The 66966-nt window shown below is 43.1% G+C and overlaps 1 protein-coding gene across 1 annotated transcript; it reads right to left on the bottom strand.

The window, feature by feature from the left end:
* Positions 1–10200: 10200 nt before the first annotated feature.
* On the bottom strand, positions 10201–54139 carry LOC122541703 (protein TBATA-like). Its single transcript, XM_043678594.2, has 10 exons — positions 53907–54139; positions 40937–41004; positions 37974–38227; positions 35788–35967; positions 26972–27063; positions 25296–25454; positions 23766–23847; positions 19119–19284; positions 17536–17582; positions 10201–11186 (listed from the first exon to the last, which is right to left on the bottom strand). The coding sequence occupies exons 2-10, from the start codon at positions 40981–40983 to the stop codon at positions 11074–11076; spliced, it is 1140 nt and encodes a 379-aa protein (XP_043534529.2). The 5' UTR covers positions 40984–41004; positions 53907–54139; the 3' UTR covers positions 10201–11073.
* Between the last annotated feature and the right edge of the window lie 12827 nt (positions 54140–66966).

Genomic DNA, 66966 nt, shown 5'->3' with positions numbered 1-66966 from the left:
AAATGCAAGTGGTATTGTATTCCATGGTTACAGATTTTTTTTGGCAAGATGTGGAGTGCTTGTTAATCACTGCAGTAGGCCATGACATTGACACTAAGTTAAACCGGTTTTGATAGTTTTGTGAGGATAAGGTTAAATTGGAAATCACATATGATAGGTTTGTTCCATTTGGTTAAAATAAGCAACGATTTGTTGAGTATCAGTGATTTGTAATGTACCTTTTGTTTGTATATACAGATGAACGTAACAGTCCTAGCCCATGTGGGTGCAATTTTAATGTCAGCCTATAGAATCATATGAGTGAAATTATTCCATAACAAGTTTCCAAGGATGCAAACTATTCATCACTGCTGCCTTACTGAAAATCAAGTGTCCTTCCGTGAAGACCCCAGTCTCTCAGTAAAAATAGAGTCATAGAGTCTTACAGCATAGATCTAGGCCCTTTGGCCCAAACTAGTCCACCCACGCTAATCCCATTTCCCTGCACTTGGCCCATATCCTTGTAATCCTTTCCTATCAATTTAGTTCTCCAAATGCCTTTTACATGTTAATGTACCAGCCTCAACCACTTCCACTGGCAGCTAATTCCATGTGCGTACCAGCCTGTGTAAAAACTTTGCCCCTCTGATTCCTTTTTATTCTTTCCCCTCTAACCTTAACCTGATGCTCCCTAGTCCTCGATTCCTCAATCCTGGGAAAAAGATCGAGTGCATTCACCCTATCCATGCCTCTCATGATCTTATGCATCTCTATAAGATTCCCCCCTCAGTCTCCTACACTCTAAAGAAGAAAGTCCTAGCTTGTCCATCCTCTCCCTAAAACTCAGACCATTGAGTCCTGGCAGCATCCTTGTAAATTTTGTCTGCACCTTTTCCAATTTAATAACATCCTTCCTATAGCAAGGTGACCAAAACTGAACACAATACTCACAAGTGTGGCCTCACCAATATCCTGTACAATTGCAATATAACTTCTCAACTTCTATACTCAATGCCCTGCCTGATGAAGGCCAGTGTGCCAAAAGCCTTCTTCACTGCCCTGTCTACCTGTGACTCCACTTTCAGAGAACCATGCACCTCTGTCACATTACACTCCTTAAGGCCCTATCGTTCACCATGAAACCCCTATCTTGGTTTGACTTTCCTAAATGCAAGACCTCACCCTTATCTATATTAAACACCATTTGCCATTGCTCAGCCCACTTCCCCAGCTGATCAAGGTCCTGCTGCAATTTCTGATAACCTTCCTCACTGTCCACAATGCCACCTATTTTAGTGTTATCAACAAACTAATTAATCATGCCTTGTACATTCTCAATCAAATAATGATATAGATAACAAACAACAATGGGCCCAGCACCGATTCCTGAGGCACTCCACCAGTCACAGGCCTCCAGTCCGACAAGCATCCTTCCAATATTACTCTCTGCTTCCTACCATCAAGCCAATTACGTTTCCAATTTGCCAGCTTCCTCTGGATTCCATGCTATCTAACCTTCCAGAGCAGCTTACCATGTGGAACCTTATCAAAGGCATTACTGAAATCCATATAGACCATATCTACTACTCTGCCCTCATCAACCTTCCTGGTCACTTTATCAAAGAACTCTAAGAAATTTGTGAGGCATGATCTTCCACTCACAAAGCCATGCTGACTACTCCTAATTAAATCCTGTTTTTCCAAATGTATACCTTATCTCTCAGAATCTTCTCAAGTAACTTACCTCCCATAGATATTAAGATTGCTTGTTTATAGCTCCCAGGTTTTTCTTTGCAGCCCTTCTTGAATAAGGGTACAATATTTGCTGCCCTCCAGTCTTCCAGGACCTTACCCATGGCTAACGATGATGCAAAAATCAGCCAGGGACCCTGTAATTTCTTCTGTACCCTCTTGCAGTGTTCTTGGATATATCTAGTCAGGATCAGGAGATTTATCCAACTTCATATATTCTAATACATCCAACATCACCTCCACTGTGATATGGACTGTCTTCAAGATATCACCACTAACTTCCCCAAGTTCCCAAGTCTTCATGTCTTTCTCCATGGTAAATACAGAGGAGAAATAATCATTAAGGACCTCGCCCAACTCCTACGGTTCGACACATACATGTCCACTTTGGTCCTTGAGGGGTCCTGTTCTCTCTCTAGTTAATCTATTTCCTTTAATATTCTTAAAGAATATCTTTGGATTCATCTGAATCTTCTCAGCTAAGGCTATCTCATGCCCCCTTTTGGCCCTCCTGATTTCCTTCTTTACTTAACTCCTGTATTCCTGTATTCCTCCAGGGATTCTCTTGATCCCAGCTGCCTGTACCTGAGCCATACCTCCTTTTTTTTCTGGTCAAAGCCTCAATATTTCTTGTTATCCAGAGCTCCCTATTCCTGCCTACCTTGCCCTTCACCCTCACAGCAACATGTAGACCCTGAATTCTAGCTATCTCACTTTTAAAGGCCTCCCACTTGCCGGACGTCCCTTTGCCTGCAAACATACAACTCCAATTAACCTCTGCAAGTTCCTGTCTAATTTCATCAAAATTCACTTTGCCCCAATTTATAACTTAAACCTGTGGACCAGATTAGTCCCTCTCCATTACTATTTAAAATTAAAAGAACTATGGTCACTGGTCCCAAAGTGCTCCTCCACTGTCACATCAGTCACCTAACCTGCCCTATTTCCCAAGAGTAGGTTGAGTTTTTGCCCCTTCCTGAGTAGGACCCTCTATATACTGCTTGAGGAAACTTTCTTGAACACTCTTAACAAATTACACCCCATCTAAGCCCTGAAATAATTGAATAAATCAGAATAACCTGATGTAATATTTGTTATCAACATCAACTAAGAGCAACACATAAATCATAAGTGCGTTGTAACATACATAAGAACTAATCTGTAAGAATTGTTGCAGTTAGACCTGGTTAGACCCCACTTGGAGTGCTGTGAGCAGATCTGGGCACCACATCTTAGGAAGGAAGATATTGGCCTTGGAGGGAGTACAATGTAAGTTTACAAGAATGATACACCGACTTCAGGGGTTACATTATGAGGAGACGTTACACAAATTAAGGTTTTTTCCTCCAGAATTTAGAAGGTTAAGGGGTGATCTGATTGATATCTTAACTGGAAAAGATAGGCTAGATCAAGATAAACTATTTCTACTGTTTGGGGATTCTGGAACTTGAGGGCATGGTCTGAGAATTAGGGCCAGCCCATTCAGGAGAGATGTTAGGAAGCACTTCTACACACAAAGTGCAGTTGACGTTTGGAACCTTCCTCCACAAATGGCAAGGGATGTAGGATCAGTTGTCAATTTTAAATCTGAGATCGATACGTTTTTGTTGAGTAAAGGTATTAATGGGAATGGGCCAAAGGCAGGTATGTGGAGTTAGTCTACAGATCAGCCATGGTCTCATTGAACAGGCTGGAGGGGCTCACTGGCCTACTCCTGTTTCTCCGTTCTCACTGGATTTACTACAATGGTACTGGGACCATCAAAGCCTCTACTTCCTCAGAAGACCAAGGAAATTCAGAATGTCCGCAAAGTCACTTACCAATTTTTATAGATGCACTATAGAAAGCATCCTATCTGGATGCATCACAGCAACTGCTGAGCCCAAGAAATTACAGGGAATTGTGACCACAGCCCAGTCCATCATGCAAACCAGCCTTCTATCCATTGATCTTCCCGCTACCCCAGGAAAACAGCCAACATAATCAAAGACCTCTCTCACCCTGGTTATAGTCTTTTCCACCGTCTTCCATCGGGTGGAAGATACAAATGTACCAACATTTTCAAGAACAGCTTCTTCCTGGCTGTTATCAGACTTTTGAATGGATCTCTCATATATTAAAGTTGATTTTTCTCTGCAGCTGTAACACTATATTCTGCATTCTGTTCTATTAACTTGATGTATGGTATGATTTGCCTGGCTAGCACATAAAACAATACATAGAACATTACAGCACAGTACAGGCCCTTCGGCCCTCAACGTTGCGCCAACCTGTGGAACCAATCTGAAGCCTATCTAACCTACACTATTCCATTTTCATCCATATGTTTATACAATGACCATTTAAATGCCCTTAAGATTGGTGAGTCTACTACGGTTGCATTCCCCGCACCTACTACTCTCTGAGTAAAGAAACTACCTCTGACATCTGTCCTATATCTATCACCCCTCAATTTAAAGCTGTATCCCCTCGTGCTAGCCATCACCAACCAAGGAAAAAGGCTCTTGCTGTCCACCCTACCTAACCCTCTGATTATCTTATACATCCCAATTAAGTCACCCCTCAAGTTTCTTCTCTCTGATGAAAACAACCTCAAGTCCATCAGCCTTCCCTTGTAAGACCTTCCCTCCATACCAGGCATCATCCTAGTAAATCTCCTCTGCACCCTTTCCAAAGCTTCCACATCCTTCCTATAATGCGGTGACCAGAACTGTACGCAATACTCCAAGTGCGGCTGCCCCAGAGTTTTGTACAGCTGCAAAATGATCTTGTGGCATCGAAACTCAATCCTTCTACTAATAAAAGCTAACACACTGTATGCCTTCTTAACAACCCTCTCAACTTGGCTGGTAACTTTCAGGGATCTATGTGCATGTACACCGATATCTCTCTGCTCATCTAGATGGCAAGACTCTTACCATTACCCAGTACTCTTTATTCCTGTTACTCCTTCCAAGTGAATCACCTCACACTCTCCCACATTAAACTCTATTTGCCATCTCTCAGCAGCTTACCTATATCCCTCTGTAACCTACAACATCCTTCGGCACTATCCACAACTCCACCAACCTTAGTGTCATCTGGAAATTTACAAACTCATCCTTCTACGCCCTCATCCAGGTCATTAATAAAAATGACATACAGCAGTGGCCCCAAAACAGATCCTTGCCGTACACTTGCAGTAACTGAACTCCAGGATGAACATTTCCCATCAACCACCACCTTCTGTCTTCTTTCAGCTAGCCAATTGCTGATCCAAACTGCCAAATCACCCTCAATCTCATTCCTGTGTATTTTCTGCAATAGCCTATCATGGGGAACCTTATCAAATGCCTTACTGAAATCTAGGTACGCCACATCAACTGCTTTACCCTCATCCACTTGTCTGGTCACCTTCTCAAAGAACCCAATGAGGTTTGTGAGGCACTACGTACTCTTCACAAAATTGTGTTGACTATCCCTAATCAACTTCTTCCTTTCTAGATGATTATAAATCCTATCTCTTACAATCTTTACCAACACTTTACCCACAACCGAAGGCTCACTGGTCTATAATTACCAGGTTTGTCTCTACTCCCCTTCTCGAACAAGGTGACAACATTTGCTATCCTCCAATCTTCTGGCACTATTCCTGTAAACAATAACAACACAAAGATGAATGCTGAAGTCTCTGCAGTCTCTTCCCTGGCTTCCCAGAGAATCCCAGGATTAATCCTATGTGGCCCAGGGGACTTATCTATTTTCACACTTTCCAGAATGGCTAACACCTCCTCCTTGTGAACCTCAATCCCATCTGGTCAAGTAGCCTGTATCCCAATATTCTACTGAACAACATTGTCTTTTTCCAGTGTGAATACTGACAAAAAAATATTCATTTAGCACTTCTCCTATCTCTTCGGACTCCATGCACAACTTCCCACTACTGTCCTTGGTTGGCCCTAATCTTACTCTCGTCATTCTTGAATTCCTGATATACCAATAGAAAGCTTTAGGGTTTTCCTTGTTCCTATCTGTCAACAACTTCTCATGTGCCCTCCTGGCTCTTCTTAGCTCTCTCTTTAGATCTTTTCTGGCTAATTTGTAACTCTCAAACACCCTAACTGAGCCTTCATGTCTCATCCTAACATAAGTCTTCTTCTTCCTCTTGACAACAGATTCAACTTCTTTAGTAAACCATGGCTCCCCTCACCTGACCATTTCCTCCCTGCCTGACAGATACATACTTGTCAAGGGCACACAGTAGTTGTTCCTTGAATAAGCTCCACATTTCAGTTGTGCCCATCCCCTGCAGTTTCCTTCCCCATCCTCTGCATCCTAAATCTTGCCTAATCGCATCATAATTGCCTTTACCTCAGCTATAACTCTTGCCCTGCAGTATATACCTATCTCTTTCCATCACTAAAATAAACCTAACCGAATTGTGGTCACTACCAACAAAATGCTCATCTACCTCCAAATCTAACACCTGGCCAGGTTCATTACCCAGTACCAAATCCAATGCGGTCTCCCCCCTTGTTGGCCTGCCTACGTACTGTGTCAAGAAACCATCCTGCATGCATTGAACAAAAACTGACCCATCTAAACTACTCAAACTGTAGTATTTCCAGTCAACATTTGGAAAGTTAAAGTCCCCCATAACAACTACCCTGTTCCTCTGCTCCTATCCAGAATCATCTTTGCTATCCTTTCCTCTACATCTCTAGAACTATTTGGTGGCCTTTAGAAAACTCCCAACAGGGTGACTTCTCCTTTCCTGTTTCTAACCTCAGCCCATACTACCTCAGTCGACGAGTCCTCAAACATCCTTTGTGCCACTGTAATACTGTCCTTGACTAACAATGCCACACCTCCCCCTCTTTTCCTATCATCTCTGTTCTTACTGAAACATCTAATTCCCGGAATTTGCAACAACCATTCCTAACCCTGCTCTATCCATGTCTCTGAAATTGAAGTCCCAGGTACCAACATTGAAGTCCCAGGTACCACCCATGCTGCATGTTCACGCACCATACTCCATATGCTCCTGGTTTTGAAGTAGACATACTTCAAACCACCTTCCTGCTTGCCGGTGCACTCTTACGACTTTGAAACCAGATTTCTGACCTCACTACTCTCAACCTCCTGGACACTGAAACTACAATTTAGGTTTCCATCCCCCTGCTGAATTAGTTTAAACCCTCCCAAAGAGCATTATCAAATTTCCTCCCCATAGGCTATTGATACCCCTCTGGTTCAGATGCAGACCATCCTGTTTGTTGAGGTCCCACCTACCCCAGAATGAGCACCAATTATCCAGGTATCCAAAACCCTTCCTCCTGCACGATCCCTGTAGCTATGTGTTCAACTCCTCTCCCTCCCTATTCCTCGCCTCGCTAGCAAATGGCACGGGCAATAAACCAGAAATAAAAACTCCTTTTGTTCTTTTTAGCTCTAAGTTTCCACCCTAGCTCCCTGAATTTCTGCCTTAAATTCCCATTCCTTTTCCAACTTATGTCGTTGGTGCCTATGTGGATCATGATTTGGGGCTGCTCCCCTCTCTCTTAAGGATCCCTGAAAGACGATCAGAGACATCATGAACCCTGGCACCTGGGAGGCAACACACCAACCGTGAGTCTCTCTTATTCCCACAGAACCTCCTATCTGTCCCCCTAACTATGGAGTCCCTAATGAATAATGCTCTGCTCTTCTCCCCCCTTCCCCTCTGAGCAATAGGGACAGATTCTGTGCCAGGGACCTGTACCCCATGTCAATCCCCCAACAGTATCCAAAATGGTACACTTGTTATTGAGGGGAACGGCCATAGGGGATCCTTGCACTGCCTGCCGGTTCCCTTTCTGTCCCCTGACTGTAACCCATCTGCCTTTTTCTGAGGTGTGACTACCTCCCTGTAACTCCTCTCAATAGTCCCCTCTGCCTGCCGAATGATCAAAAGTTCATCCAGCTCCAGCTCCAATACTTTTCACTGCAACTCAAGTAAGTGGGCCAGTGGTTAGCACTGCTGCCTCACAGCGCCAGAGACCCGAGTTCAATTCCCGCCTCAGGCGACTGACTGTGTGGAGTTTGCACGTTCTCCCCGTGTCTGCGTGGGTTTCCTCCGGGTGCTCCGGTTTCCTCCCACAGTCCAAAGATGTGCAGGTCAGGTGAATTGGCCAGACTAAATTGCCCGTAATGTTAGGTAAGGGGTAAATGTAGGGGTATGGGTGGGTTGCGCTTCGGCGGGTCGGTGTGGACTTGTTGGGCCGAAGGGCCTGTTTCCACACTGTAATGTAATCTAATCTAATCTACAGGTAACAATAATAAAATCAAATCAAATCAAAATCTTCAGTTAGGCCAGAATTATCCTCCTTAAAGCAGAGAAGATTAAAGTAAAGTTAATTGGAAGAATTTAAAATTATGAGAAACTTGGATAGATTCCATAAGCAAAAATTAGTTCCAGTGGCAGTAAAGTTGGTAACTAGAGAATACAGATTTACGATCATTGGTAAATGTTTCCAGGGAAATGAAATTTGCAACTTATGCAATATAATTATTACAACCTGGAATGCACTGCCTGAAAAGCTGGTAGAGGGAGATCTGAGAGAATTGGATAAATAGGTCTTACCATCCAGTCAGTGTCTGGTGTCTGGGACTAAATGAAGTTATGGAATATATTAGCCATTAACTCGGGGATAATTGGGTGAACACTTGACTGAGTGTTTTATAGGGAACAAGTAGCCCATGGGGTTGGAGTTTGTGGAGTGAGAATGGAAATTAAACCAGCATTTAATGTCTGGTATTTAACACTGTGGGAGGAAGCTGGGAATGGAACAAATTGCATACCCCTGAAACACAATGGGCCTGAACGACCTCTTTCTATGCCACTTGGATGTTCTGATGCAATTGGCAAGAATGGTCATCAAGTATTTAAAAATCAAGTTATAAACATGAAAGGAACCTTTGCCAATTCCATTCTTCTGACGTTTTTGTTTCGATTAGTGAGAGAATCCCACATGGACATTAAAACAAACTGAAGATAGTTACACAGGTACAATTTGCAAGAAATCACTGCAGACTCCAATCACTCAATATAGAATGTCAAAGATAAAACTGAGAATGGTAACTTTAACCAAACTCACTGGACAGGAGTCTGACAGGATCAGGTGAAATACCAGTATGGCTCCCAGGCCAATATTATATTGAGGAAGAATTAAAGAAAGCCAGGCATATATTTAGAGTTGCACTCAATCTTCTCAGTTTTCCAACAACAGTTAGGCTCAAATTAACCATATGAATCAAAATCTAATACATTCTGAAAATGCAATAATCGCAATTCCAGTTGGCAAAGTAAAACAAAAAAAGTTAAAATGTAAAAGCCTAGAACCATTATGGATGTTGATCAGTAACACAAAAGAAATTTCCATTTATAATGCAGCCTTTCATAAGTTGATGGAATGGTGCACGAAATTACACATTGAATGGATCTGATACAATTTACATCAATAGTATATTGGGAAGTGGGTAATGATGGCTCTGCAACATTTAAGAGGCATTTGGATGGGTATATGAATAGGAAGTGTTTGGAGGGATATGGGCCGGGTGCTGGCAGGTGGGGCTAATTAGGTTGGGATATCTGGTCGGCATGGACAGGTTTGACGGAAGGGTCTGTTTCCGTGCTGTATATCTCTATGACTCTATGACTCCCAAGAAAGTACTCACGGATTGTAGATAATGATAGTCTACAGTGTTCTAAGCAAAGCTACAGTCTTAAAGGGAATGAATCTCTGAGCTTGTTGTATTCATGGGAAACTTTATTGTAACTTCATTCAGATCCTTGTCCTCATTGGCAAATTAAACTTGAAAGGGTTCGGAAAAGATTTACAAAGATGTTGCCAGGGTCGGAGGATTTGAGCTATAGGGAGAGGTTCAATAGGCTGGGGCTGTTTTCTCTGGAGCGTCAGAGGCTGAGGAGTGACTTTATAGAGGTTTATAAAATCATGAGGGCCACGGATAGGATAAATAGATAAGGTAATTTCCCCTGGGTGGGGGAGTCCAGAACTACAGGGCGTAGGTTAAGGGTGAGAGGGGCAAGATATAAAAGGAATCCAAGGGGCAACTTTTTCACACAGAAGGTGGTGTGTGTATGGAATGAGCTGTCGGAGGAAGTGGTGAAAGCTGGTACAATTACAACATTTTAAAAGGCGTCGGGGTGGGTATGTGAATAGGAAGGGTTTAGAGGGATATGGACCAAGTGCTGGAAAATGGGGCTAGATTAATTTTGGATATCTGTTCAGCATGAGCGAGTTGGACCAAAGGTTCTGTGTCCGTGTTGTACATCTCTATGACTGTACTTAACCACATGGGATGAGGGAACACATTTATCTCATTAGTTTGTGCAGATTCAACCTCAGAGGTGCCCTTTGTGTAATCCAGTTGCACAACCTGACAATAATATTTTACCATAGTTTAAGGAATAAGAAGGAAAACTGCTTTGGTTTAGATTTAATAAAATTACACACCATAATACACAAATAATGGTTACTACTCAGAATAGTGGTGACAAGATGTTGTTCACACAAATGCAAATGTGAACACAATCTCACATTAGCGTTTAGAGAGACAAACTATAAAAGCATGGACACGTTGTACAGCAGTTGAAACAGATAAAGAAAGTATTCATCGAGAGAGAAGATGTTGCCTCTCTCACGTCATCAGGTTCACCGGTAGCACGGCGTTGCTTTGGAAGTGCTTTCGCATTGACACATCATCACTGTTCCAACAGAGGGAAAGACAGCTGTCAATTATTGCACAGCAAGATCCCACAGATCCTTGTTAAACTTTTACAAGAAATCATTGCCTGTCTCACACAACTGGTTTTCGCAAAGACAAGTCCAGTCAAGTGATCAATTGTGTGATTAGCTTTGCTGCAGGTTACCAATTCTGCATTCATCAATTTCTGTTTCTGAACAATTCAGACTATTACTTGGAAAATAGTGGTTGCTGTAAATGTACAGGAACTGAGTTTCCTGGGCATTTGTATGAACCAACAGTTTAAAAAGACTTCAGTTTGTATCTCTGAGATAGAACAAGTGAAAACATAATCTGATTAACCATAGTTTGATGTACACTATCTGACATTGGATTGGTAATACATTTTACCAGCTCTATGTGACATTGCTAACATTGAGAGTATTAAATAATATAACGAGGCAGCTGCTAAATTTAACCTGAGGACTCGAACTTTAAAACTGTTAGCAGTATAATCCAATGCTATCTTTATCTCATTACAATTTTAAAAATAACATGTCCCTACTTAAACTCCAATCAGACAGACAGACTGATATGTTTTCCCCATCCTGAACAGTTTCACTCACACCCTGTGACCCTGTTCAGATCTGACACTTCCTGTTTTCCATTACTCTGTGGTTCAGAAGACTTGCTTTGATGAACTTGAAGGACTTCAGCATTTCCAATGTGATCTAAATTAAAGGTAGACAAGGTTCACAAATAAGAATCATCTATTGGAATTTGATTGAAGAAAATATACAACGCACAGCTAGTTACATGTTTAATTGTAACATAGCAAATTATTTCAGTATTTATAATAATTAGTCAATGAATCTCCCATGTTCAGCAGCAATTAACATCTCTCTATTCTGACATCATTATAAATTATTACTAAAACTTATCAATTTGGTCAATAATTAAGGGCAAATACAATTAGGTTAAATGTAATAACAAATTCTGTCTTTCTCTTTAAAAAATGGAGCAGCCATTGAAATGGCAGTTCCACAATATTCAATTCTCGTTAGACATCAAGCTTAAGGAGAATTGCAAACACAGCAGCATCGTTCAAAAAAGGTCCAAAAAATTACAGTTTAACACCAGTGTTCGGGACACTTCAGAAGCAACGAACTAGAAGAAACTTTATTCACTGAGAGAAAAGATGCATGTATGTTGCCTTGGATTATATGGACTGATAGTTAAAGGAGAGTCAACAGCTCTTGGGGAGAAAGAAATCATGCTTTATAAACTTATTTGATGAAATGAGAGAGGAGGCCATTGTGGGCAGAGTAGTTGATTATGTGTTTCTGGACCTTCGGAAGGGAACTAATACATATTAGAATGGTAAAGCCCTCGGATGGCAATTGTATCAAAACAACAACATTGACTCATGGCTAGAGAAAAGAGAGTTGTGGAGAATGGTAGCTCTCTGTTCTGGAGAGAGGTACGCAGCAATAATGCCGAGAGTTCAGTACTAAAAATACAGGCTTGATTTAGGAATGTCAAAGTGATACAAATCTCAGAGGTGCAGTCAACAGTGAGGAAAATAGCAATGGACTTCAAGGAGACATAGATTGATGGAAGGGGCGGAGATCTGAGAGATGACATACCAAGCAGAGAAATGTGAGGTGATAGCAGTAATGGGGAGAAACAATTTAGACCAAATGATACCATTTTAGAAGGAGTGGAAGAAGAGAGACATCAGTTTATGCACCAGTTTCTGAAGGTGCCATGCCAGATCAATGAAACAGTAAAGTGCATGGACTACTGGGAGTTAAAAGGTGAGACTTTGGGCTGAATTTTCCCTCTCAATATGTCACATGTTGGGAGGCAGATATGTAACTGGACCATGTTTTCAAAGCTGCTGGGCCAAAGTTCACCACCTGCCATTTTCCCCAGGGTCTGACCTCCTGCATTTCTAAAGTAACATTGGGTTTACAACTTAAACCCCTGTTGGAATTTCAGGTTTCTTTCCCAAGGTATCTTCATCCCCAGCAGACAAGGTCAGATGTGGTCACACAGGCTATGGAAACACCAGCAAGCAAGTTCATTTGTAAAACTTGGGAGAAATCGGGTGAAACATTAGTTTAAGAGTTTTTGCTGCTACCCCATCATATCCTCACCAAACACTCTCCATCTCCTATGCACCTTCCTTGCCCAATTCCTTGCTCTTCCAATACTTCTACATCCTCTATACCCACTGTATGTAGAACTAGTGACCCAGAGTAACACTGCATGCAGTATTCCTGAAGATGACAAAATAAGCATCAGGTTATGGAAATTCCCATGGAAAAAATTGCGCTTCTTACATCTTCTTGAAATCATAAAGAAAGGTAGCACTTCCTTGTAAGCTGCATAAATACATTGTCTAGAGAGGTGACAGCATTAGTCAGTTCTCAGCCAGACATTCATAATGAGGCCATCTAGTAACTGTATCAACAGAAGCAGCCTGAACAAATGGCTAGGCAGTAATATTCATCCAATACACAAGTGCCAGGCAATGAATACCTCTAACAAGACAGACTTTACCATCACCCCTTGACATTCAACATCATTACCATTGCTGACTCGCCCATTGTCAACATTCTGGGGATAACCGTTGACCAGATACTGAAGTGGACCAGACATATAAACACTATGGCTACTAAAGCAGGTCAGAGGCTAGACGTTATGTGCAGAATAAGTCATCTCCTCATTTCCAAAAGCATGTCCACCATTTAAAAGGCACAAATCAGGAATGTGATTAAATATCTGCCCTTTTCCCGGTTGAGTGCTGCTACAACAACAGTCAAAGTTTGACAGTATCCACGATAAAGCAGCTGGTTTGATTTGCACATACCCACTATTTCCAATGTTCACCTCCTCCACCACTGACACAGAGTGGTGGCAGATCTTCTATAAAGATGCACCATATCAAGTCAACAAGGCTCCTCCAACAATCCTGTAACCTCTACCATTTAGAAGGACAAGGGCAGCAGATAGAGGAGAACACCATCCTCTGTACATTCCCTTTCAAGTCACTCACCTGCACATTCCCTTTCAAGTCACTCACCATCCTGACTTGGGAAAACTATTTCCATTCCTTCACTGTTGCTGGGTCAAAATCCTGAAACTCCTTTCCTTATAGCACCATCTGTCTCTCCACCCCATGGATGGAATCCCTTCCAGAAGACAGCTCACCACCACCCTCACTAAGGTAATTGTTGGATCTGGAGGAAGCTCTGTTAGTCCTCCTGTGCCATCAGCAGTGCTGTAAAATGCACTTGCCTTATGGTCTTCCCGTCAAGTTTAACCAGCTGCAATTCCTCAGCTGCGAAAATCCCAGCTCCATGAAACTAAAATAAAAACACAGTTCAGGAGCCTCTCTTAAAAATGCCACTGAGAATCAGCCGTCAGAGACGGTATGAACTGCAAGGCTCCCAAATGGCCTGTTTCAAAATCAGAATTGGCTGTGTTGCTGGCTGTTTGCATTTAGAATTTATTCCATTCACCAACCCGCCCTCTTCTTGGGGTGAAAAATCCCTCTAAAAGTGCTTTTCATCTATTTCAAAGTGACAATTAAACAATAAAACTTTCATTGTGTTCTAAAAATTATAAAAACAAACCAGCAATTTTCCTCAATTTTTCCCTTTATTTATTTCTCATCCTTTTGTGATATTTCCCATCCCTTCCCTTTGATTTATCCTATGGCTGACCGTGTCTTTTCTGTTATGCACTGCCTCCTTCTCAGTTATTGATGCCCACTCAGCTCAAGGGATTCACCTGACAAGGAACAGCTTGCTCCTTCCGAGTTGGCTAATAATGCTGTCAGTGATGAGCCTATACTGTGGACAAAAGGACACCATGGTGGCTCAGTGGTTAGCACTGCTGCCTCACAGCACTGGGGTCCCAGGTTCGATTCCAGCCTCAGGCGACTGTCTGTGTGGAGTTTGCACATTCTCCCCATGTCTGCATGGGTTTCCTCCCACAGTCCAAAGATGTGCAGGCCAGGTGAATTGGCCATGCTAAATTGCCCATAGTGTTAGGTGCATTAGTCAGAGGGAAATGGGTCTGGGTGGGTTACTCTTCAGAGGGTCGGTGTGGACTGGTTGGGCTGAAGGGTGTTTCCACACTGTAGGGAATCTAATCTAGAATTAGATTAGATTACTTACAGTGTGGAAACAGGCCCTTCGGCCCAACAAGTCCACACCGCCCCGCCGAAGCGCAACCCACCCATACCCCTACATTTACTCCTTACCTAACACTACGGGCAATTTAGCATGGCCAATTCACCTGACTTGCACATCTTTGGACTGTGGGAGGAAACCGGAGCACCTGGAGGAAACCCACGCAGACACAGGGAGAACGTGCAAACTCCACACAGTCAGTCGCCTGAGGCGGGAATTGAACCCGGGTCTCTGGCGCTGTGAGGCAGCAGCGCTAACCACTGTGCCACCGTGCCGCCCACAATTACAATTAAGCTTTGCAAAGACCCACCAGGATCAAATACAGAAAGAACTAGACTAGACAAAGAACTGCAGGTGCTGGAGATCTGAAGCTAAAACAGAAATTGCTGGAGATCCTCAGCAGGTCTGGCAGCATCCGAGGGAAGAAAGCAGAGTTAGCATCTCGAGTCCAGTGGCTCTTCATTAGAACTGATAGCAGTGAGGAAGACAAGGGATACGTACTAAAGCCAGACTGGTGTTGGGGGCAGACTGGGGGAGAGGTGACCAAATATGTGGAGTTCAGAGAGACAAAGAAAGGGGTAGGTAAAGGATAGCAGATCGGGACAGGTGGCACAATGGCTCAATGGTTAGCACTGGTGCCTCACAGCTCCAGGGATTCACGTTCGATTCCACCCTCAGGCGACTGTCTGTGTGGAGTTTGCACATTCTCCTGGCTTCAGCATGGGTTACCTCCCATGGTCCAAAGATGGGCAGGTTAGGTGGATTGGCCATGGGAAATGCACGGTTACAGGGATGGGGAGGAGTTGTCCTGGGTGAGATGCTCTTCAGAGTGTCGGTATGGACTCGAAAGGCTGAATGGCCTACTTCCATACTGTAGGCATTCTATGACAGAAGAAAAACCGAATGAAAGAATGTGATCATGAGCCTAGAAGTACATGGGAAAGGGTGATTGTGCTAAAAGCAAGTCATGTCATAACAGAACTGGGTATGGGGTTGGGTTAAAAAAAAATGGAAGGATGGAATTAGGCTCTAACGTTGTTCTCCAACAATTCCTGTTTCATTACATAAAGAATTCAACTTTTGCTGTGACCTTATAGAGGTTTATAAAATTATGAGGGGTTTGGATAGAGTAAATAGATAAAGCTCTTTTCCCTGGGTTGGGAGAGTCCAGGGCATAGGTTTAAGGTGAGAGGGGAAAGATTTAAAAGGTACCTAAGGGGAACGTTTTTCACACAGAGGGTGGTGCGTGTATGGAATGAGCTGCCAGAGGAAGTGGTGGAGGCTGATACAATTACATTTAAAAGACATCTGGTTGGGTCAATGAATAGGAAGGGATTACAGGGATATAGGCCAAGTGCTGGCAAAAGGGACTAGTTTAATTTCGGATATCTGGTCGGAATAGACAAGTTAGACTGAAGAAGTGGTTTCCAAGCTGTACATCTCTAGCTGAAAAATGCGTTGCTGGAAAAGCGCAGCAGTCAGGCAGCATCAAAGGAGCAGGAGAATCCAGGAGAATCGACGTTTCGGGCATTAGCCCTTCTTCAGGAATGAGGAAGGTGTGCCAAGCAGGCTAAGATAAAAGGGACAATATCATTAGGCCATTGTATCCCTATAAATGTTATTGTCATGTGTTGTTGAAAGTCATTCAATTAACTTCTATTAGTGGTCTGTTAATTTGGTCAATTCTTTCATGTACAACCTTTCCAGATTTTTCTGCTGTGGCTTTTGTTCTGAATGGCATATATTTACGTCCACCTTAAGATATATGGTGCCTGCTCCTGTATATTTTCCCCTCTTAGCGGGAACAAAAGGGCCTATATAGGGCAGTGTTCAGGAATGTTAGCCAGAGGAAGGTTTCGTGTTCTGACTTCCCATGTACCCACTTTACGCGTAAGCCTTGCCATCTCTTTTGGCAACGCTAAAGAATGGGGGTTAAAGCAAGTTTTGAGAAGATTTATAGCTCAGGTTGGGGTTCTGGGTGTAGGCTTGCTCGCTGAGCTGGAATGTGTTTTCAGATGTTTTAGTCACCATACTAGGTAACACCTCAGTGAGCCTCCAGTTGAAGCACTGGTGGTTAGCCCACTTTCTATTTATATGTATCCTTGGGTTGGTGATGTAATTTCCTGTGGGACATCATTTCCTATGGTGATGTCATTTCCAGTTCTTTTTCTCAGGGGGTGGTAAATGGGATCCAAGTCAATGTGTTTGCTGATACCTATATCTAGAACCTCAACCTGAGCTACAAATCTTCTCACAACTGATGATGTTCCATACACAGTCGTAATCAATGTATGTACTGCTGACAAGGGGGTTTGAGAAGGTGAGGAGAAAGCTGGACTTGGACAAAAGACAGCACCAGAGCCAGGATAGAGGGAGGCCGAGAGCAGGAGAGCCCTCTCCAATATGGCATAACTTCACTGCACTGTGGGGGTGGGGGGAGTGATGGCTCTACTCAGGACAGGGACATTTCCCACTCCCCTCCACCATCTCTCTCACACACACACACAGCATCACCATTTCCTTCCAAATGCTTCCATGACATCAGGTTATGACAGAATACATGTGTACCACATGGTTGGTAGCATTTATAATAAATGTACCCTTACATTTTCCTTCTGATACAAATATTCCTGGCCATTTGGCTTTCACTCACTTCCTAAATAATAAAACCTGTGCTTGTGTATCCTCTGCATCTATTGAGCCTCTGGGTATACTCTAGATCACTGAAAACAAAAAAGAACAGAGATCACGGCTGGTCAGGCAGATCCAGGAAGAGACAGCAAGCTAATGTTTTCAGTCTAGTTCACAGTATCTTAACCGTATCGAATGCTGGATTTGTCATTTTCTGGCAACATTAAATTGGAACAAAACCTCTCACCTGGCTGCTCCTCTTCAATTATTTCTGGCTTCTTTTTGAGGTAATATCTGTATGAATGGAGCACAAGAGAAATTGTTAAACAGCAACAAAGAGTAGATGTTGATGTCACTACCCTGCAACATTGTAGGAAAACAGTGAATGTTTCTCTGGGTTCTTAATCACCATGATCAAGTGTCTTTGTCTAACTGTTAATACAGAATGGGGGGTGGGGGGGTTGCAAGAGCAGGGGTGGGGGTGAGTCAGGCAATGGGGTGGGGCACATTCAGTGATAAGTTCAGGGGCGTTCCTCGCATTTAAATATTGTAACTGTATGTGCATCTACCACTTCCTCTGGCAGTTCATTCCACATTTGAACCATCCTCTATGTGAAAAGCTGTCCCTCAGATCCCTTTTAAATCTTTCTTCTCTCACCTTTAAAACATGCCCTCTATAACAGAAAATCCTGACAAGCAAAAGAACCATCTCAGAGAACCTTATGGTCTGGGGGTAATATAACTACTTCCCCAGTTCTCATATTCCCCTCCACGCATAACCCCAATGTTTTATTGTCTGTCTGTATGTAAGATGGGGATGAAAGGAGGTTTATAAGAGTTCAGAGTTTAAACTAGGGGAGTTATATATTGACAGTTCATTACTGTTTATTTGTGGTTGGAGTCTACATGCTTGTAATAAATCTTAGCCCTTGTAGGGTACAGAAACCTAAACCATGTTTTCTGTTAGCCTCGGTCTAATAGATAGGTAAATTGGGGATTTGTTACATTTTACTGTAGGCCTGAAACACAAGGCAGCAAGTTGAAAGGCTAAAGTTTGAAAGGGGGCAGGGGCTTAGAGAAAATGTATACAGGTTATTCCCTGGGACAGGACAGGATTTGTTACTATCACTGCAACATTATCCAAATCCACGACCCCTGTGCTGTCTAGAAGTACAGGAACAGCAGCCAGAAAGAAGCTCTCCTCCAAATCGCACACCATCCTGTCTTGGAAATATATTGCTGTTCCTTCACTGTTGCTGGGTCAAAATCCTGGAATTCCCTCCCTAACAGCATTGTGAGTGTATCTGACTGCAGTTGTACAAGAAAGCAGCTCAACACTATGTTCTCATGGCCTGTTAATGCAGGGCACGTAATGCAGCCTTTGCCAGCAACGTCTTGACACCCGTGATGACTCTCTCATCGGGCTTTAAAAGCTGAGCCATTTTTTTTAATCCTCTGGTTGAAACAATTCCTAACCTTCCAACATCCCAAACACAACATATGCCTGAATAAAAGCAAAATACTGGAAATCTGAAACAAATAGAAAATGCTGAAAAAACTCAGCAGGTCTGGCAGCATCTGTGGAGAGAAAAACAGAGGAACATTTGAGTGACTTTTTATTTAACCCTTTTACGTGACTCTTACACATTTACACCCGAGTGTGGCACCCACACAAACTGTTAGCAAGTGAACATACTGCAGCAGATGCAAAATTGCTTCATTATGAAATAATTATACCTTTTGAATATTAAAACAAGTTGAGAAATACTAAAATATTAGAATGATTGTTGCTCCAACTAGATTAATAGGCAGTGACAAAATAAACGATACCTGTTATGTTTTCTCCTATTCAGGGAGGACCTTTCCAGGGCTGAAGCTGTGGGATTATAATCAATCTGCTGTTTTCCTTGGCCTTCTCTACATGCAGCTCTTTGTTGGTATTCAGGGTGACTGCTTGCTAGAGCTGACTGAACCATTCCCAGTACAAAGTCTTTCTCTGCAAACCAATGGTTCTCATTACAATCGCTGATATCCGACAACTGTTCCACTTCATTAAAGAAAGGATTTCTCAAAAGAACTGAATCGCAAAATATCGGAGACCAAAGAGGTCCAGAGTCTGATTTAGGGCAGTGGAAGGTGAAAGGATCTTCCTGGATTCTGTCCCGTTTGCTACAGTCCCTTAGATGTGAGTCAGGGGCCAAGGGCCGATCTTCTGAGCGGCCCTCACCATGCTAAAGCACTCATGCCAGGTGAGGTCCTGAGCTAACTTGTGAAAAAGCAGCTACTAAACCCAACAACTTTGATCGCAGCCAGAACCTCAACCTAACTGAGCTAATGATGCCCCCCAGACCCTAAAGACATTAAGATGGTCAGTCCTAGAGTATTTTACCTTGCAGTTTACTGGTTCCACTTGGGTGCATGGTAGCTCAGTGGTTAGCACTGCTGCCTCACAGTGTCAGGGATGTGGGTTCGATTCCAACCTTGGGCAACCATCTGTTTGGAGTTTGCACATTCTTTCTGAGCTTTCCTCCAGGTGCAATATTTCTCCCATAGTGCAAAGCTGTGCTGGTTAGGTGGATTGGCCATGCTAAATTACCCATGATGTCCAGGGGTGTGTAGGCTAGGTGGATTAGCCATGGGAAATACAGGGATAGGATATAGGGTGTAGGTTAGAATGGCCTGCTTCCACACTGCAGGGATTCTATGATTTTATTCTAACTCTTACACATCACAGTGCTCTATGTCAGCCAAGCAAAAGGTCAATGTTTCACAAATTGGTGCAAAATTGGAATCAATTAGATAGTCCTTAGAAAGTGATCAAGAAAAGTTCCAGGATTGTTGTGGATCCCAACTGTTTCACAAATGCCCTTCAGGGAAGGGAGGCCACTATACACAAGACTGCAGGGCCATGTATTTGAGAAAATCAATTGAAGAACGATTCTGGAATTAATCTGTGTTCAGTCTAAGATTTATTAACAGAGTGAAATATTCCGATCATATATCTCCTTACTCAACCACACCACAGTATAATCTTTTGTGCAACTAAAACAATATTGATTGGCATTCAACAATGCCCCAGCATAATGACTGTCTGTAACTTTTAATATTTCTGGAAATGTTAACACATAAAACCAGACAACTTGCCTACCACCCAATGAATCTCTTTAGTTTTATCCATTTAACATGTTTTTCTAATCAACCTGTTCCGAAATGTTATTATATATCTCTGCAGCAGGTGGGATTTGAACCAAGGCCTTCTGTCCACGGGTAGGAACATTTCTACTGTGCTATGAGGACCCAACAATGACATTTTCATTTATTAATTTTCTTATTAAACTATTTTTCTAATCAACCTATTCAGCAATGTTATAACATGCCTGTGTAGCAGGTGGAACTTGAACAGGAGTCTCCTATTCCAGGGGTTGGGACAGTACCATTGTGCTGCAAGAGGACCCCTTTCTGCTGACCTATTTTTTTGATTAGATTAGGTTACTTACAGTGTGGAAACCGTCCCTTCGGCCCAACCAGTCCACACCAACGCACAACCCACCCGGACCTGTTCCCCTACATTTACCCCTTCACCTAACACTACGGGCAATTTAGCATGGCCAATTCACCTAACCTGCACATTTTTGGATTGTGGGAGGAAACCGGAGCACCCGGAGGAAACTCACGCAGACACGGGGAGAATGTGCAAACTCCACACGGAGAGTCGCCTGAGGCGGGAATTGAACCCGGGTCTTTGGCACTGTGAGGCAGCAGTGCTAACCACTGTGCCACTGAGCCGCCCAGGTGGAACTTGAACATGAGCCTCCCAGTCCAGGGATTGGGAAACTACCATTGTGCCACAAGAGGGCCCCTTTCTGCTGACCTATTTTTTCTTTAATTTATTTTTCTAATCGCCTGTTCAGCGATGTTATTACACACCACTGGAGTAGTTGGACTTATACCTGGGTCTCTTGGTCCAGGTTTAGAGACAATACCACTGCACCACAAGAGAGCCTTGCATAGAATGTATTTTAATTTTAATCTATTTTTCTAATCAATCTGTTCATTTTTTAAACTTGTTTTTCTAATCAATCTGTTAAGAGATGTTATTACACACCTCTGGAGCAGGTGGGACCTGAACATAGGTCTCCAAGTCCAGTGATAGAGACACTACCACTATGCCACAAGAGGGCCCAACAATGACTCTCTTGATATTCTTTGGGAAGTGAGTAAATCAGATGAGCCCAATAAACTAGTTCTCTCTGACTCTAAACGTAGGCAAGGATGTAGTGGAGGTTCTTGTAACTATTTAATTAGTCACATGGGTGATTACTAGTGGTGGTTAGTAGCTTAAAACAAGAAAAAAAACCTCACAAATAAACATCATGGCCATTTTCCTAGTGGGCAAGTTGCTCAGTTGTGCAATGTAGCACTCCTGGAGATATAACAAATAAAGGGAGAAAAAAGCCACAGAGTAGAGGTCAGTTAGCTGGACAGTTGGTTTGCAATGCAGAGTAATGTCAATAAAGGGTGTTCAGTTCTCGCACCAGCTGAGGTCACCATGAGAGACTCTCCTTTTCACTTTCTCCTCGACTGAGCCATGGTGACCCTCAGGTTAAACCACCACCAGGTCGTCTCTCTCTATTGAGAGAGCAGTCTATGGTCTGGTAGGACCCTGACAACTTCATACTAAGTGGGGGCAGCAATATTCTCCCTGTCTCTGAGCCAGGAGGTCCATGTTCAAGTCCCATGTGTTCTAAAAGCTTGTCATTAACATCTCTGAACAGGATGATTAGGAACTCCTCAGAAAGGGGGCACCGTTAACACCGATTATTAAAACAAAAGTTCAGGGGTTTGTTATAGCATCTCAGGGAAGAACAGAACATGGAAGGGGCACTGTAAAAGAAAAATGAATTTTAACACAAACTTAATAAGATTAAACCAAGATTTAAATGTAGGGGGGAAGCAATGCACTTTAACTTCTGCAGTACTCATGGGTCAGAGAAGACCTTATGTGAACCATTGGTTCCTACCTGTTCCCTATCCAAGGGCATACCACTACAGACATAACCAGGGAAGAGAGGCAGGCATTTGGGTCAAAGAAGCCCCTCCCACTGCCTGGACATGTTCGCAGCCACTTTGACCAGGCCCAGGAGCAAAGTTTAGAAGCATGGGGATGAGGTGCAGGTGAAAATTAAGTAGCAATCCCTTCAAATATTGCAGTTTGAATATTGCAATATGCTAAAGAAAACGTCCAATCAATAACCTTCACTTGCAGACAATTACATTGATGTGGAGGTGCTGGTGTTGGACTGGGGTGGACAAAGTTAAAAATCACACAACATCAGGTTATAGTCCAACAGGTTTATTTGGAAGTACTAGCTTTCTTAGCGCTGCTCCTTCATCAGGTAGAAGTGTCACTAGCTACCTGATGAAGGAGCAGCACTCCGATAGCTTGTACTTCCAAATAAACCTGTTGGACTATAACTTAGTGTTGTGTGATTTTTAACTTTGACTAAAAGTACATTGATTATTGATAATTAACACTACATGTAATTGACTCTTAAAGGTCTCTGGGCAATAGCTCATTCGTATGCTAGTTTGTAGTAACTACCCAAGAACAAATTTGAAGAAACGATGTGCCAAGGGTGGCACGGTGGCTCAGCAGTTAGCACTGCTGCCTCACAGCGCCAGAGACCCGGGTTCAATTCCCGTCTCAGGCAACTGTCTGTGTGGAGTTTGCACGTTCTCCCCGTGTCTGTGTGGGTTTCCTCCAGGTGCTCCGGTTTCCTCCCACAGTCCAAAATTGTGCAGGTTAGGTGAATTGGCCATGCTAAATTGCCTGTAGTGTTAGGTGAAGGGGTAAATGTAGGGGATTGGGTCTGGGTGGGTTGCTTTTCGGAGGGTCCGTGTGGACTTGTTGGGCCGAAGGGACGGTTTCCACACTGTAAGTAATCTAATCTAAAGTCCCTACACTGTGGCAGCCAGCTATTTGGCCCATCAAGTCCACAACAACTTCTGAAGACTACCCACTCTATCCCTGTAACCCTGCATTTCTCATGACCTACACATTCCTGGACATTATTTAGCATGGCCAATCCTCCTAACCAGCACATCTTTGGACTATGGGAGGAAACCAGAGCACCCAGAGGAGACCTACACAGACATGGAGAGAATGTGCAAACTCCACACAGACAGTCACTCAAGGGTGGAATCAAACCCGGGTCCCTGGTGCTGTGAGGCAGCTGTGCTAACCACTGAGCCACCATACCACCCAGTTATTGATTAAGTAAACTTGATATAAAACATTTCACAAGTATTATTTTACTGTACATATCTAAGTAAATTGTGCAAAGATGAGGAAAAAAAGTGAGTTGCACAATAGAGCTAGTGAATGGTCCTGTACGAGTTAATTGGAACAAAAGTGTGAGTGACAGACACAGGGTCAAGCCACAACCAATTGATCCACCAAGAGCAGAGTTTGCTTACCTCTTTGCCCAGCACAGAGCAGCCATTGCTGAACAGCCGATAATGAGTCAGTCTGTAGGAGCTGGCAGAGCAGTTCCAGGACCTGAGAAAAAAAACAAATGCAGAAGGTCGGATTGACACTGATACCACGGCGACAGATAAGGATGATATTGGATCGAAATGCAATCGTGTGCAAATGTCAACCCTTGTCTGTCACTGTCATGTGACCTCCACCTTGAGGTACACAACTGTAGGCAAACATCTTGGGTACACTCCAATAAAGATCTCATGTTGAACATACTGCTGCATTGGACACACAGAAAAAAACCTGCAATTACAGGGTCAAGTGACACACCTTCCTGATTTGAAACCATATTGTCGTTCTTAAGTGTTACTGCGTAAAAATCCTGGTACTCTCTCCCTCACATACTGTGGGTGTACTGAGCTATATCTTTCATCACACTCTCCCACAGACTGCAGTGGGTCAAGAAGGTAGCTCACCACCACCTTCTCAAGGGGCAACTAGGGACAGGCATTAAATGCTGGTCAGTCAGAGCCACCCACATCCCAGGAATGAATATGAAGAAAATCAAGGTGTATGAACTAACCCCCTTGGAAGCAATGTTATAGCAGCCCATCGCAGAATGGGGTGTGGGAGATGGTGGGGTGGTGGGGGATGGGAATGCAGTGAGCAGAAGCTGACAGATCTGCTGAGCATTTCCATCACTTTCTGTTTGCATTTCAGATATCCTGCATCTACTGTGTATTGCTCATTAGTATATGTATCATAAAATCCCTACAGTGTGGAAGCAGGCCATACAATCCACACCAACCTTTGAAGAGTATCCCACCCAGACCTAACCCCCCCCACTAATTTCCCCCCCCCCCCCCCCCTCCCCCACCCTATCTCTGCACTTCCCATGGTTAACGCACCTAACCTACACATCCCTGGAGACTATGGGTAATTTAGCCATGGTCAATCCACCTCACCTACACATCTCTAGAGACTATGGGTAATTTAGCATGGTCAATTCACCTAACCTACACATCACTGAACATTATGGGTAATTTAGCCATGGTCAATCCACCCTAACCTACACATCCCTGGAGACTATGGGTAATTTAGCATGGTCAATCCACCCTAACCTACACATCCCTGGAGACTATGGGTAATTTAGCATGGCCAATCCACCCTAACCTATACATCCCTGGAGACTATGGGTAATTTAGCATGGTCAATCCACCCTAACCTACACATCCCTGGAGACTATGGGTAATTTAGCTGGCCAATCCACCATATCCTGCACATCTTTGGACCATGGGAGGAAACCGAAGTACCTGGAGGAAACCCACTCAGACAAGAGGAAAATGTTCAAACTCCACACGGTTGTCCAAAGTTGGAATCTAGCCTGGGTCCCTGGTGCTGTGAGGCAGCAATGCTAGCTGAGCCACCATGCTGCCCTTTACTTTGTTCAATGTTCCAATGGCTTAAACAAATCAAAGCAATCAAGTCGACGTTGTTCCTGTAAAAAGAAAATGTATTTTCTTTACCAGTAACTCGTGGTCCTGAAACAGCACATTGTGTTTACTCCTGTCCCGGACATCATTCCTGGTGGATCGTTGAGAAGTCTGACGGTTCACAGCAGGAGTCGAGTTTGGGATTATCCGACCCGTCTGTGCAGAATATTGAGTTGTTCTCCTTCCTTCTGTCTGTCGGGATACAATGAAACTTGGCCTGTTTGTTTCCTCAGGGAGCAACATCTATTACACTGCACGTCAAATCAAATCAACACTTAATTATCTTTAAATAGTTCTCTTATGATTTTCCCTCATGACACAATAAGAGTGGAATTGTTAAATGCCATCTATGCATCAACTCTGGATTGCCATCAACATTCAGAAGAATTTATCACATGAGTTCAGTGACATTGACGTGTTATCATAATGTGGTTTATCGTACACTTCCCGATGTGGTACGGGCCAATGTTACTTCTCTTGAGGCTAAGCATTACGCTGCTGGAGAAGTGAAAGATGGGCAATTTGAAGCCCCCAACCTTGCTTCCTCACTACCTTGCTAAATGGCTGTATTATTTGGAAGCAGGGGAATACATAGATGTGGAGAATGACTCATCAGTTGGTATAACCCACATGAACTACTCAACTATGACAATACGTTGCTCCTAATACAACTGTCTTTTGTTGGTCTTTCTACTTTTGTCACTAGTAGGTTTCCTCTTCCAATAACCTTTGTTTTTGTGAATTTCAAGCTAATGCGGTCACCCGCGAGAATACAAACATTTGAAACTTGGCAGCCAGGTGTTCCCTGGCGAATCCTGCATGACAACTCGACCAATCAGAGGCCATTTGTAAATCAGTCAGCATCCTCTTCTTATGCTGTGGAAATTGTTGTTCCTTTTTTTGAGTTGGTATTCTTGAAATTCTGAGGAGAATGTGAGGATTGCAGATGCTGGAGATCAGAGTCGAGAGAGTGGTGCTGGCAAAGCACAGCAGGTCAGGCAGCATCCAAGAAGCAGGAAAATCGACATTTCGGGCAAAAGCCCTTCATCAGAAATGGAATGCTCCTCGGATGCTGCCTGACCTGCTGTGCTTTTCCAACACCACTCTAATCTAAACTCTGGTTTCCAGCATTTGCAGTCCTCACTTTTGCCTAGTTGATTTTAACCTTACTGCGAATCCTCTTGCAAGGATGCCTACCTTGAAGAAGTTTTCCTCCTCTCTCCACAAAAATCTCAGTGAGTCTCTCTCTCTCTCACTGCAACCCCCAGGTCATCTCCTCTGCCCTGAAGCTCTTCAACCATGTACTGAAACAGACTTGCTACCACAGCCACATATGCTTCCTCAGTGCCTGCCTCTGTAACCAACTGATCGCACATGGACTCACCTCCATTCCTGATGAAGGGCTTTTGCCCGAAACGTTGATTTGCCTGTTCCTCAGATGCTGCCTGACCTGCTGTGCTTTTCCAGCACCACTCTAATCTAAACTGAGATAACAGGGAGTCTAATAAATTAAGTAATGATTCCTGATGAAGGGCTTATGCCTGAAACGTTGCTTCTCCTGATCTTTCTTGAAATTCTGGCCTGGCCACAGTAAGATAAGTTTCAACAATGTGTCTCTGTTTCAACAACACATGCTTTGTTCTATCACATGCTGGTCTACAACAATTCTGCAAAGCTATGGCAATGTCCATGACTAAAACAGTACTGACCTCCTTCTGTTCTTCAGGTTGGTCAGGTGCCAGGAGGCAGGCCCTGGTTGTGAATTCCCGTAGTTCATCGCGCCAAGCTTCAGACAATGATTCTGAAATAAAAGAAGCCTTCTTTATTACTTTGGCACTGCTAGCAAACTGAACATATTGCATGCAGTATGTCAGAATTCTCAGGCACCTTCAATGATCAAGATCCATTCATTGGATTACTTTCTCCATATCACTCCTAAGGCCAGGCACTGAGTAGGGAGTCTTGATCTACAATATAATATTTGCTTTTGGCACTTTCGACCAGGGGTTCTTTGGCATCAAGATCAGCATTAACAGATAAGCAGCACCAATTTAACATTTGTATTTTGGATATTCACTCAGACTGATTATCATCTTAGGCTAAATATCAATTTAAAGTATGTTAGTAATTAAGGATAAATATTTTGTTTGATTGCTGTAGGGCAATTCAGCTAAATTTGTGACAATTAACTTATTAGACTCCCTGTTATCCCATAGAATCATAGAATCATACAGTTAGCAAACAGACTCTTTGGTCTAACCTGTCCACACCAAACATAATCCCAAACTAAATTAGTTTCCTTGCTCCTGGCCTCGATCCCTCCAAACCTTTCCCATTCCTGTGCTTATCTAAGTTTCTTTTATTGGTTGTACTGTGGGTGGCATGGTTGCTCAATGGTTAGCACTAATGCCTTGCAGTGCTGGGGACCTGGGTTTGATCCCACTCTTGGGTGACTGTGTGGAGTTTGCACATTTTCCCTGTGTCTGCGTAGGTTTCCTCCAGGTGCTCTGGTTACCTCCCACAATCCAAAAATGTGCAAGTTAGGTGAATTGACCATGCTAAGTTGCCCATATTGTGCAGGTTAGGTGCATTAGTCAGGGGTAAATGTAGAGTAATGGGGGAATGGATCTGGGTGGGATACTCTTTGGAGGGTTGGTGTGGACTTGCTAGGCTGAATGGCCTGTTTCCATGCTGTAGGGATTCTATGTAACAGTGCTACATCCACCACAGGAAGTTCATTCCACACACAACCCACCCTCTGTATGAAAAAAAGCCCCTTGCCTCCAAGAGGAATTCATGGTCATCTCACCCTTTAATTTCCCATTGACTGTTTGCTAATATAGCCACTGAGTAAGGAAAGCTTGCTTTTCTCAATTTGAATCTGACCTATTGAGGCTTTGCTATGTAAAAAGGTAGCAATAGTTTATTCACATTTTCTTTTATTCACTTGTGGGATGTGTGTGTCGTTGGCTGGGCCAGAATCTATTGCCCGTCTCGAAGTGTCCTTCGCAGGTGGGGGTGAGCTGCCTTCTTCAGCGGTTGCAGTGGATTGTAGGTTGACCCGCAATGGCTTTGGGGAGGGAGTTCCAGAATTTTGACCCAGTGACAGTGAATGAACGGTGATATATTCCCAACCAGGGGGGGGTAAGTGGCTTGGAGGGGAACTTGCAGGGGGGTTGCTCTCATATATCTACTGCCTTTGTCCTTCTAGTTGTGGATTTGGAAGGTGCTGTGTAAGGATCTTCAGTGAGTTCCTGCAGTGCCTCTTGTGGATGGTACACACTGCTGCTACGGAGCATCGGAAGTGGAGGGAGTGGGGATTTGTGGATGCAGTGCCAATCAAGCGGGCTGCTTTGTCCTGGATTTTGTGAAGCTTGTTGAATGTTCTTGAAGCTGCACTCATTCAGGCAAGTGGGAAGTATTCCATCAATTCCTGATTTGTGACTTGTAGATGGTGGACAGGCTTTGGAGAATCAGGAGGTGAGTTAATCCCTGCAGTCTTCCCAGCCACCTGAACTGCTCTTGTATCCACTGTGTTTATGTGGTGGGTCCAGTTGAGGTTCTAGTCAATGGTAACCCCCAGGATGTTGATAGTTGGGAAATTTCAGTGATGATAACATCACTGAATGTCAAGGGCCGGGTTAGATTCTCTCTTATTGGAGATGGTCATTGCCTTGCTTTTGTGTGGCATGAATGTTACGTCTTCAAAACTCCCTGAGCTGCGCCATAGTTTCAATGTGCTTCAAGGCTGCTACCATTGTCCCTGTGCTGAAGAAGTCTTCAGCGTCCTGTCTCAATGACTACTGCCCTGTTGTGCTGACACCCAACATCCTGAAGTGCTTTGAAAGGCTTGCCATGAGGCAGATTAAGATCCTGCTGCTCCCCCCCCCCCCCCCCTCACCGGAAACCCTGCAGTTCGCATATTGACCAAACCGCTCAACAGATGATGCCATTTCCACCACCCTCCATCTGGCCCTCACCCACCTGGAGAAGAAGGGCACCATGTCAGATTACTGTTCATAGACTTCAGTTCTGCATTCAACACTATCATTCCTCAGCACCTGATTAGAAAGCTGAGTCTGCTGGGCCTAAATATCTCCCTTTGTAACTGGATCCTGGAATTCCTGACTGGGAGATCTCAGTCAGTCCAGATTGGGAACAGCATCTCCGACACAATCACACTGAGCACAGGGGCCTCCCCCCCAGGGCTGAGGGAGCATGGTACGTGCAAATCAGCAGGAGGTTTCCTTGCTCATGTTTAACCTGAAGCCATGAGACTTCACGGGGTCCAGAGTCAATGTTGAGGACTCCCAGCCTGTATCCCACTGTGCCACCCCCTCTGATAGGTCTGTCCTGCTGAGGGGACAGGACATATCCAAGGATGGTGATGGTAGTGTCTGGGAAATTGTCTGTGAGGTAAGATTCCATATGTATAACTATGTCAGGCTGTTGCTTGACTAGTCAGTAAGACAGAAAGAAAGTGAGAACTGCAGATGCTGGAGATCAGAGTTGAGAGTGTGGTGCTAGAAAAGCACAGCAGGTCAGGCTGCATCTGAGGAGCAGGAGAATCAACATTTCAGGCATAAGCCCTTCATCAGGAAGATTGAGATTGTGAAAGAGCTCTCCCAATTTTGGCACTGGCCCCCAAATGTAATTGATGAGGACTTGGCTGGACATGGCTGGAATTTTTTGTCATTGTCATTTCTGGTGCCTACGTTGATGTTGTGTTCTCTGTCTGGTTTCATGTCGAGACTTTATAGTGATTAATACAGTTGAGTGGCTTGCTAGGCCATTTCAGAGAGCAGTTGAGAGTCAATCCTATTGCTATAAATCTGGAGTCACATGTAGGCAAAACCAGATTAGGATGGCAGATTTCCTTAGCTGAACGACTTTATCAAGCCAGACACTTTTTTACTGACACTTGACAGTGATTTCATAGTCAGCAGTGGATTCTTAATTCCAGATTTGTTAAAAATTGAATTCAAGTTCCACCATCTGCCATGGCAGGATTCAAATCCAAGTTTCCAGAATATTAGCTGAATTTTTGGATTAATAGTCTCACAATGTTGCCACTGGGCCACAGAGTCTTGGGCTCAGCAATACAAGTCATACCTGAGGTCTTAAGCATAAATCTCACTCCAGACATCCAAGTAATCTAGACTTACATTTCAGTACAGTGCTGGGGTCTGCAGTATTTTGGATAAAATGGTAAACCAAGGTGAATAAGAAGATTGCATGGTACTATTTGGAGAACAGGGAAGCTGTCCCGGTGTTCCTGGTTGACTTTTAATCATTAACCAATATCACCTTTATTTTAAAAAAGCAAACAGATTATCGAATCATTTATCTCATTTCTGTTTGTGAGACCTTGATGTGTGCAATGTCTCTCTCCTGCTTGCTTCCATTGTGACAACTATTATACTTCAGTGTCAGGGAATCATGCAACACGGAAACTGGTTCTTCAGCTTAACTTGTCCATGCTGACCAGGTTTCCTAAACTGAACTAGTCTCGTTTGCTTGCATTTCTTCCACATTCCTCTAAACCCTTCCATTCCACATAACTGTCTAAGCACCTTTTAAATGTTGTAATTGTACTGTCCTCTACCCTTTCCTCTGGCAGCTCATTCCATGTATGCATCACCTTCTGTGTGAAAACTTTGCCCCTGAGGTCCCTTTTAAATCTTTCCCAACTTATGTCATTTAGTTTTGGACTCCCCTACTCTGGCACAAAGACTTTATCTATTCGATTTATCTATGCCTGTCATGATTTATAAATCTCTATAAGCTCACTCCTCAGCTCCAGGGAAAAAAGAACCAGTCTATCCAGCCTCTCCTTATAACTCTAGTCTTGGTAACATCCTTGCAAATTTTTTTTTGCACTCTTTCCAGTTTAATAATACCCTTTCTATAGCAGGGTGACCAGCTGTGGTATGCAATATTCCAAATGTGGCCTTACTAATGTCTTGTAGTACCTTAACATGACATCCCAACGCCTGTACTCAATGTTCTGATGGATGAAGATAACAACACCAAATGCCTTCTTCATCACCTGTCTACCTCTGACACCAATTTTAAGGAACTATGTATCTAACCCCTGAGGTCTGTCTGTTTGACAACATGCTCATGGCCCTATCATCAACTGGGTAAGTCCTGCCCTGGTTTGCCTTACGAAAATGCTACACCTCACCTTTATCTGAATTAAACTCCACTGGCCCAGTTGATCAAGATCCCATTGTAGTCTTAGATAACCTTCTTCTCTGACCACTATACCACCAATTTTAGCGTCATCCACAAACTTACCAACCATGCTTCCTGTAATCTCATACAAATCATTTATGTAAATGATGAACACCAGTTGTGCCAGCACCAATTCTTGCAGCATACCACTGGTCACAAGCCTCCTGTCTGAACAACAACTCTCTACCATCAACTCCCATCAAGCCAATTTTATATCCAATTGGCTGTGTCTCCCTGGATCCCATGTGATCTAATCTTACTAAACAGTCTACCAGCATCTACCGCTCTGCCTTCATCTATCTTCTTGGTCACTCTTCAAATACAAGTAAATCCTGTCCCTCAGAAACCCCTCTGACGTCAGGCTCACTGATCTGTAGAACCTAGCTTTTCCTTGCAGCCTTTCTTAAATAATAGCACAATATTGGCCAAACTCCAGTCATTTGGCACCTCAACTGTGGCTATCGATGATACAACCAAGATTCTGAAAGGTGCTAAATGAATGCAAACCATTCTCATTTGTTACTCAGGAAAATTACAGAATTCATTAAATAGCTATTACTTTGACTTCCAGATTTGTCCGCTAGCATTTCCCATGTACACCAGATTTGATGAGTTGAAGGTTCTCATAGCACACTGTCAGAGAATGGACCAATATATGTTCACAATGTGACTGCATGCTTATCCCATAATTAAACTACTGGTGTAAATCCAGTGCATAACTGGCATGATTCTAGGATTGCCCACCCACCAGCTGACTCCTCATCAACACAACTGTGTATCTAGCCATTTTTCCTGAGGTGTGTGTGTGTGTGTGTGTGTTGCCATTATTTGCCAATACATTGAAGAAATTTTATGTCTGTCGTTCTTTGACACTGTGGCTGTTAAAAATAGAAGCATACTATGAGCAACTGGAACTGGCAACCAGAAGCAGCAGGAATGGAACCAAATAAATTCCAGAAGACACTGCAACGCTTCACAGGAGGCTTCAAAGACTGAAGATGCCACCTAGACAGGGGATGAAACGTCTGCAAATCAACTTCCCAGATCAATGAACATACCCACAACCACGAGAACCATTTTCCTTTGAATTGATCTAAATTCTGTTTGATGTGGAATTAATGATTTACAGACAATATTAAATGATATTTAGGTTATATGCACTTTCTAATAGAGGTTTTATTTTAAACAATATAGTTAGGAAAAGTTCTCAACCCCTATTTGATGTAAACTTCCAGAATACTAACTCAAGTTTTCTCATTGTCTCTCGCTGTTTTTCTTTTTACTGAGTGTGGTGACACTAAATCAATTGTCATGGCAACCTTTAAAGCTGTGGAAACATTGTTCTGTCCCTTACAATTCTGAACCTGTGCCAACAAGTTCTGCTGTAACTTGTATTGGAAAATATATTATTAAGGCTTATTTTCTCTGTTCAATTAGGTATCATAAAAAGCCTGTGAGAGTTTTCAAAAGAGTTTATTCTGTTGTTGTTTCTCGTGAGTCAGCATACTACATTTGGAAATCCAGTTTGTGCGCAATTTGGCACAACTCTGGGGACTGGTCAGTCTTTTTGCGTTGCATTCGTCACACTGTATGCAGTATTCAATTACAGCACTGCACGTCTTCAATAAGACTTATGGGATGTAGATTCTGCACAATTGCCCATGTAATTGAGTTTCTGTAACAAATCAACAACCACCTTCAGATTTCTTGCAGCTTCCTTCCTCAAGGTCCATTCCACAAATCAACTACGTTTTTGTATTAATTTCAAATTTATACTGCTGGTCAAACTCCTGATAAAATCACAGAACCATCACAACCCAGAAAGTGGCAATTCAATCTATTTTTAAACATTTATTCATGAGATGAGGATGTCCCAGAGTCAGCCAGCATTTATTGCCCATCCTTAATTGCCCAGAGGGCTGTGGGTCTGGAGGACATGTAGGCCAGACCAGGTTAGGAATACAGTTTCCTTCCCTAAAGGACAATAGTGAACCAGATACGTTTTTCCAACAATCGACAATGAATTCATGGTCATCATTAGACTCTTAGTTCCAAATTTTCTTTTTATTGAATTCAAATTCCACATTCTCCCTGTATCTGCATGGGTTTCCTCCGGGTGCTCCGGTTTCCTCCCACAGTCCAAAGATGTGCAGGTTAGGTGAATTGGCCATGCTAAATTGCCCATAGTGTTAGGTGTAGGGGAATGGGTCTGGGTGGGTTGCTCTTCGGAGGGTCGGTGTGGACTTGTTGGGCCGAAGGGCCTGTTTCCACACTGTAGGGAATCTAATCTAATCAAATCAAAAATCTGCTGTGGTGGAGTTCAAGCCCAGGTCCTCAGAACATTACCTGGGTCTCAGGATTAACAGCCCAGCAATAATACCACTCGGTCATTGCTTCCCTAAACACATGTGTATACATATTGTGGCTATATTGGCTCTCTTTGAATAACAGTTTATTGAATGTCATTCTCCCACCTTCTCCTTGTAGTCCTGCACGTTCTTTCTTTTCAGATAACAGTCTCATTCACTTCATACAAGCTAGTCTACTGCATTTGCTGCTCACAGTGTGTCTCCTGTACATTGGGGAACCGAAGCATAAACTGGGTCACTGCTTCACACAGCGACGTTCTGCCCACAAAAAAAGATCCTGAGCTTCCAGTTGCCCGAAACCTTTAACACACCGCCCTCTTCCCTGGCCAACATCTCTGCCTCAGGCTCGCTGCAGTGCTCCACTGAAGGTCAGTGCAAAGCTGGAAGAACAGCACCCCATTTTCCGCTTGGGGACCCTGCAGCTCTCCGGACTCAATATTTTAGGGCCTGAACTCTCCCATGTCCTAGACCCCACACCCACACACCAGGCCATTCCACACTATCTACTGTTAGCCAATGACAGTCTCCATTAAAAGCCATATTCACCCTCCTAACCACACCTTTGTCTGTCCAACTGTTCTTCTCTCTCTTTGGGCTCGATTCCCACTCATTTACTCCTTGACCCCCTCTCCCCACCCTATCTTCTGCTCACATTTTCCTAGCCACTGTCAGTTCTGAGGTAGGGTCACCCGACTCAAAATGTTAACTTTAATTTCTCTTCACAGATGCTGCCAGACCTGCTGAGCTTTTCCAGTAGTCTCTATTTTTGAGTCTAATTGACTGCTTCCACATCTACAACCTCTAGCCCCTGGATGGACAAGGGCAACAGATGTACACAAACATCGTCACCTACACATTCCTCTCCAAACCACATACCATCCTGTCTTGATGGTGTCATCACCATTCCTTCACGGTTGCTGAGTCGAAATCCAGGAATTCTCTTTCCAGTAGCATTTTGGATCTGCCCTACACCACGTGATCCGGAGCAGTTCAAGGAGACAGCTCACCATCTCCTTCTCAAGAGAAATTAAGGATGGGCAAATATTCGCGAGCACGTTTGCATGGGAGGCTCAAATCGAGCGACTGAACAAACAAAAGACTGAAATGTCAGAGAAAATGACTGCACATGCTGGAATCAGAACTGAAAACAAAAACATGCTGGAGATCACAGCGGGTTAGACAGCATCCATGGAGAGACAGCAAGCTAACATTTTGAATCTAGATAACTCTTCTTCAGAGCAGAGGTGAAGTGTGGAGGGTGTAGCATTAATGCAGAGTGGGGGAGAAATGATGTCGATAATTTAGATTAAGTGATCGGAATGTGAAAATGGCAGAACAGTGGTGTGTCTAACTGCCAGAGTGGAAAGAACAGACAGTCCCACTGGGGTGGGGGGAGGGAGCAAGAAGATGGACATGGTGACAGAGTATGTAACAAGTAAGTCGTCATCATAGAATCTCTACAGTATGGAAACAGGCCATTTCGCCCAAGAGGTCCACACTGACCCTCTGAAAAGTGACTCACCCAAACCCATTCCCCATTACTCGACATTTACCCCTGACTAATGCACCTAACCTACACACGCCTGAACACCATGGGCAATTTAGCATGGCCAAATTCACCTAACAATTCGCCTAAGTAAAGATGAAAGAAGAGAAAGGAATGAGAGCAGGTTCACAATTTGAAGGTGTAACTTGCCTAGTCTGAAGATGAGATGTTGTTCCTCCAGTTTGCATTAGGATTCACTGGAACACTGCAGCATGCTGAGGACAGACACATGGACATTCAAGACTAAAATGCATCTGCCCCAGTTTCAGGCAATGTCTCCAGACCTTAACTACATGAAAATCTTTTGCTATTTCCTCTGAGCTTTTTGGAAGAAAATGCCAGCATACAGTCACACAATAAAGGCAATACATACCTACAGTAAACTTTGAGATATATCCGTCATCAAATGGATTACACTGATAAATACTGATGGGTAATCCAAGCCTTCCGAGGACTGTTGTTGGAAACCGACTCTTTATCAGTGGATGAGGAGACAATGGACTGTTAATGTACCAGTCATCATTGACTGCACAGACAGGATTTCCATTCAGACCTTTAAAAAGAGAAGAGGTGGGAAGAGATCATTCTGAATTTTATTTTAGGGATTTTTAAATCAACCTGTTCAGGCATGTCTGGGACAGGTGGGACTTGATTCCTGGCCTAGAGATAGGGATAACATTTAGACCATATCCCTCTAAACCCTACCTATTCATATACCTGTCCAGATGCCTTTTAAATATTGTAATTGTACAGCAATACAACAGCTCTTGAATTTTATTATACATTGAGTGATCTAAAAGACATTCCCTCATACATTTTGTATCTGTACACTGGCATCAATATTTTCAACATGCATGATCTGGCTAGATAGATATCAGATCTGTCACTGATAAGGATCATATGCATGGAAAGTTTTACTACTGTAAATCCACTTACAGTCACAGAGATGTACAGCTCAGAAACAGACCCTTTGGTCCAACCAGTCAATGCCAAACATAATCTTAAATAAAACTAATCTCACCTGCCTGCTCCTGGTCCATATCCCTCCAAACCTTTCCTATTCATGTACTTATCCAAATGTCTTTTGAACGTTGTAATTGTACTCACATCTACAACCTCCTCTGGAAGTACATTCCACACATGAACCACCCTCTGTGTAAAATATTTGCCCCCATGTCTTTTTAAAATCTGAATCATACACATGTATAACACAGAAACAGGCCCTTTGATTTAACTCATCCATTCCAACCACATATCCTAAATTAATCTAGTCCCATTTGCCAGCACTTGAACCATATCCTTCTAAACCCTTCCTATTCATATACCTGTCCAGATGGCTTTTAAATGTCGTCATTGTACCAGCCTCCACCACTTCCTCTGGCAGCTCATTCCATACACGCACCACCCTCTGCATGAAAAAGTTGCCCTTTAGGTCCCTTTTAAATCTTTCCCCTCTCACCCTAAACCAATGCCCTCTAGTTTTGAAGAAAACCTTAACTATCCACCCTATCATGATTTTATCCCCTCATGATTTTATAAACCGCTATAAGGTCACCTCTCAACCTCCGATGCTCCAGGGAAAACAGCCCCAGCCTATTCAGTCTCTCCCTATAGCTCAAACGCTCCATGCTGGCAACTTCCTTGTAAATCCTTTCTGAACCTTTTCAATTTCACAACATCTTTGCAACAGCAGGGAGACCATAATTGAATGCAGTATTCCAAAATTGGCCTAACCATTGTCCTGTACAGCTGCAACATGACCTCCCAACTCCTATACTCAATGACCAATAAAGGCAAGCATACCAACCTTCTTCACTATCCTGTCTACCTGCAACTCCACTTTCAAGGGACGATGAACCTGCACTCCAATATCTCCTTGTTCAGCAACAGGATCCTACCATTAGATGTGTAGGATTCGCCCGATTTAGATTACTTACAGTGTGGAAACAGGCCCTTCGGCCCAACAAGTCCACACCGACCCTCTGAAGAGCAACCCACCCAGACACATTTCCCTACATTTACACCTAACACTACAATTTAGCATGGCCAACTCAACTAACCTGCACATTTTTGGAATGTGGGAGGAAACTGGAGCACCCGGAGGAAACTCACGCAGACACAGAGGGAATGTGAAAACTCCACGCAGACAGTTGTTTGAGGCGGGAATTGAACCCGGGTCTCTGGCGCTGTGAGGCAGCAGTGCTAACCACTGAGCCACCATGCCGCCCATTTGCCTTTCCAAAACGCAGCACCTCACATTTATCTAAATTAAACTCAGAGAAACCTGTAATTCTACTATAGAATTGAACACAGAGTAATTAAGGGGTTATGGATATGCATTATAACGCAAATTCAGGATGACCAAATAGTTCATCCTCATGCAAGCAGCAATCGATAACGAATGATGTAATATGTAGCGTGGAGAGATAAAGGTTCTGAAATAATTTATGGTGTGAATATATTTTTTTTATGGATAGTTACATTATGATAGGTGAAATGGCCTTCAATGTTACCAAATTGTATTGAGATGCAAATGAAACGCTTACAAATAGGTCTCACCATTGATGTGTCTTACTCGATGAGGATGAGGGTTGTGCCGTGAGAAAAAGGAATGGTAACTGAGCCTTCCAAAACGTGAACTGCTCTTTGGTTTAGACTGGGCCCTTTCGGCATCGACACTGAAGCGTAGGAGTGAATTAAGAGGCACAGTGCCCAGTTTGTCCATCATCTTGTCCTCTTCCTTGTTCATGAATGGGTCGATCACTGGTTGCCCTAATTTCTCCATTGTCTCCTTTATTGATGCCTTCTCGGTACTTTCAGAAAGAAACAGAGTCAATGACAAAATATTATCCAAGAATGAAACTTACAAGTTTCAAATTGTATCATAAAGAGGCAGAAATCAAAATGATCCCTGCTTCAACAAAAGCGTGTAATCTTTGAGTAACCTCCTCCTCATTTTTCTAATTCCTTCTAGAGATTCATCACTGCCCATCTCAACTTCTCCTTGCCCCATAACCCTCTGGGATCTCTGTGATCATTCAATTCTGGCCTCTTGCACAAGTCTTATTTTAATTGCTCTACCATTGGTGGCTGTGTCTTCAGCTGCCAGGGCCCCTAGCTTTGGAACTTGCTCCTTCTCTCCCATTGAAATGCTCTTTAATATCTACTTCCTTAGCCAAGCTATTGGTGACCTGTTTTAATCTTGTCAATTTCTCTTTGACAGTGGCCCTGTGAAATGCCTTGGATAATGTATTCCATCAAAGTGCTGTGTAATGCAGAGTTTTGATCATGCACTTATGGTTACGATTCTGTAAGACTTAAATCAAATCAATAATTCTTCTATAACAATAGAACAATAGAACAATACAGTACAGAACATGCCCTTTGGCCCTCGATGTTGCGCCGACCTGTGAACTAATCTAAGCCCATCCCCCTACACTATCCCATCATCATCCATATGCTTATCCAATGATTGTTTAAGTCCCACTAATGTGGCTGAGTTAACTACATTGGCAGGCAGGCATTCCCTTACCAGTCTCTGAGTAAAGAACCTGCCTCTGAAATCTGCCTTAAATCTATCACTAACCGGTCAATATTTTGTTTAGATTTTATCCCGATAGCATTGTTTTATTTTTGAGGATGATTAATTAATACTTGACGGAAGAACTCATAGCATTAATGGCAGTTTAGCACCTGGAAAAGATTCAGAAAAATACGAAGGAGAGTGGATCTGTGTTGTGGAAATCTATCAAAGCAGATTTCCCCATTTTGAAAGGCTTTCTGAAATGGGTAGGAACAGACTGACATAAAGAGGAAGAGAGAAATAACATGGCCAGGTGCTCAAGATGCAGCAGGAACAGAAACGTAACAGTTCTCCAAAACATAATTTTACCCTGATTCCAATGCTGCTATTCATTCATTCTTGGCACATTTACTATGTTGAATCTGCTATGTAAATGCAAGTTGTTGCATCAGTAAGTAATGTTGGTGAAACATTTTAGTGTTGGGAAACCAAACATTGTGACTCATAAGACACAGGTATTAAGTAACAGCGGCTTCACTCCATTTGGTCTCCTTACTTGAGAAAGGATGTACGGCACTGGAGGAGGTGCAGAGGAGGTTCACTGGATTGATTCTGGAATTGCGAGGGTTGGCTTATGAGAAGAGATTGCGTAGACTGGGACTAAACTCATTGGAATTTAGCAGAATGAGGGAAGGGTGGCATCATACAGAAACATACAAAAGTATGAAGGGAATAGATACACTAGAAGGTTGTTACCACTGGTGGAGAAACTACAACTAATAGACATAGCCTCAAAATCAGAAGAGGTGAGAATCTGAGGGCTCAGCCTTAGAATAAAGGGAAGGCCTTTTCGAATGGAGATAAGGACAGACTTCTTCAGCCAGAGAGTGGTGAATCTGTGGAATTCATTGCCACAGAACGCTGGGGAGGCCAGGTCATTGAGTCTGTTTAAAACAGAGATATGTAAGTTCTTGATTGCCAAGCGAATCAAAGGTTAGCGAGAGAAAGTGAGAAAATGGGGTTGAAAAACATGTCAGCCATGCCCAGAGATCTCAACATTGAGTTCTCCAATTTCAAGTAATCTCACTTCCCATCCCCAACTCCCTTCCCAGTATCCTCCTCTCCCCTCCCCCCCAAATGGGCCAGATGGTCTAACTTCTGCTCCTGTGTCTTATGGTCTTATGGAGCAGACTTATGGTGCAACTATGAGTTGACGAGGAACTTCTTCACCCAAAGGGGTGTTGAATCTGTGGAATTGCCTGCCCAGGGAAGCAGTTGAGGCTGCCTTATTGAATATTTTGAAGGCAAAGATAGGTAGAATTTTGAACAGTTAAGGAATTAAGGGATATTGTTAGCGGGTGGGTAAGTGGAGCTGAGTTCTTGTAAAGATCAGCCATGATCTTGTTGAATGTCAGAGCAGGCTCGATGGGCCAAATGGCCTATTCCTGTTCCTATTTCTTTTAGAATCGTAGAGTCATGGAGATGTACAGTGTGGAAACAGACCCTACAGTCCAACCCGTCCACGCCGACCAGATATTCCAACCTAATCTAGTCCCATCTGCCAACATATCCCTCCAAATCCTTCCTATTCATATACCCGTCCAGATGCCTTTTAAAAATTGCAATTGTACCAACCTCTACCACTTCCTCTGGCAGCTCATTCCATACACGCACCACCCTATGCATGAAAAAGTTGCCTCTTAGGTCTCTTTTATATCTTTCCCTTCTCACCGTAAACCTAGGCCTGCTCTTATACCCCAAATAAAAATGTCTGTGGTAACATTTAAATGAACACTTCTACTTTTGATTAACTGCTAGGCAACGTCGAATGAAAATCCAATTCCGCTTTGGAGAGGAGTTTCTGCTATCGATAATTTTAAATGGAGTGCATGAGTACTAGAAGATATGTGGCATTAAATTGTGACTTTAACAAGTGATAACCTATCAAGTTTAGAGTAAAAGCAAAAATGGACTGGTTCTCATATTGTGGCATACTTACTCCTGCTTGTATTTGGATGCAACAACTTCATTTGTTGCTGTTGTCATTGTATTAATTCTGCGCACATGCTGATATACAAACGGAGAAAAGGACAAAGATACATCAGCAAGAACAGAAAACATTAATAGAACCAAACAGTACTCAATGTGAGCAATTAAGTTTAGAATTAAACATATAATCTCCCTGACCTTCAGTGATACCACATGTTCTCATCAACCAGAAAGCAAATGTATCTATTCAATTATTTATGATTAATAGCTCTCGTCTTTTATGCAGAAGTATCGTCCTTAGTGAAAAGAGAGAACTACGTTCTTGCATAATGTTACCTCAACCTTTCCTGATGTGAGCTGAAAATGTGTTGCTGGAAAAGCGCAGCAGGTCAGGCAGCATCCAGGGAACAGGAGAATCGACGTTTCGGGCATAAGCCCTTCTTCGGGCTTATGCCCGAAACGTCGATTCTCCTGTTCCCTGGATGCTGCCTGACCTGCTGCGCTTTTCCAGCAACACATTTTCAGCTCTGATCTCCAGCATCTGCAGACCTCACTTTCTCCTTTCCTGATGTGACCCCAGTTTAATGCACCAGTGTTCAAGGGATCACATTGTGAAAGTTTGAGGGTAACAGTGTTGTTAAGCAGTGTTACCAGGGCTTTCAGGATGCAAATCAGTAATTAACTGTGGTAGGAAGGTGTGAGAGTCTGGAATGCAGTTCAATTCATCCTGGTTTATTACTTCATGTATTCATTACATCTTACTGCATTCTCCTGGCATTCAAATAGTTCTCTAACCAGTGTTCAAGAAGTCTGTTCAGTAACAGATTTACAGATGGAGCCTTTTCAGAGGGTAGTCTCAATGTTACATTTGGGAATCTGAAGATGGGTTCCTGTATTGCAGTCATGTTCAATGGATACATTTTAAATTGTTAAAGTATATGGCAAACCTGTTCAGGGAGGGAAAATATATGAGCTGAAACCATTTAAACCATGAATGCATCAAATCAAGTGGATGCATTGCTGACCTCCAGTGCAGTTGTTATCATGTCACAAATTGGTAACAAAAGAAGCTTTTGTGGAGGGGAAAAGCAGACATCTTTTGCAAGGTCAGAGTAATAGCTCACAGTATTCAGTGATTGAAAGGAACAAACAATGCCAGCATTAAACAAATGGGGAGCAGATTTTGAGCAGGAACTGTTCTTTGTGAAAACACAGAAGATACAGCATTGGAAGATCAGATCAACTGATATATAAGGTGAGGGTTTAAGTAAACAAAATTCTGATCATAGAATACCTATAGTGTGGAAACAAGCCCTTCGGCCCAATAAGTCCATACCGACCCTCCAGGGAGTATCCCACCCAAACCCATTCCCTTAACCTACACATTCCTGAATGCGATGGACAATTTAGCACAGCCAATTCACCCAACCTGCACATCTTTGGATTGTGGAAGGAAACCCACATAGACACAGGGAGAACATGCAAACTTCACACGGACAGTCACCAGAGGCTGGGATTGAGCTCATGTCCCTGGCATTGAGAGGCAGCAGTGCTAACCACTGAGCTACCATGATGGTCTTACCCACTGACACTTCACCCTCAGTCTCCCCATTCCTTTTCAGGCATTTACACCTTTGCACATTACTTATCCATTGAAAACATTGTATTTTCTTGACTTTCTGCATGTCTTTCTCTTTCTCTCTAAATAACATTTCCTTCCTTCTCTTCATTTTGCTTTTTGTGTTTATTTGGGGTCTAATTCACCCTTCTGTTTGCCTCAATTCTTTTTTCAATGTTTAAGTATCATTGATTAATGGGTTACACCATCAGGCAGAAAGTGAGGACTGCTGATGCTGGAGAAGTCAGAGTCAAAAGGTGTGGTACTGGAAAAGCACAGCAGGTCTCAGGCAGCATCCGAGGAGCAGGCGAGTCAATGTTTCAGGCATAAGCCCTTCATCAGGAATGTGGAGATGAGCAATAAATAGGGAGTTTCGGGATCGGCTGGGGGAAGGTAGGTGGGAAGGTAATGGGTGGATGCAGGTGGTGTGTGATGGTGATAGGTCCATGAGGAGAATGACACGGATAGGTGGGAAGGAAAATGGACAGGTAGGACAGTTCAAGAGGGAGGCGCCGAGTTGGAGGTTGGATCTGGGATGGGATGGGGGAGGGGAGATGAGGAAACTGGTGAAATTGACATTGATGCTGTGTGATTGGAGGGTCCGAAGGGGGAAGATGAGGTATTCTTCCTCCAATTGGTGGGTGGTTGGATTTGGCGGTGGAGGAGCTGTATGTCCTTGGCAGAGTGGGAGAGGGAGTTGAAGTGGTCAGCCACAGGGTGGTGGGAATATTTGGTGGGTGTGGCGCAGAGATGTTCCCTGAAATGCTCTGTGCATTGGCGTCCTGTCTCCTCAATGTAGAGGAAACCACATCGAGAGAAATGGACACAGTAGATGAGGTGAGTGGATGAGCAGGAAAATCTCTGCTGGATGTGAAAAAGATCCTTGGGTGGAGGTGAGGGGGGAGGTGTGGGTGCAGGTTTTATACCTTGTGCGGTGGCAAGGGGAAGGTGCTGCGTGTGGAATGTGGGTTGGTGAGAGGCATGGACCTAACAAGGCGGTTATGGAAGGAATGATCTCTGAGGAATACAGAGGGGGGTGGGGAGGGAAGTATGTCTCTGTTGGTAAGATCTGCCTGTAGGTGGTGAAAATGGCAGAGGATAATGCGTTGTATCTGGAGATTAGTGGGGTGGAAGGTGAGGATCAGGAGGGTTCTATCCTTGTTGCAGTTAGAGAGGATACAGCATCAGTCCTGCTATATATTAAGACACTAGATACCTCATTGTCTTTGCTGTTACTGGATCATCCTACCTTCCCCCAGCCGATCCCCAAACTTCCTATTTATTGCTCATCTCCACATTCCTGATGAAGGGCTTATGCCTGAAATATCAACTCTCCTGCTCCTCAGATGCTGCTTGACCTGCTGTGCTTTTCCAGTGCCGCACTTTGACTCTTACTTATATAAAGTTCCAGTTCAAATTATGTTCAAACTGAGAGCTGGATGAGAAAGTCGAACCAATGGCGCACTAATTACTGTCCCATTTCTGCAAGGTTTGGCCCAGTAACAGGATTGCACAATAACAGGTAGGAATGTGTGAATTAAGACTGTAATGGGTTTGAGGCCATTGCCACTTCCTGCAGTCCTTGCAGTGGGCTCTTCAACACATACTCAATGCAGAATTGGATCAGAAAAGGATTGAAAGATCATTATGTTGATTTAAGGAGTATGCTATTAAAGCCCTGTTAACTCTGCAAGTTCCCCCTTATTAGCATTTAGGAGCTTATGCCAAAACTGTGAGAGCTGTCCCACAGATAAGTCAAGCAACAGCCTGGCACTCATTGAATCATAGCTTACACGCAACAATCCAGACGCGAGCATCACCATCCCTGAAAATGTCCTGCCTCAACTGCAGGACAGACCCAGCAAAAGTGGTTGGGAGAGAGTTTTGTTTTCAATCCTTCACAGGATGAAGGCATTGCTGGCTAGGCCAGCATTTATTGTCCATCCCTACCTCAAGACTGGGCATCCACGAAGTGCTGTGGGCCAACAGCAGCAGCAGAATCATATTCCTACACAATCTGCAACCTCATGGCTTGGCATATTCCCCACTCAACCTTTACCATCACGCCAGGGACTCAACCCTGGTTCAATAGAGAGTGCAGGAGTATGTGCCAAGAGAAACACCAGGCCTGCTTGTATATTAAACAGCATTGGCAGCTTGTGACAGACAGAGCTAGGTGATCCCACACCCAACGACTCAGATCTAAAGTCTGCAATCCTGCCACATCCAGTCATGAATTTTGATGGATAATTAAACAACTCACTGGGGGAAGAGGCTCCACAAATATCCCCAACCTCAATGATGGAACATTTCAGCTGATCAGTACAAAAGGCAAGGCTAAAGTGTTCGCAGCAATCTTTAGAGAATCCCTATGGTGTGGAAGCAGCCCATTGAGTCCACAAAACATTCCACCCAAACCCAACCCTTGCATTTTCCATGGCTAAACCACCTAACCTTCACATCTTTGGACTGTGGGAGGAAACCAGAGCACACAGACACAGGGTGAATGTGCAAACTCTACACAGTTAGTTGCCCAAGACAGAAATTAAACCCAGTTTCCAATGCTGAACCACGGAGCCACCATGCCACTCCCTAGTACTGAGTGAGCGATCCATCTTAGCCTCCTCCAGTGGACCCCAGCATCACAGATACCAGTCTTCAATCAATTCGATTCACACCATATGATATCAAGAAATATAAAGAGGTATAACTGGGGGAAAGGCAGTTATGATGCAATTAGGCAAGATTTAGGATGCATATGATGGGGAAGGAAACTGCAGGGGATGGACACTGTTGAAATGTGGAGCTTATTCAAGGAACAGCTACTGCAGATCCTTGATAAGTATATATCTATCAGGCAGGGAGGTGGTTGTCGCAAGAGGGAGCCATGGTTTACTAAGGAAGTTGAATCTCTTGTCAAGAGAAAGAAGAAGGCTTGTGTGAGGATGAGGCATGAAGGCACAGTTAGGGGGCTTGAGAATTATAAGTTAGCCAGAAAAGATCTAAAGAGAGGGCTAAGAAGAGTGAGAAGGGGATATGATAAGTTGTTGGCGGATAGGATCAAGGAAAACCCTAAGACCTTCCATAGGTATATCAGGAATAAAACAGTTACAAAGTAAAATTAGGACCAATCAAAGATAGCAGTGGAAAGTTGTGTGTGGAATCTGAGGACATAGGGAAAGCGCATAATGAATACTTTTCATCAGTATTCACATTGGAAAAGGCAATGTTAGTGAGGATAGGGAGATACAGGCTATTAAAATAGATGGGATTAAGGTTGACAAAGAGGAGTTTTTAGCAATTTTGGAAGATCTGAAAATAGATAAGACCCCTGGGTTGGATTGACTTTACCCTCGGATTCTCTGTGAAGCCAGCAAGGAAATTGTAGAACTTTTGCTTCGATCTTTATGTCATCATTGTCAACAGGAGCAGTGCCAGAAAACTGGAGGATAGCAAATGTTGTTCTCTTGTTTAAGAGGGGGAGTAGAGACAACCCTGGTAATTATAGGCCAGTAAGCCTTAGTTTGGTTTGGGGAAGGTGTTGGGAAAGGTTATAAGAGACAGGATTTATAATCATCTGGAAAGAATAGTTTGATTAGGGATAGTCAACACGTTTTTGGAAGAGTAGCTCATGCCTCACTAATCTTACTGAGTTCTTCGAGAAGGTGACAAAACAGGTGCGATGAAGGCAAGGAGGTTGATGTGGTGTATGTGGCGTAAAGTCATTGATATGGTTCCACATGATAGGCTATTGCACAAAAGAAGGAGTTTTGGGATTAAAGGTGATTTAGCGGTTTGGATCAGAAATTGGCTAGCTGAAAGAAGACAGAGGGTGATGGTTGATGGGAAATGTTCATCCTGGAGTTCAGTTACCAGTGGTGTGCTGCAAGGATCTGTTTTGAGGCCACTGCTGTTTGTCATTTTTATAAATGATCTGGAGCTGGGCATGGAAGGATGGAGTAGTAAATTTGCAGATGACACTAAGGTAGGCAGAGTTGTGCATAGTGCCAAAGGATATTGTGTGTTACAGAGGGACGTAGATAAGATGCAGAGCTGGACTGAGAAGTGGCAAATGGAGTTTAATGTGGAAAAGTGTGAGACAGTTTACTTCAGAAGAAGTAATGGGAATGCAGAGTACTGGGCTAATGATAAAGTCTTTGGCAATGTAGATGAACAGAGACATCTCGGTGTCCAGCTGCATAAATCTCTGAAAGTTGCCACCCAGGTTGATCAGGTTGTTAAGAAGGCATATGGTATGTTGGTATTTATTGGTAGGGGAATTGAGTTTCGGAGGCACGAGGTCATGCTTCAGCTGTACAAGACACTGGTAAGGACGCACCCGGAGTCTGGTCACCACATTACAGGGAGGATGTGAAAGTTTTAGAAAGGATTCTGAGCAGATTTACTAGGATTTTGCCTGGTATGGAGGGAAAGTCTTTCAAGGAAAGGCTAAAAAAACTGAGGCTGTTTTTATTGGAAAGAAGAACATTGAGAGGTGACTTAATTGAGACATAAGATAATCAGAGCTTTAGTTAGGGTGGACACTGAGAGCCTTTTTCCTCAGATGGTGAAGGCTAACACAAGGGAACATAGCTTTAAATTGAGGGGTGATCAACTTAGGACAGGTATCAGGGGTAGCTTCTTTAGGAGCGTGGAACAACCTGCCTGCAACCATTGTAGACTCGCCCATGCTAAGGGCATTGAAACGGGCATTGGACATACATATGGATAATAATACAACGGTGTAGGTTAGATGGGCATCAGATTAATTTCGCAGGTGGCTGAAGCATCGAAGGCCGAAGGGCCTGTATTGCGCCGGAACGTTCTGTGTTCTATTTTCTAAATAGAGTCATAGAGTCATAGAGATGTACAGCATGGAAAGAGACCCTTCGGTCCAACCCATCCACACTGACCAGATATTCCAACCCAATCTAATCCCACCTGCCAGCACACGGCCCACATTCCTCCAAACCCTTCCTATTCATATACCCATCCAAATGCCTTTTAAATGTTCCAATTGTACCAGCCTCCACCACTTCCTCTGGCAGCTCATTCCATACACGTACCATCCTCTGCATGAAAAAGTTGCCCCTTAGGTCTCTTTTATATCTTTCCCCTCTCACCCTAAACCTATGCCCTCTAGTTCTGGACTCACTAACCCCAGGGAAAAGACTTTGTCTATTTATCCTATCCATGCCATTCTTGATTTTGTAAACCTCTTATAAGGTCACCCCTCAACCTCCGACGCTCCAGGGAAAACATCCCCAGCCTGTTCAGCCTCTCCCTATAATGGTTGGAGACATTGGATACTGCAAAGGCTATGGCCCTGACAATGGTCTGGCAGTAGTACTGAAGACATGTGCTCCAGAACCTGCTGCTCCCCTAATCAAGCTCTTCCAGGACACTTACAACACTGGCATCTATCTGACAATGTAGAAAGGTGCTCAGGTTTGTACACAAAAGACAGGACAAATCCAATCCAGCCAATTACCCCCTCAGAGGTCTACTATCAATAATTACTGAAGTAATGGAAGATGTCATCAACCGTGCTAGTAAGCAACACTTGCTTGGCAACAGCCTGCTCTCTGATACTCAGTCTGGTCCCATCAGGGCCACTCAGCTCCTGACCAAAAATGGACTAAAACGTTGAATTCCAGAGATGAGGTGATAGTAACTGTCCTTGACATCAAAGCAGCCTTTCGACATGGTATCAAGGAGTTCTAGCAAAACAGGAATCAATGTCAATCAGGGAGCAAACTCTCCGCATGTTGGAGTCAAATCTGGCAGAAAGGAAGATGATTGTGGTTGTTGGAGTTCAATCACCTCAACTCCAGGATATCTCTGCAGGAGTTCTTCAGGGTAGAGTCCCAAGTCCAACCACCTTCAGCTGCTCCATCATAAGGTCAGAAGTGGAGGTGTTTGCTGTTAATTGCACAATCTTCAACACCATTCGCTATCTCCTCAGATACTCAAGCAGGCTTGGGCTGACAAATGGCAGGTAACGTTGACTCAACATGAATGCCAGGCAATGACCATCTCCAACTAGAGAGAATCTAATCATTGCATGTTGATACTCAGTGGCATTGCCATCATTCAATCCCCCACTATCGACATCCTGAGAATTACCATTCAGCAGAAACTGAACTGGACTAATCCAATTGTCCTGTGGTTACAAGAAAAGGTCAAAAGTAGGAACCCTGCAGCAACTAGCTCACCTCCTGTCTCCCGAAAGCCTGTCCAGCATCAACAAAGCACAAGTCAAGAGTGTGATGGGCTACATCCCACATGCCTGGATAAATGCAGCTCTAAAAATACTCAAGACATTTGAGACCATCCAGGCCAAAGCAGTCTGTTTGATTGGCACCACATCCACTCTGTCCACCACTGCCACTCAGTAGTAGCAATGTATCTATCTACAGGATGCACTGCAGACATTCACCAATGTGCCTGAGACATCACCACTTCTATCTTGAAGGACAAGGGCAGCAGATACATGGGAACGCCACCACCTTCAAGTTCCCTTCCAAGCCACTCACCATTCTGAGTTGGAAAGTTCCTTCCCTGTGACTGGGTCAAAATCCTGGAATTCCCTCCTAAAGGAATTGTGGATCTACCTACAGCACATGGACTGCAGCGGGTTGAGAAGACAGCTCACCCCCAACTTCTCAAGGGCAATTAGAGATGGGCAATAAATGATGCCCAGCCAGCAAACCAATGTCCCATAAGTGAATTAAAAAGGGTGAAAAGCCGTGACTTTCATTAACATATTGGCAAGATGCTTGTGCCATAAAGATAACTATAACTATCAACTCCCGTGGGAAATGGTAAAATGAAATTTGATATTTTTTCTCTCGCTTTTTAAAAATTCCCTTGAAGACAATTGTAGTTGAATGGATTATTCAGCAAAAGAATCAATATGTAGATTGTTTTCTCATAAGTTTTTGATAAGAATTTTAAAAAATAAAATAGCTGAATCTAAAGGTAAAATATTTAACGGTCAGTTTATAATTTGAATGTACTTTGCGGCATTCACAATGATTTATACTTAAGGGGAAAAGCAGAATGTGAAACATTTGAATGGCAGGAATCGACTTCGTCAGAAAATCCATTTAGTCCCTATGTCTAACTGACTTCTTTGTTCAGCAGCTTTTCATTCTCTCAGCATGTTTAACATTTTCTCTATTCTTTTAATTTTCTCCATTCTTTCTAAGCACGCTCTGATTTTATCTAAGCTTTTTGCTCTCCTCTTTCCTGTGATTTTGCCTGCAGTCACTTGTTTACTATCCATCGATCGAAGTTCTTTAGTAATTTTAACTAGAAGGGCTATGACACATTTCTGGGGTGGGTGGGAATTGAACCGACACCTTCCAGCCCAGAGGCAGAAACATTACTGCAGTGACACAAGAGCACTCAAAAGTTACTCTACGCTTGACCATTTCTCCTATCTCTTCTGAATTCCATCTTGGTGTTTTCAGAGGTCTACTTACTTAACTATCTTCCTACTGAATTAATTCCCTCTTTGGGAACCCCTTTGTAGTTTCCCCTGTATCAATGCCTTTCTTAGTAAAGTCGCCATAGTCCCAGAAGAACATAGGGCTGCTCTCTCATCAACTGATGGCGAGTTTAACCTGAGTGTCACCACAGCTCAGCCAAGGAGTGAGTTGTGAAGACAGGACCGTCATGGTAACCTCAGCTGGTGTGGGAATTGAACCCACTGCTGGCCTTACTGTGCATTGCAAATCATCCGCTCCATCCAACTGAGCTAACTGACCCCAACACCTTACATGCAGTATTTGGAACAAATCTCTCAACACAATGCAGGTCATTTCATACGTGAATTCATTGCCACATGGGTGTAGCAAATCCAGGGGTCAAATTGGGAATTGAGGTTCCCACGTGTCCCTGCCGTATCATCGACAACTCCTTGGAATTCCCAAAGAATCATCAACCATCTCAAGCACTTCCTAATGAACCCACCACCTCCCACTATTATTGGCATGGCTGTCAATTCTGATATGGTAAAAACAATGACTGCAGATGCTGGAAACCAGATTCTGGATCAGTGGTGCTGGAAGAGCACAGCAGTTCAGGCAGCATCAGAGGAACAGTAAAAATCGACGTTTCGGGCAAAAGCCCTTCATCAGGAATAAAGGCAGAGAGCCTGAAGAGTGGATAGATAAGTGAGAGGAGGGTGGGGGTGGGGAGAAAGTAGCATAGAGTACAATAGGTGAGTGGGGGAGGGGATGAAGGTGATAGGTTGTCGGGGGAGGGGGGGATGGATAGGTGGAAAAGAAGATAGGCTGGTAGGAGCTTCAGGGCAGAGGAAATGACCTGGGAGTTGCAGTGGGAGAGGGACTCCCTGAGATTCTTGTAGAGAGAGGAGGAAAACTTCTTCAAGGCAGGCATCCTTGCAAGAGGATTCGCAGTAGGGTTAAAATCAACTAGGTAAAAACAATGACTGCAGATGCTGGAAACCAGATTCTGGACTGCCTGAACTGCTGTGCTCTTCCAGCACCACTAATCCAGAATCTGTTTAAACAGAAACTAGTTATCATGCAGTAAGGATAATGTATTAGAGGACAATGCACAGTTTTACAGAAGTATGATCCTGCTGAAGCCTTGCTAATTCTCCTCACAAGGCTCTGTCATGATTTCAAACATCACCATGAAGGGTGACATTCATACAGCCCCAGGCAGGAACCTTACAGAATGTCATACTACAACAATAAGTGCTTGAATTTTATAACCTCATTCTCAGAAGATTTGATTTGATTTATTTACTGTCACGTGTATTTATTACAAATACAGTGAACAGTGTTTGGTGGTACACATGCAGGATCATTTTAATTAGAAACTATTTAATATTTAATCGTTACAGATAGGGAGGTAGGAAACTAAATACAACATTCAATGACAAATGCAGCTAAAGACGTCAGGTAAAGAATCTTGCTTTGCACAGAGCTAGTGCAGGTTATCAAAGGATTTCATTTTCATTCATGTCAATGTTTGAAATAGACTGTACAAGTAGTTCTATAACATAATGGTTGTGTTCTTGTGCAACCTTGCATTCTAGAAATATCACACTGTAGAAACACCACTTTAAGTGTTGGCGATGTAATCATGTTACAGCCAACACATGTTTTAAAAGTTCAGACTTTAGACAGGGTGTCCCCGATTCATCAAGTGCTTTACAGTGAATTCGCATCGGCGAAACGCGCGTTATAGCAGAATGACCTGTACAAGGAATGACAAGCTAACAAGAAAGCAATGTTACAGCAGAGATTACAGAGGAATCTAATATTTCAGGACTTCTGCATCAGAGAATATTATTGGTTGTATGTTTCCAACATCTTCCATCTTTATAACAATCAATTTGACAGACAAGAAAAGAAATGAATTCTGTACTATTTATCTCGAGTCATAGAGTCATACAGCATGGCAACAGACCTTTTAGTCCAACTCATCCATGTCAACCAAGTTGCCTAAACTAAACCAGTCCCACTTGCTTGCATTCGGCCCGTATACCTCTAAACCTTTCCTACCTAGAAAAAAAAACTGCATTATTTTCACATACTGTGCCAAGTCTTCAATGGCAGGATTGAACAATTCAAGCTACCCAAGTAAAAACATGGTGCCAGAAATGCCTACCCCAAATCCAAGATGACTCTTGTGAGTGAAGGTTCCTTAGGCAGGTAATGTTTTCTCCCGTTGCCACTGAAATAACTGTACAAAGGCCAGTATTCTGTCACCAAGCCATCCTTTATCTCCATGTGCACAGTACACAGCCTGTGGCCAGCCCCAGGATCAGGAGACTCTCTGAATCCCCTGTTTATTATCTGTCAGCTAGGGCTCCCTGATTGGCCCAGGTTAACAATCCCAAACAAGGATCTCATAGGCAATGAGATCTACCCAGTTCCAATCACTACAATTGGGAAGGGTGAGGTTCTTTGCTATGGAAATGAGGTGATAAAGAATCGATAGAATAAAGAGATTGATCCCACTCATAGCTTAGGGAAGAACAAGAGGAATGATATAAATTAGCCACCAAGGAATCCAATAAAGAATTGTATGTACAGAAGGAGCACTGAGAAAGTGGAACTTTGGCACACAGAGTAGATGATGAAAGAGAGGGAATAAGAGTTGGGGCGGCAAGAGGATTACTAGAGTGGGAAAAGGTTGATGTGGCATAGAAATATCAGTATACACCATTTGGTCAGAACAATGTCTTCGGTATTGTAGTTTTAATATAACGTACAAACACTTGAACAATCAATGGAATCATTTCACAATAAGAGCAACAATTGACACTCATTATCGAACATAAGTCTATAATTAATTTAAATGCAGGGTGTCGATGGTGATAAAGTGATAAACGGCTTTATTGAGAGCATTCCACTACCTTAAGACTGGTTCGGTGAGTTTCCTTCACATTTACACTGTGTATTTCCTCTCCAGTTTTCCTATCGGAAAGATGTTGTGAAACTTGAAAGGGTTCAGAAAAGATTTACAAGGATGTTGCCAGGGTTGGAGGATTTGAGCTATAGGGAGAGGCTGAACAGGCTTGGGTTTTTTTCCCTGGAGCGTTGGAGGCTGAGGGGTGACTTTATAGAGGTTTACAAAATTATGAGGGGCAAGGTCTTTTCCCTGGGGTTGGGGAGTCCAGAACTAGAGGGCATAGGTTAAGGGTGAGAGGGGAAAGACATAAAAGAGATCTAAGGGGCAACTTTTTCATGCAGAGGGTGGTACGTGTATGGAATGAGCTGCCAGAGGATGTGGTGGAGGCTGGTACAATTGCAATATTTAAGAGGAATTTGGATGGGTATATGAATAGGAAGGGTTTGGAGGGATATAGGCCAAGTGCTGGCAGGTGGGACTAGATTGGGTTGGGATATCTGGTCGGCATGGACAGGTTGGACCGAAGGGTCTACTTCCATGTTGTACATCTCCATGACTCTATGACTCTTCACTATAATGTTCCGAAAGTAATTTCCAAATAAAGCTCCCTGAAGAAATTCCTTCCACCCAAAATATAATCATCAATTTCTTGAACACTTGTAAAATATTAACTTTTTCAAGAATACAATACTGTGCATTTTGCTCCAGACTTTAAAAAGATTGATTTATACCCTGCTTAAAAATGTTATATTTGTATTTTTAAAAATATCAAATAACAGTTTACATTAGTTAACAACATGAACACGATTCGATTAAAGCTTCTCATCTTTTGCCATATGTTAAAAATATTGCATTTGGTTATGAGTGATCTGAAAGAAATGAGGAGAACAGTATTTTTCTATTGTGAAGAAGCTGAATAACCTGGGGTACTATGCACTAAGTATGGTACAAGATATAAATAACTCACCAATAACAATTTCAGCACTCTCCCGTGTTATCCCAACTTTAGGCAACTTCAGGCACATTGGTCTTACTGCACTTTGGTTTGTTGGTTTGTTTGTCTTGTGATTGATTCTAGCTGTAGTTGCTAGGATACATTAATCTGCAATCGCGTTATGGAACTCAAAGATTAAATATAGAGTCAGAAACTTTGTTTTTCCAGTTAACATTTTCTCCCATTTCTGAGTCAAATGTCACACATAAATGTGCAGCAACCTAACTTAAAATTTCCAAATTGAGTTTGGTGAGCCCAGTATACCGCAGCTCCTTCGTGAGTGAACAACAATCTGGGTTTATCTGTACAAAATAGTAAGGGTCATTTAATCTTTCTCTCATCATTCAATACTAGAAACTCTTAAATGAGCAACAGTGAGCCTTTTGTAATTCGATGCTAACAGCAACATCAAGGCTTACTGTGGAAACATATCAAAAACTATTCACGGTGCCACGTTATGAATAAATTACATTATTCTCTGAACATAATGAATTTACAATTCCCTGCAAGTTCTTTTGTCATGTGTTAATCAGGGAATGTGATGTCAATGTCTAAAAGCAATGCCTAGCTTAAAATTAGCATCATTTTCTATCTTCACAAAAACATTAGTTAAAGAGGGAAATAGATTTAAGTATTCACTTTTTAAAAATCACATATTGAATTGAGATGGTAGATTTTCAATTATAGTTATTTGCTTATCGAGCAACTGAAAAACTGTGTCATTCAATTTTGATTTAAGAGCACTGGCTAGGTAGTACTACAGAAATTTAGAATTGAGTGCATCTGCACCATATGGATGCATTGGTTCAGGACAGCAGCTTTCTACCACCTTTATAAGGGCAAGAAGAAATAGCCAGTAAACCTTTGCTGAGCCAGTGATACCCACGTCTCATGAACAAATAATTAAAAAGGTTACACATTATGAACACTCAAACCAATGTTTGTGTGCCAATTTTCTGTCAAAACAGTCCTTCTAGCCCTGCAGAAGTTTATGTGCTTCAATTAAATCCCTGCTCATTCTTCTAAACTTATGTGAATGTAGGCCCAGTCGACCTAATTTCTTCCCCACGTGACAAACCCACCACCCAGGGATCAGTCTAATAAACTGTTAGCTGCAATCCTTCTATCGCAAGCTTCTCCTTTGAAAGTCTCTCCTTTCTTGGGTAGGGAGACCAAAACTGGCGAATATACTCCAGGCGTGGTCCCACTGAGGTTCTGTGCAACCGCAGCAAGATAATCTTATCCCGTCCTCCTTTTGGAATGAGACTAACGTGCCCTTTGCATGCTTGCTTTCAATGACTGTCCATTTATACCTCAAAATTTATGACTATTTAAATAATACCCTGCCATTCCATTTCTCCTACTGAACGAGATAACTATACCCAGTTACATACTCTAACTGCATGTATTTGCCCACTCACTCAACCTATCGAAATTGCCTTGAATCCTTCTCAGTAATCGCAATCTCTCCTAGCTTTGTGGTATCAGCAAACTTGGAAACATTACGTTTAATTCTCTCATCTAAACCATTGACATATCGTGTGAATAACTGATTCCCGGACATCAATCCCTGGGGTATCCCACAAGTCATCATTTTCCATTGAGAAAAAGGCCCTACTACAGGTTCCTCTCTGTTTCCTGCCAGTCAGCCAATCTTCCAACCATATCAATATGTTACCCCCTTACCATGAACTATTGGTTTCCAACCTTTGAAGTGGCATCTTATTAAACACCTTCTAGAAATCCAAGTATAGTATGTCTTCAAATTTCCCTTTACTCCAACTGCATATTACTCCTTCAAAGAATGACGATAAATGATAGTCATAGAGTCATAGAGATGTACAGCACAGAAATAGACCCTTCAGTCCAAATTATCCATGTCAACCAGAAATCCTAGATTAATCTCGTCTCATTTGCCAACATTTGGCCCATACCCCTCTAAACTCTCCCTATTCATGTACCCATCCAGATAGATTTTAAATGTTGTAATTGTACCAATCTCCACCACTTCCTCTGGAAGCTCATTCCATACATACACCACCCTCTGCATGAAAATGTTACTCCTTAGGTCCCTTCTAAAACTTTCCCCCTCACCTAAATCTATGCCCTCTAATTTTGGAGTCCACTATCCTGGGGAAAAAGACCTTGACTATTCACCCTATCCATGCCCTTCATGATTTTATAAACTTCTATAAGGTCATCCCCTCAGCCTCCGACACTCTAGTGAAAATAGCCCCAGCCTGTTCAGCCTTTACCTATAGCTTAAACCCCCTCCAATCCTGCCAACATCCTTGTAAATGTTTTTCTGAACCCTTTCAGGTTTAACAACATCCTTCCAAAAGTGGCCTAACCAAGGTCCTGTGCAGTCACAACATGACCTCCCCAACTCTTATATTGAAAGATTACTGCACTGAGCCAAGTGGTTGAAAATGATTTCTCTCTGACAAAGCTACCTGACTCTTCCTCATTACCTTGAGTTTTTCTATGTGTGCAGCTATGAATTTTGTTATGATAGTTTCGAACGTTTCAGATTCATATCCCCACTGTTAGATAGCAAGATATCCTTCTTACAGAAAAAAAATACAGTACAGGCATTCCTTCAGTAAATAATCTGGTGGCTGGTGACTTATATTAACCATCTAAACGACAAGATTTCTTTCCAGCATCTACTTTAAACAGGCTATATTGATCCTCAGCTTTTTTTCTCACTTATGTTTACTGTAGAATGTACATTATCCCACAGAGCCAGGTCATCTAAGTAACAGTCTATTGATTTTGTTTGTTCAGTCCGAGTTCCATATGATGCTACCTCCAAGATCTTAGACAAAGATAACAACATCTCAACAGCATCAATAATTAAAGCACACTTCATCACTTTTCTTACTTTCTATGTGGAGAAAGTGAGGACTGCAGATGCTGGAGATCAGAGCTGAAAATGTGTTGCTGGAAAAGCGCAGCAGGTCAGGCAGCATCCAAGGAGCAGGAGAATCAACGTTTCGGGCATGAGCCCTTCTTCTGGAATCTTTCCTAAAGAAGGGCACATGCCCGAAACGTCAATTCTCCTGCTCCTTGGATGCTGCCTGACCTGCTGCGCTTTTCCAGCAACACATTTTCAGCTCTTACTTTCTTTGTCCCAAGAGGCAAATGTTCTCATTTTCTCCCAAAGGATTAGTACAAATCTTTCTGTGTTGGAAAATTTATGGTAGACAAGCAGGAGGTCTGAAGAGCACAGCAAGCCAGGCAGCATCAGGAGATGGAGAAGTCAACATTTCGGGTGAGATAGCATCAGGAGTTGGGGAAGTTAATGTTTCGGGTGTAACCTGTCTTCAGGATGGGGTTGGATGTAAGGGGGGCTGCAGATAAAAGGGGTGGTAGGGGCAGGGTGGTGAGGTGGGGAAAGGTGAACACAGGTAGATGATATGACCTGGTTGATCAATGGGAGGAATAAATCCAGCTGGTAGCTGGAAGGAAGGGTCAATGAGAGGAATGGAAGGGAGGGGGAAAGGGCTAGGAAGAGAATTGGCAGATGGAAAGGGAGGTTATTTGAAATTGGAGAACTCAATGTTGAGTCCTCCGGGTTGTCGGCTGCCCACGCAGAAGATAAGGCATTTTTCCTCCAATTTGCGGTCTAATTTGCTGTGGCAATGGAGGAAGCCATGGATGGTCATGTTGAAAAGGGAGTGGTTAGGGGGAATTGAAATGAGTGGTGACTGGGAGGTCCGGTCAGCCCCTGCAGGCCCGGCTGAGATGCTTGGCGAAACATGTCTGGATTTATTCCTCCCATCGACCAACCAGGTTGTATCCTCATCCTGTGTTCACCGACACCCACCTCATCACCCTACCGCCACCTCCCCCTTTATCTGCAGCTCCCTTAATCCCAGCCCCAGTCCTGAAGAAAGGTTACACCTGAAACATTGACTTCTCCACCTGCTGATGCTGCCTGGCTTGTTGTGTTCTTCCAGCCTCCTGCTTGTCTACCTTCGATTCCATCATCTGCCGGGGTTTTTTTTGTCTCTAACCTTGGAAGATTTAGTGCCAAGCTTTGTGTGTGAGGTAGATTAATGTCATATTATTGCGATCACCCAAAGCTGAAAACTTCAGCAAAATTTTCATTTTTTAAAAAGTCTGATTTGCCTTCCAGCTTTGGAAGCAGCGTGGTCAGACTTCATAGCAGGAATATCAAAACTAGGATATGGTCCGGTCCATGTGTCTGACCAATTGAGCTTTCTGAAGAAGCTCCTCAGCTGTTCCATCTCTTCCTTAGTAGCAGCCCCATCAGTCTGTCTAGATCTGCCATGACTAATTGCAAAAGGATTTACGTCTTTAAAGAAAGACTTTTGAAGTATAATTACATCTGACTTGCCCCATGTAACCCATGTATTTGACAACTCCAGAAGCTTTTTTGCCATTTCAAGATTCCTTCCTCATTCAATTGACCATCTTTTCTTTAATGTCACTGGTGAGACCCTCTTGTGACACAATGGCAGCATCCTTACCCAAGGATTGGGAGGCCCAGGTTCATGCTCCAGGGGAGTATAAGAACATCTCTGAACAGGTTGATTGGCAAAATAGGTTAAATTAAAAAAAGACTTTATATGGGGCCCTTTTGTGAGCAGAGGTTCAAGTTGCAGAGGGATGGTTAATAACATCTCTGAACAGATTGATTAGAAAAAATAGGTTAAATTTTTAAAAAGTAATTATTTGGATGGGTATATGAATAGGAAGTGTTTGGAGGGATATGGGCCGGGTGCTGGCAGGTGGGACTAGATTGGGTTGGGGTATCTGGTTGGCAGGGACGGGTTGGACCAAAGGGTCTGTTTCTATGCTGTACATCTCTATGACTCTATGACTCTACTTGCACCCACCACAAAAAAATCATAAAAATATCTAAAATTATTCCGTTATACTGTCAATCAATCATCACCAGGGCCACTTTCAATTTTGAACTCCATCTCATTAACAGAACAGAGCTTTTTAAAAATTATCACTGCCAAGAAGTATAATTTAACTCAAGTATATTATTATTATTTCCAGAGTATCTCCTGTATTTCTGGTGCTACCTTTAAGTGCTGTAAAATTACTCTATTCCCAAGCAGAATATTCAGAAGGAAAAACACTTTGATATCTGTAAGAGTTATACTTCCAAGAAAAGTCTGTAAAAATGGTTAAAAAGATTTTCAAAATTATCTTTCTCACCGGGGGAGAGTTTACCTTGATCTCTCCTGCCCCCAAACATTCCTCAAAGCCTCTAGCTACCAGCCTAGCCTTAATCTTATTGGGCCAACCCAGATGGATCATTGCCATAAAAATCTATTTGAGTGACCAAGCAGATTGACCTCAGTCATCAACTTCTGGATATATGGGGAATTCTTTCCAAAGCTGTAACTCTTATTTAGCCTCTTTTATCATCCTGTCTTCCATTCAAACCCAATCATGGAGACTTCTATGTTCCTCCATTGCCAGGGAAGGCTTTCCATTACCCATGTTACATTGTGGAGGTGCTGGTGTTGGACTGGGATGGACAAAGTTAGAAATCACACAACACCAGGTTATAGTCCAACAAATTTATTTGAAAGTTCTAGTTTTCAGAGCGCTACTCCTTCGTCAGGTAGCTGTGGAGCAGGATCATAAAACACGGAATTTATAGCAAAAGATCACAGTGTCATGCAACTGAAACAATATATTGAACAAATCTGGATTCTATTTCCAAAGTAGGGCTTTATAAAATGTTACAATGACTGCCTGCAGATCATGTGCTTTTTCAATAAAATAGAATGTTTCTGCAATTACAATGCTGCAAATGCAAATTCACCTCACAGACTTATATGTGTGTGTATGCATGTGAGGGAGAGGGAGGGGGAGAGAGAGAGTGTGTGTACATGTGAGTGTGAGTATGTGTGAGAGTGTGTGTTTGCATGTGTGCGCGTGTGTGTGAGTGAGAGACTGTATAGTGTAGTGGGGTCTCCTGTAGTGTGACATGAACCCAAGGTCCCGGTTCACACACTTTTTTTAGATTAGATTAGATTAGATTAGATTATTTACAGTGTGGAAACAGGCCCTTCGGCCCAACAAGTCCCCTTCGGCCCAACAAGTCCACACCGACCCGCAACCCCCCATACCCCTACATTTACCCCTTACCTAACACTACAGGCAATTTAGCATGGCCAATTCACCTGACCTGCAGATCTTTGGACTGTAGGAGAAAACTGGAGCACCCGGAGGAAACCCACGCAGACACGGGGAGAACGTGCAAACTCCACACAATCAGTCGCCTGAGGCGGGAATTGAACCCGGGTCTCTGGCGCTGTGAGGCAGCAGTGCTAACCACTGTGCCACCATGCCGCCCACTTTACCAAGCACGCACACATGCGAACACACACACGCGCGCACACACACACATTCTCTCTCTCTCTCTACCCCCACTCCCTCACATACACGCATACACACATATAACTGTGTATTGGCCATGGGAAATGCAGGGTTACAGGGATAGGGTAGGCAATGGGTCTAGGTGGGATGCGCTTTGAAGGGTTGGAGGTTGACTCAATGGGATGAATGGCCTGCTTCCACACTGTAAGGATTCTAGGAATTCCTAATTCAAATTAAACCATTGGGAACGGCAGCATAACTGTGTTGGTTAGAATAATTTAGTTAGGTAATAAATTAGCTAGTCAGTTCAGCAGGGCACCAGTTCAGTTCAATTAGCTAGTCAGTTCAGCAGAGCAATGGTAATACGAATAATACATTTATCTGCTATTTCTTTACTTTCCGTTATCAATTCCCCTTTTCAGAATTCTGGAGACCAACATTTATCTTCACAAACAGAATGTTTCTTTTTAGAAGATTTTCAGCCCCTTGTGTTCCTTGCAAATTTACATTTTCATTTTCTTTGGTATGAATCATTTACTGTACTTCACACTATATTGCCATCTGTGCAAACTCCATCTTCTGTTTTATCAACATTCCAACAACAGAAACTCGAGATAATTTTAGTGAGTTAAATTAATTCATGGCATTTCTGAAAAGAAAGGTTTATAGTCTCTCTCTTCAGATAGACAAGGTGCAATTTTCCATCGGCTAATAAAGGGTGGACATGCATTTGGGATTGTGTCAATATAAAATAGCAGAGAAAGGCTATTATATGAACAAAGGTACAAAATCAATACAGTATGAAAAACAAACAAAATGTTACAGATGAATGACTTATTCTGTTGACATTCCTAATACTGCAATTTTGTTCTCTTTAAACCAGTTCAGCCTCAAAGGGGCAGCATGTTGGCTCAGTGGTTAGCACTGCTGCCCCAGGGTCCCAGGTTCAATTCCAGCCTCGGGTTACCGTCTGTGTGGAGTTTGCACATTCTCCCAGTGTCTGCATGGGTTTCTTCTGGGTGCTCTGGTTTCCTCCCATAGTTCAAAATGTGCAGGTCAGGTAGATTGGCCATGCTAAATTGCCCATAGTGTTAGGTGCATTAGTCAGAGGGGGGATGGGTTACTCTTCGGAGGGTCGGTGTGGACTGGTTGAGCCAAAGGGCCTGTTTCCACACCGTAGGGAATCTAATCTTTAAAAAAAATGTCAAAAGCCAATAAATAGTTTGCTTGGAGTTCAAGTATTGGCAATATGTACCAAACAAATTCATTTTGGAACACTGGTACAGTCACTGGATGTATTCTTGTACCATCTAGTGGTGGGGCAAGAAAACCTGTCAGAGCCCGACAGGCCCTACAGGGAAGGCTGTGGTCTAGTGCTGTTATTGCTGGACTAATCCAGAGATGAAGAGTGTGGTGCTGGAAAACCACAGCTGATCAGGCAACATCCAAGGAGCTGGAGAATTGATGTTTCGAGCATTAGCTCTTCATCAGGAATGTTCTGGGGACCTGGGTTTGAATCCCGCCATGGCAGGCAGTGGAATTTGCATTCAATAAAAATCTGGAATTAAGAGTCTCATGGTGACCATTGTCAATTGCTGGACAAACCCATCTAGATCACGAATGTCCTTTTGGGAAGGAAGCTGTCATCCTGGCCTACACATGACTCCAGACGCACGGCAATGTGGTTGACTCTTAACTACCCTCTGGGCAATTAGGGACAGGCAGTTAAGAGTCATGCCAGTGACGCCCTCATCCCGTGAATGAATAAAGAGAAAGAAAAGATTGATACAGCCACAAGAACTTGCATTTGTATAGCATCTTTATGGTAAACCATTCCCAACATTCTTTACAAGGAGACTATCAAACTCTTTGGCAAGTTAAAACAGATGCTCAAACACTTAGTCAAGAAAATGCAAAGCAATTCTGGGGCTTGGGAACTGAAGGCACAATGCCTATGGCGGATATTACCTGGGTTTGATTCCAGCCTCGGGTGACTGTCTGTGTGGAGTTTGCACGTTCTCCCCTTGTCTGCGTGGGTTACTTCCGGGTGCTCTGGTTTTCTCCCACAATCCAAAGATGTGCAAGTCAGGTGAATTGGCCATGCTAAATTGCCCATAGTGTTCAGGGATGTGTAGGTTAGGTGCACTAGTTATATGGAATGTAGAGTAATAGTGTAGGGGAATGGGTTTGGGTGGGATACTGTTCAGAGGGTTGGTATGGACTTGTTGGGCCAAATGGCCTGTTTCCACACTGTAGGGATTCCATGAATATATGGGAGACCAAAATTAGAGGAGCACAGATATCTCAGAAGGTTATAGAAATACGGGTGGAAGGGATTTGAAAAAAAAATTTAAACTCAACCAAGAGTCACATCAGCAAACATGGGAAGTTGGTGCATGTTTAAATCATGACTAAGTTTTGGAGGGTTTGAAATTTATGGAAGATGGAATTGGAAAAGCCAGTGAGTTATGTGGCGGAGCCGTCGATCAGAGATAAAAAGACATGATGAGTTTTTAGGCGGTGTATGTACGAGGAAGATGATGTGAAGGGGGAAGGAAGTAGTCTTAGCGATAGTGTGGATGCGGTTCAAAATTCATTTTGGGGTCAAACACTAAAATGGTTGAGAAATACAGTCTACATCAACCCAAATGACCAGTAGGAATGGAATCAGTGGCACAATTGGTCAATATTACCTTCAGTTTCAATACTTAATTGGAGATTTTTGTTTGCTCATTCACACTGGATATTGGACAGGAAGAGAGATAATTCAGTAAAAAGGAGGCATCCAGGGCATATAGGTGGCTTACCCACATGAAAATTGGGGTGTAGCTGAGGCGACAGGATGTAGATGAGAAAGAGGAAAGTCAAAAGAGCATGAGGGACACTGGAGGTAACGGTGCAGGAGTGGGATGGGGGGCCCTGGTAAAGAGGGTGGTTTCATTTGGCTCAGACATGCACTGCAACAGTGGCTCAGTCTCACCAGATAGAAAATGGAAGAGATGCACTGAAGGATAGTGGGAGAGACTGGCCTGCAGACAGGTTGAGAACAATGGTGTAGCATTTGTGCCAGTCACATAAGGCACTAGATAGAATGTTGGAAAGATGTTCTTTAGTTATTGAATTTGCAAAATAGATGACAGATATGGGGAGAGAGTGTGGTTGGAGATATGACAAATCGACCAAAAGGCATGATGAGTGGTCCATTATCAATAAACAGATTCCAAGAAAAGGAGAGGTTAGATAGTCATCCATTTTTTGGGAATGGGGTTGAAGAAGCAGAGTTGGGATTTGTGGCCCACGGATAAGCTTGAAGGCATGACAAGCTATCGAAGAGTTAAAAAAGGATAAAGTAGGCATTAGGCTGGTGGATGGGGAAAAAATGGTAGAGGCAGCTGGACAGAGAATCCAACTCCAAAAGGTAAGTTGCCCACAAATTATATTTCCCAAATTTGAAGAGTCAGTTTAAAATCAAAAGCTGCCTTAAAAATTCAAAACAAAGCTCTTCAACATACACGTGACATAGTTCAGTGTCCAGCTTGTGGTATGCAGAGGCAGAATGTCGTTGGGAGAAAGTGAAGGCTGGAGATCACAGTCAAAAGTGTATTGCTGGAAAAGCACAGCCAGTCATGCAGCATCCGAGGAGCAGGAGAGTCGGCGTTTCGAGCATGTAGCTGCTAGGCGTGTAACCAGGATGGATTCATCGCAAACATAAGGATTTTCCCGGTCTCTGGATTCTCAGAAAACACAACCAGTAACTCAAAGTGCTGACATCTGGTTCCAACAGATCCTGCTGAACACCTTGGAAAAGGGAAACAGGCTGAGAGTGCTTTGACAATGCAAGTTGTAAGCAAGTGCTTTTCTCTCTCTAGGCAATATTTTTTGCCAAAGATATCACAGCTTAAGTTCATTGTCCAAAATTCTGAAGAGCCTGTGTTGCAAGATTCAGTAGCAATTAGCTGCCAATTTGGTTCATTGATCAAGAAGAGTGCAAAGGGACAGCACATTGCAAAGACTGTGGGCCCAACCATATTCTGGCATTAGAACCAATGACTTATAGAGTCATAGACCCACAGAGGTATACAGCACGGATCAAAGCTTTCGGTACAATTCATCCATGTCGACCAGAAATCCTAACCTAATCTAGTCCCATTTTTCAGCACTTGGCCAAATCTCTCTAAACCCTTCCTTATTCATACACCCATCCAGATGTCTTTTAAATGTTGTAATTGTACCAGCCTCCACCACTTCCTCTGGCAGCTCATTTCATACATGTACCACCCTCTGCATGAAAAGGTTACCCTTTAGGTCCCTTTTAAATTTTTCCCCTCTCACCCTAAACCTATGCCCTCTAGTTCTGGACTCCCCCACCCCAGGGAAAAGACATTGTCTATTTTTCCTACCCATGCCGCTCATGATTTTATAAAGCTCTATAAGGTCACCTGACTTGTGCTCCAGAACTAGCCACACACCCAGCCAAGTGGTTCCACCGCGGATACAACACTGGCATCTTTGTTTGCACAGCCATGTCTCAACTATAAAGAGCAGGACCAATCCGGCTAATTATCGGTCTACTTTGAGTCAAGAGTCAGGTAAGATCTCCCTATTGCCAGAGGACATTAGGCTTGCTCTCAGATGACTGGGGTGGTGAGTTTAACCTGAGGATCACCTCACCTTAGGGGAAGGGCAAGGTTGAGAGGGTGAGATCGTCATGGTAACCTCAGCCAGCATGACAATTGGATTGACAATGCTATTACAGTGGTATTTACCAAAGCTGCTCACCGATGCTCCATTTGAGTTCCACCAAGGCCGGTACAACTTGGGGGAGAAATAAAAAAGCAAAATTGTAGGGGTAAGGTGCAGTGAGTGATTGGTCAGTGTGGCATCAAGGAATCCAAGCAAGACTGGAGTCAATGGAATTCAGGATCCTAATTCTCTACATTTTGGAAGAATAACCATCTCCCTTTGTGCTTGAGAGAAGGTGATCAAACATCTCAATCCCAGGATCACTTGATTGAGATGGGCTTTTAAGGGCAGTGATCTAGGCACAACCATCTTCAGCTTCACCAATAAACTTTCCTTCCAGCAGGAGGCCATTTGCAAATGGTAATGAACACTGCAAAAGTTTAAATATGAAGTAGTGCATTCCCAAATGTAGAACAACCTGAACAGCATTAGGTGACATCTAACTCACCACTCAAATGCCAAGCAACAATTATTCAACAAGGGAGAGAATCCACCCATTGCCTTAGATAGTCAACTGGATCAGTAGCGTACATCTGTGGCTCCAAGATCCAGTAAGTGGTTGGAAATTCTGCAACTTTTAACTTGACCCTGACTCTCCAATGCCTTTCCACCACTTACAAAGGTACATGTCAGGGGTCTGATGAAATACTTCCCAAGTCAAAACAGCCTGGTTGATCAGCGTCCACACCAGTTCCATTGCATTAAAGCAGCAGTGTGTACAACCACAAAATGCACTACGCAGCTCCAAAAAGCACCTTCCAAAATCCATGACCTGTCCTACCTAAAGAGACAAATAAACTGCAGATGCTGGAATCCAAAGTAGACAGGCAGGAGGCTGGAAGAACACAGCAAGCCAGGCAGGTGGAGGAGTCAATGCTTCGGGTATAACCCTTCCTCAGGACCTGAAACATCGACTTCTCCACCTCCAGATGCTGTCTGGCTAGCTGCGTTCTTCAAGCCTCCTGCCTGTCTACACTGTACTGCCTAAAAGCACAACAGCAGCACCTGCAAGGGCGCATGTCGCCAGCACGTTCCCCTCCCAGTTACCTTATTCATTCATTCTTGCTGGCTCAAAGTCCTGCCGCAAGAGATGATAGCTGCATTTGACCCATATCCCCAAATACTTTTACTTAAAATTTTATCCATCTCAGATTTAAAATTAACAACTAGTCCTACATCAACTGCTATTTTTGGAAGATCGTTCCAAACATATACTACCCTTCATGTGCAGAAGTGCTTCTAAATATCTCTCCTGAACAGTCTGGCCCTAATTATTAGACCATGCCCCCAATTCCAGAATCTCCAACCAGTGGAAATAGTTTATCTTTATCTACCTTTTCCTGCTAATATCTTTAAGACTTTGATCAGGTCACCTTCAACTTTCAAAATTGTAGAAAAAGAAAACAGAAAAGTTTGTATAATCTCTCCTCAGAATGTAACCCTAGGAGTCCAGGTATCATTCCTGTAAACCTATGTCGCCCTCATCTCACCTTCCTGAGGTGTTGTGCCCAGATCTGCTCACAATGCTCCAAGAGAGGTCTCTCCAGGGTTTTGTATAACTGCAGCATAACTTCTTTCTCCTTGTTCTCCAGCCCTCCATATATAAAGGCCAGCATTCCATTAGCTATCTTAATTTATCTTCTGCATCGGTTTGTGACATTTTAAAGATCTATGTACCTGAACTCCAAAGACTCTTCAGACAATACTGCATTTAATTTCATTTCATCTAGAAAGTGTTTTGATCTATCCTCTAAAGAAATCAGTTCAAAATGGATAAGCTCACATTTACATTGAACTCTCTCTGCCACTGTTTTGCTCATTCACAATCTACCCTTATTCCTTTGTAATTTTATGCTATCATCTCTACTGTCTACATGCTTCCTAACTTTCTGGGTTAAGAATAGGCAATAAATGCTGCCCA

Source organism: Chiloscyllium plagiosum, unplaced genomic scaffold, assembly GCF_037043375.1.
Source record: "Chiloscyllium plagiosum isolate Xiang-an unplaced genomic scaffold, Cpla_swu_hap1 HiC_scaffold_43, whole genome shotgun sequence".
Taxonomy (NCBI): domain Eukaryota; kingdom Metazoa; phylum Chordata; class Chondrichthyes; order Orectolobiformes; family Hemiscylliidae; genus Chiloscyllium; species Chiloscyllium plagiosum.
The sequence above is the reverse complement of the archived record's forward strand: the minus strand, read 5'-3'. Positions and strand labels throughout refer to the sequence as shown.

Bases quoted from the DNA above. Each gene is read 5' to 3' on its own strand.
- LOC122541703 (XM_043678594.2), bottom strand. From the start codon at position 40,983: ATGACAACAGCAACAAATGAAGTTGTTGCATCCAAATACAAGCAGGA. The intron at 23,848-25,295 runs GTAAAGAAAATA...TTTTTTTCTCAG, and splicing joins TTCAGGACCACGAGTTACTG to GTCCTGGAACTGCTCTGCCA. The intron at 17,583-19,118 runs GTATCGTTTATT...CCATTCATACAG, and splicing joins AATAGGAGAAAACATAACAG to ATATTACCTCAAAAAGAAGC.